Source organism: Mus musculus, chromosome 10 (assembly GCF_000001635.26).
Source record: "Mus musculus strain C57BL/6J chromosome 10, GRCm38.p6 C57BL/6J".
NCBI classification, from domain to species: Eukaryota; Metazoa; Chordata; class Mammalia; order Rodentia; family Muridae; genus Mus; species Mus musculus.
In genome coordinates, this window is record NC_000076.6 from 80,401,258 (window position 1) to 80,454,615 (window position 53,358).

Genomic DNA, 53,358 nt, shown 5'->3' on the forward strand with positions numbered 1-53,358 from the left:
GTGACAGTTATGAAGTGCTGGAGATGGACCAAGAGCCTTGTACACCCTAAAGGAGCTCCATCCCTAGCCGTTTCTGATCTTGACAACTTTCCTGAGTTTATCTTACTGTGTGAATAGGTCAGAGCTTGCGCTCAGGTATGATGGTGTGGTGGTTTGAATATGGTTGGCCCAAGGAGTGGCACTATTAGGAAGTGTGGCCTTGTTGGAGAGTGTCACTGGAGGGGTGGGCTTTGAGAGACCCTCCACCTAGCTGCCTGGAAATCAGTCTTCTCCAAGCTGACTTCTGATCAAGATGTAGAACTCTTAGCTCCTTCTCGGGCACCACAACTGCCTGGATGCTGTCATTCGACCTTGATGATAATGGACTGAACCTCTGAACCTGTAAGCCAGCTCCAATTAAATGTTGTCCTTATAAGAGTTGCCTTGGTCATGGTGTCTCTTCACAGCAGTGGAAACCCTAATCAGATAGATCACAAGAGTTGTACTCAGCTGTGTGTGCCCCAGGCTACCCCACTCCTGACCCTGCCTCAGCCTTCCAAGCATGAAGACAGGGTTGTCCACCCTCAAGTCACAGGCTCCACTCACTAAGTGGCTCCAGCAGCCCTCACTTCACCTTCTCCCATTCAGCATCTTGAGGAGCTGGAATGTCAGGCTTGCACCCCAGGCCTAGGGAAAGAGTTATGCTTATGAGTATTTAGCTTACACGTCTTGTCTGTTCATCATGTGTGCCTGATGCCCATGAAGGCCTCAAGAGGATATGGGACTGACTGGAGACACTAGGTGTCAGGAATCGAACCTGGGTCATTGAAAGAACAAGAGTTCACAACCCCTGAAATATGAGATATCTCTAGCCTCTTCTGTGGTGTTAATTTGTCTTGACACCAGGTCTTCAGTAGCCTAGGCTGGTGACCTGGATGGAACTCTTGGTTGTTTTGACTTGACACCCAGAGTGCTGGGAAGAGACGTATGCAGGATTTTTTTTTTTTTTTTTTTTTTGGTTTTTTCAAGACAGGGTTTCTCTGTGTAGCCCTGGCTATCCTGGAACTTAACTCTGTAGACCAGGCTGGCCTTAAACTCAGAAATCCACCTGCCTCTGCCTCCCAAGTACTGGGATTAAAGGCGTGAGCCACCACCGCCCGGCTTCGCAGGATTTCTTAAGACAAGAAATCACTTAGTGCACACTGTCTGGAAATCTGACCATACTGGGTTATGAAGCACCGAGATGTATGTGCTGGGTTGGTGACAGCAGTTTTACCAAAAGGCTGTGGCTGATCTGGCACAGCTCTTACTTAGCATGCAAGAAGGCCCAGGGGCCATCCTCGGCTCCATGAACACCAGGCATGGCAGTGGACAGCTGCATGAGCACTTGAGAGACAGGGGCAGGAGGTTGAGAAGTCTAAGGTCAGACTTAGCTATATAGTGAGTGTGAGGCCAGCCTGGGCTATATAAGAACTTGTCTTAGAAACAAACAAAACCAGGAAGGAAGGAGCCCTGCTCTAGCTGGGTATGGTGGCCAATAGGGGCCGTGAATACTACTTTAAAAGCATTAAAGCTGGGAGTGATTTATCAGACCAGCTGAGAGAAAACAATGTGCAGTTTCCACCCAGAAAACACTTGAATGTAGTGTAAGGGTTTCTGCTTGTTAAAGACTCTCCCAGACGTGCAAGTGCTGGGGGCTGAGACGAATTTCCCTTGAGCACGGAAAGCCTTGAGGAAGATGATGAGGAAGGAGCCAGGCGTCCAAGGCATAAGAATAAGGTTTAATGCTGCACCCATCAAGGCAGCCCTAGTGTCTGTCAACATGGAAGCTCCCTGAGCGGTGCAGACCTCTCCAGTGTCCAGCTTCCTCAGTGTCTTCCACAGGACTACGCTGTGTCTGAGGCCTCGGCACATGGTACCTGGGGGAGGGGACAAAGGGTGAGTAAGCTAAGCACACTGAACCAGCTCGGGCAGCCCAGGGCCTCTGAGCTCTGGGAGTGATGCCAGCAGTGTCACACTACAAGGCCCTTGTCTATAAGATGGAGTGAGAGGGTTGGAGGAGCAATAAGTAGGTAGGAAATGAGTTCCATCCACCCCCCAGCAGACATGCAAAAAGTCAGGAGGCTCACTGGCCAGTCTACCTAATCCAGGAGCTCCAGTTCAACAAGAGACCTGTATGGATGGATCTGGAGAGGTGACCTGGGTCCAGTTCCCAGCAACCACACACAGCAGCTCATAACCACCAGACTTCAGGTCAGATGCCCCCTTGTGGCCTCTGTGAGCACTGCAGGTACAGCCCCCAAACACACACACAAACATGAACCTTAAAACACAAAGTGGACAAGCTAGAGAGATGGCCAGTAAGAGCCTGCTGTGAAAGGACCAGGAACTGAGTTCAAATCTCCAGTAGTACATCAAAGCTAAGCATGGCTATATATACTTATAGTCCCAGCACTTTAGGGACAAGGCCGCAAGAGACAGGCTGACCCTGGGAAGGTGCTGGCTAGCCAGGACCAAGCCAAAGTGGCACATTTCTGGTTCAGTGAGAGACTCTGATTAAAGGTGATAGATAGTAGAGACAGAGGAAAGCTCCCATCTCAGTCTCTGGCCTCCCTATGTGTGCATGTGCACATACATACTTGCACATACACACATATACACAAGTCAGGTGGTCTAAATAGGACTGTACTCTGGGCAACAAGCTACCAACATTAGCAAAATAGCCAGTTTGGTGTGGTTTGATGGGGACACAGTGTTGCATGCCCTCAGCATGCAATGTATTCCAAGAGATACAAGGAACAAAAGAGATGATGGCAAGGGACAAAAGGAATTCCTGCTTAAGGTCCAGGCCACCCCAGAACTCCCAATCCATAGAAGTCAGGCCAACACTCAGACTCACCATCGAGGCCTGTGGTGGGGGAGGGGCTGCCTAATCGTCCTTCTTAAACTTGCCGTTGATGTAAGGCACCCAGTCCAGGATCAGCCGCCAGTCCGTGGCCCACACCAGTCCCACGGCACCCACAGTGCCCCACATGCCGGCTGTGGGAATCCTGGTAGGAAAGAGTGAGGCTGTTAGACTCTGCTGGTAACTTAGCCTTTGAGAACCTTCTCCCATCATATCCCATGCTGATGTCAGTCAAGGGCCCACAATATTCCCTCGACTTTGCAGGGCAGGAGGTCCTGCATAACCCCCACCACCAGACTTGGGAGGCTGAGACAGGAGGGCTGCTTTGAGTTCAAAACCAGATTCACAGGCCAGGCAGGCTAGCACTCACCTTTAACCCCAGCACTTGAGAGGCAGAGGCAGGAGGAGGATGTCTGAGTTCAAGACAGCTAGGACTACACAGAGAAACTTGTCTCAAAACAACAACTACAGACAAAACCAGCCCAAGCTACAGACTGAGATCCTACTTGAAAAATAAAAACGTGGTCACCAGGCACAGTGCTCACACTATAACCCTAACCCCAGCACTCTCTCGGAGTTTGAGGCCAGCTCAGAGGGAAAAGGCCCCCTGCTACCAAGCCTGTCATGGTCACTGGAACCCAGGTCGTAGGGAACCCACACTTTCAAGCTGCTGTCTGACTTCCATGCACATACTGTGGCTGGCACTGGTGCCAACAAACACACAGACATGACATATAAAATACAACACACACACATACATGACATAAAAACCAGGGTGGAGGGGAGGCTGTGGCTGTTGCTCAGTGGATAGAGAGCTTGCCTGACACACAGGAAGCCCTGGCTTCCATCCCAAGCACATGAACCAGGTGCGTTCATGAGTTCAAGGCTATCTCTGGTCACAGAGAGAGTTAGAAGCCTGCCCCGGTTCCATGAGACCTACATGAAAGTAAAACTAGGAGAGTGCTCGAGGCACGGGTTGGGAACTGAGCCTGGCTGAGCTTGGCCGAGCTGTGCCTGAGTCCTTGACTCTCAGCACAGCCATTATTACTTTTTGCCTAGAGTTTTTTGAGACAAGACTCAATATGCAACTTAAGCACACCTAGAACCTGTGATCCTCCTGCCTCAGCCTCCCAAGCCTTTGGATTACAGGCATGCACTATCACGATGGGCAACATACTGTGGTAAACTTGTAAACTCCTGTTACATCGCATATGTGACCGTGACAGCTGGCACTTGGCTTCCGAGGACTGGATGTCAGTGAGATTCTTGTCTCAGGTGAGTGGGAGTTGGGGCTGATTCATCAGAAGACCCTTCCCTGGGCAGCAGGACCAGGCTACTGGGGGCAAAGTTCATCCGCTGCTCTGTTTGGTTATGCCCAGTGGGACCATGTGGATACTGCTCTGTTTGGTTATGCCCAGTGGGACCATGTGGACAGTTTGTAGACAGCCCATGAATCTGAACTACACAGAGCACCAAGATACCAGCCACTGAGCAACAGTGCCAGAACCTTACCTCCTCTGTCCCCTGCTAAGACACCCAGAGTGTCACCTCCAAGCCTCACACACAAACGGAATCTCCCACAGGTGAGCCCTCTCCCTGGCCTCCCAGCAGGTGTCTTCTGTCTGATCCATGCCACCCTCCGCTGCGGCCACTAATACCATACAGCCTACCCAGAAGGGTCAGTCATGGTATAGCTATACTCATTCATTCATCATTCATGGAGACAGGGTTCAATGTACCCTACCCCGACCTGGAATTCACTATGTATCAGAGGATGGCCATAAACTCCTGGCTCTTGCCTGCCACCACCCCACCCCTCTACCCCCAGTGCTGTGACAACCCCTGTGTGGCGCTGTGGATGGACCCTGAGCACCATCTTCTGGAGACTTCCGGCACCTGTGCGTGTAGTACCGGTTCTATGTACTACACGCACACAAACCCACACATATACATATAATTGGAAATAAACTATTAATAAAAATTAAACTGGAGAAGATGGCCCTTTTCCCAGAGATCCCAGGTTCAATTTCCAGCACCCACATGCTTCATAACCATTTCTAGCTCTAGTACCAGGGGAGCCGATGGCCTCTTCTCGCCTACCTGGATACTGGGCACGTATACGGTACACAGACACGCATGCAAAGAAAACATTCAGGTGAGGGTGGGTGCCCGCTATTCTAGCGTTCAAGAAGTGTGAGGCAGGATGATTGGTGGGAGTTCCAGACCAACTTGGGGTTACAAAAACACTGTTTAAACGAAAAAACGAAGTACACGAAAGACTGCAAAATCAAAGCCAAAGGCTGCAAGTCGCCAGGCTGCACGTCGGAGTTCCGAGCCGTAGGAGTCCAGGGTACCCACCCAGAGCCGCACACAAGGCTACCCAGGTCAAGCTGGGGAAACCCAGGCTTGGAGCACCTCAGACACCGAACGAAGGCGATTGCAGCTTAACCTCGGAGCTTCCACCTGCACTGTGTCCCGCAATACTCTGCCTGTTACAGCCTCAGGTTTCCCCAGTCCCCAGAGCACACGGTGGAATGGCGGGTGACCTCCTCACCAGTTTCTGGCCAGTTCCCGGTAGCGCGGGCCTAGAAACCTGCTCAGCATCGCTGCAGGGTCTCAATACTCAGGGTCACCCCGTTCCGCTGCCCTGGAGCACTACGCATGTGCAGACGTATAGCGCATGCGTGAAGGCGATCGCTCCACCTTTTCCGGGGGTGGCGCCGAAGACATTGACATCTACTTCCGGGGAGGAGAGAAAGACGTTACTGATCCGCTTCTGTCCTGGTTCTGTGGTTGCAGTGGATCCCAGCAGTAGCTCCATGCACACTGGAACACCGGGGATGGGGTGGGGAGAGTGTGTGTGACTTTGACCACGTAGTACTAATCTGATAATAACTTTAATAATACACATACTTAGGTGTTTTTGATATGGGGGTCTCCTATATTCAGGGCTGGCCGTGAATTCCTCAGACTCCTGCCTCCACCTCCTAAAGTGTAAGCCTGGGGTAGACAGGGAGTGCTGGGACTGGACCCCAGAGCCTTGGACACGCTAGAGGAGCGTTCGTCCCACTGAGCCACAGCCCTATCTTTGATCAATTTAAACCAGAGGAACTTGAGCACAGACCCTGAAGGGGAAAGGCTCGAGTTGGGCCACACCTTTGAATACATTTGAAGTTGTCGGTGAGTCGCTGAGGGACTCCAGTCAAATGGCAAGTGCCCTCTTAACCTCCATTTGCTTGGATTTTTGCAATGGGACACCTTTGGTGCACAGGCTGACTCTCATTGGTTACCCTCTCTGCTTAAGTCCCTGCTTTGCCTGATCTCCCAGAACAGGCACATTTTAACTACTCAGCTAACCCACTAACTGCACCCCTGACTGGCAGAAAGAAGGCGGGCACATCCTCAGATACACATCCCTCCGGAAGGAGCCTAGATAGAAGGTCTGTCCCTTGTTACTTCAGCCTCACTTTTGAATGGTCAGCGACTGGCATATGGGTGTCTGCGGAGCCCTGGACCCCACAGGCCCAATGTATGTAGGTTCAGTTATGCCACTGACCTTAGCCAAGAACCAGACCACAGAGTTGCTACATCAGGGGCGGGCCTTATTACTAGGTTGGGGGTTCCATGCCCTTAGGATTGTGGAGCAAGGAAAATTCTTTGCCCTCAGGAGACCATGTCCTCTGGTTGACACAAAAGGATATCAGGCTGAAGAGACAGTTCAGTGGGTAAAGTGTGTGTCATATAGCATGAGGACCACATAAACCATGTGTGGTGGCCCACACTTGTAACCCCTGTCAACATAGGATGACAGACACGGGATCCAAAGGCTGAACTACTCTGGTCACCTCCAGGTTCAGCCAAAAGCCTGTCTCAGGTACGGCTAGGAGCACTGCCTGTTCATTCATGTTGGGTTTGGTTTCCAGCACCCACATGGCAGCACCCAGCCCCTTGTAGCTCCATTTCTGGGAGATCTGATGCCCTCTTTTGACATCAGAGCCTGCACACACGTGGTGCACAGATAAATATACAGACAAAACATCCCATAAACTTTAAAAAAAGCAAAGCTGGGTATGGTGGCCACGTGTTTAATGCTTAGGACTGGGGAGACTGACAGACCTGGAGCTGAGTTAATACCAGCCTTGCCAGCATGGCAAGCTACAGGCCAAACACACACAGTGCAACCTTAAAAAAGGTCATAAGGCAGAGGGCCTCAGTGGTAAGTTGCCTGAGGACCCAACTTCATAGAGATGTAGCTACACTTCTGTAAGTCTAGATCAGGGAGATGGAGACTGTCAGAGGGTGGCCATGCACCCCCGGGCATAGGGACTCACAGCCACTTGGGCCCAAGACAGGTCAATTGCTTCCCAAAAGCCTGAAGTCTGGGTGATCCCACACTCTCCTGCCTGTTTGCCACTAAAGCAGAGATAAGGCAAGGCAGTCTTGTATTCATTCCAGCTGTTCCTCCCATGGCTTCCAGAAGTGGCAGGTTCCCGAGCCAAAGTGGTAAACAGATTATTTGCCATAACAAGGCGTTACCATGGTTCCGAACAAAATCTTCCTCACTAGAGGCTTTTGAGGTGTTTCAGGAAGTGTAACTTGTGGGGACAGAGGTCAGCATGGAACAGGCATGAACAGTGTTGTGGTGTGTCCTGGTGGTCTCACCATTATCCTACCAAGAGACTAGGATGCCACTGGGATCTGAAACAAGGGGACAATACTTGGGAGGGGACCCAAGGACCAGTGTACAGATGAGAATGTAGGAGGCAGCTGTGGGAGCATAGGCTTGTGTGATGTGTCTGCTGACCCAGCTTTACAGCTGGAATCAACTCACCCAACCTGCTGGGCACACCTGTAGGGGACGCTTGTGCTGGGACCCCCTAAACCTGGGCCACACCTTCCGGTGGTAGCCCACATAAGAGGGCATGGAAGGAGAATGCTTTTGCTTTTTGCCTGCTTGCCCTCACTGGTGTCAGAACCCTGTTCTTCAGGATTCCAGTGCAGACCCAAGACCAGCATCCCCTAGGAATCCTACAGGACTCCAGCACTGAATTGGGACTGCTGGCACACTGAATAGCTACAGTATTCTTGGAGACAGTCGCTTTGTCGCTGTTGAGAATACCCAGGTCATGGCCTGTAAGCCATTCTAATATCCTTACACACACACACACACACACACCTTATTCTAGCAACTTTTCTTTAGAGGTCCCCTAATGCATGACACCCAAGTATTGAGGACCATGAGGACGGCCCACTTCACATGAGGAGGGCATGGTTTAGCCAAGGAGCACATGCCTGGCACAGACAGGCCTTGGGTTCATGTTCATGGGAAGAGGAAGGGGCAAGCATCTAGATCTTGTGCCAGGCCTCAGGGTAGGGGTGACCCTTAGATCAACACTGGGTCTTTTGAATGCTACTTTAATAACCTTGTAGACCATGAAATATGACGATAAATTCTAGAAACAGAAACAGACATGAGACTTTTATACAAAAATTTGTTGCTTACAAAACATACGGAAAAAAAAGCTAAGGGAAAAAAAAAAGACACGGAAGGCCTCGTTCTTGCTAACTTTTGTCTACATTTAAAAAAAAAATCTGAAAACTAATGTTCCTTTATTCTCCTTTAAAAAAACGAAAAATGCTTAGGCACGATGTGCTGGTGGCTCTGAAGTAGAAGCCAGTCCCAGGCCGCCCTGCCAGGGCACGGTCCGACTCTTCCGTCTTACATAGTTAAGGCATCTTTCTTTCCTTTTTGAAAAGGGAGCATGCTGCTTTGTTTCCAGTTCTGGTTAACCGAGAGGAAGGAACTTTTCTGCTTGGTCACTGGGGCCAAGCAGGGAGCTGTTCAGTGCCACCCTCCCCAGGCCCTGAAGTGTCCCCAGAGCCCTCTCTCTGCTCATGCTTCGATGGAGACCTGTCTCATCCAGAACCGTCCTGATGCACCCCGGGCAGAGATATGGTGGTCCCTGGTCCAACGAAGAAGCTGTGACGGCTCACAGGTGCCCGGCTGGGTTGTGGGCCTCACCCAGGCCCGGGTGGGCGGCTGACAGGGCCAGCTGTGGGTCCCCGACCACGCCAGACACCTTCTCCTCCTCCCTCCGCTTCAAGCAGGCTGCTTTGGGGTTCAGGTTGCGTTCTGGGGGAGTGGGGAAGGAGAGAGCAGTGGGAGACGGTCCTCAGGTGGGGTCAGAGAGGGGCGGGGCTGTGCCGAGGCTGCCCTGGCCAGCAGGATGGAACAGACGGGGCGGGCGCAGCCTACCTCGCACCTGCTGCTCCAGGCCCAGGATGACCTGCACCGCCTGCTGCAGGATGAGCAGCTTGGTCTGCGCCTTATCCGACTTGAGGTGCAGCTGGCACATGCGGCCCAGCTCCCGGAAGGCCTCGTTAATGTCCCGCACGCGCACCCGCTCCCGAGCGTTATTGGCCATACGCCTCTCCCGGTCCCTCAGGTCCTTCTCCTCCAGGGACAGCACCTCATCTGTACTGCTGGGTCACAGCACCGAGCCTCCGTCAGCGGGGGCCGGGCCACTGCGTGCTATGTGTATGTAATGTGTGAGGGTAGAAAGGGTGTCATGGGTGACTTGGTGGCAGTGGTGTGGTGCTGTAATGGGTGTCGTGGGTGGCAGCCAATGTGCACAGTGATAGCAGCTCTGCAGTGTGGACAACTGTGCCTTGTGCAGGTGACACACCCCTATGGGCATCTGCCTGTATGTGTGTCCTTAGACCATGTCTCCGGGAGGCCAGGTGGTTACTCTGGGAAGGACAAAGGCCTCACTGTCTCCCAGCATGTACAGAGGGAGGCAGAGCCTTAGAGGGCAGCGGGGCCTCAGTTGTCCCTGTCTTTGCTGACTAGTTTCTTGCTGTCCCTGCTCATGGCTTGGGTAATAGATTCAGGGCTGTACTGCCCTATATAAGGCAGAAGCTGAAGCTTGGCCCCTGAGCCAGAGCTCATGGACGCAAACAGCACTTGGGCCCAAGTCCTGCACCCCAGCTGGGCCTGAGCCCCACACCCCAGAGCCAGTCACCCTGGCTGGGCCAGGAGGGTCGACTCATAGGTCCAGGGACTTATGTCCTCCACTGTGATGGACACTCATGACAGTGACTCCAAATGACCAAACTCAAGGGTAATGCTGTCACTGTCTGTGGTCGCAGACTGAGCCAGGCCTCTCTTGTGCTGAGCCTTCTGCTATCCAGCTGAAGCCCAGCACCATGCCCCTCGCTACTCCTGTCTCAGGCCACCCTTGAACCTATCAGATCCTAGGTGGTGGCAGTGGCCCCAGACCTCAGGACAAGCGCACAGACCAAACTGCATGTGGGCACCAAAGGCTGTGTGCCCAGAGGGCCTTTTCCTTCCCTTTAGAAACTGCATGGCCTATGGGACAAAAGGCCCCTAGGTCACGGTGCGATCAGCCCTGTCCAAAGGGCAGCAGGTGCGAGGTGAGGGGCGGTGGTGGCAAGCGAAGCCAGGGGACAGCCAGGGTAAAGGGGACAGCATGAAACACAGACAGCAGATAGACGGGCTTGGGAGTCACAGGGTGGGCTGCGCACTCAGCCACCATAGAGACCTTGGAGTCAAGGGGAGAGTGGGTGGCTGTGCAGATCACACCATGCTGCAGGAGAGAAAGGGTTAAAGGCAGGCAGGCAGGCCAGGGCAAGTGCAGGTTAAGGAAGCAGTGGGGTCCGAGCTGTTGTCCTCCCTCATCAGCCCCGGGTCAGGTGGATTAACACCATTAGATGGGGAAACTGAGTCAGGGAGAAGCTACTGTGGGGTAGGGAGCCTTCTAAGTTGAACAACAATGGTGGCTTAGACACCAGCTAGCACCTTTGGGCTGGGGCTGGGGCTGGGCTAGCAAGAGCCTGGGGATGGGAAAAGTCAGGGTTGAAGTCCTCAGGCCAGTGAGGCCAGTGTGGCAGACTCCAGGCCTGTCAGAGGCAGGCCCAGGATCAGCAAGGCAGGAAGGAGGTCAGTCAGTCAGAACTGGGGCCAGCAGGTATGAAGGAGATCAGGGGGGTGGGGGGGGACGGGGACAGTCGACCTAGAGTGTGACCGGCAGAAAGACAACCTGTGGGACAGTGCAGAGACAGAGTAGGTACAAGGGACAGCTGACATTGGGAACAGCTGGTGTGGAAGAGGGTGGATGTGATGTTAGGTAATGAGGATGAGGACAGTCAGTGTGGATGGTGACAGAGTAGATGGGGACAGTCAGAATGGTTGGGGACAGTCAGTATGGATGGGAACAGTCAGTATGGATGGGGACAGAGTGAGGACAGTCAGTGTGGATAGGGACAGTCAGTGTAGATGGGGACAGACAGTGTGGATGGGGACAGTCAGTGTGGATGGGGACAGTCAGTGTGGATAGGGACAGTCAGTGTGGATGGTGACAGACAGTGTGGATGGTGACAGAGTAGATGGGGACAGTCAATGTGGATGGGGACAGAGTGGATAGGGACAGTCAAGAGTGGATGGGGACAGTCAGAGTGGGGACAGCAGTATGAGGCAGGACTGGTCATTAGTGCCACAGTGTAGCAAACTGGGCAGGGACAGTCAGTTCAGAGAGCAGCGAGTGCAGGGAACCTCCTGTCTGGAGGAGGGGTGCAAGGACTGGTCGGTGAGGGACTGTCACTGCTCTGGCTTGGGCAGCAGGGAAGGAGCATCGCGGAGGCGCGGGGCGCGGGCCGCCCACTGACCTCGCACCTGCTGCTCCAGGCTGAGGATGACGGCCACGGCCTGGTGCAGGATGAGCAGTTTGGTCTGCGGCTTCTCGCTGCTGAGGTGCAGCTGGCACATGCGGCCGAGCTCCTTAAAGGCCTCATTGATGTCGCGGACCCGCAGGCGCTCTCGGGCATTATTGGCCACCCGGCGCTCCTTCTCCCGCTCCGCCTTCTGCTCTGGGGGGAGAAGGTCGTCCTCGTCCTCGTCTGGGCTATGGGGGAGGGGAGCCGGGGGCCAGAGGGAGACAGTGAGGTGATGTGGTGGCCTGCAGGGCCTCCCGGGGTCTGTGTGCACGTGTGATGTGTGTAACATGTGATGTGTGCGTGTATGGCCCAAGGGGTGGGGTTTGGCACCTGGTGCGCGTGCGTGGGACCTTCAGGTCCTTCTTGTCCTCTTCGGCGTCGGCTACTGATGCGATTTCCTCATCCTCTTTCTCCTCCCGCTTGATCTCGCTGGCACCCGCTGTTGTGCCTGCCCTCCCGAGTCCTGAAACAAGCCAGGGATGAGGGGCCCCTTGCCAGGACGCAGCTCCAAACAAACTGAGAGAGGCAGGCTGGATGGCTGCCCTCAACTGGGAGCTGGCTCCCTGCCTGACACTGAAGTCACACTAGACCCTTCACAGAACCAGCAACTGCAGACCTGCTCTGTTTGAAAATGGCAAACCAGCAACTGCAGAACCTGCTCTGTTTGAAAATGGCAAACTCACAAGTTTTAAAACTAGGGGAACAGCTGTCCACTGGTAGCACACACCTTTAATCCCAGCACTTGGGAGGCAGAGGCAGGTAGATTTCTGAGTTTGAGGCCAGCCTGGTCTACAGAGTGAGTTCCAGGACAGCCAGGGCTACACAGAGAAACCCTGACTCAGAAAACCAAAGCAGTGGGAGGAGCAATCCCTGCTATAACCATGGGGCAGGGGGAGAGTCTGTGGACTGGTACAAGAACACACCTGTCACCCCAGCACTGGGAGGCTGAGGTAAAGGGGTTGTAAGTTCAAGACCAGCCTATGATACACAGTGAGGTTGTCTAAAAAAAAAAATCAAAATCAAAATCATAAACCTGGTTGTTGGCACACGCATCAATCCTGGACTTCGGAGGCCAAGGCTAGAGACCAGAAATTCAAGGTCATTCCAAAGCCAGCCTGGGCTACCTGAGAAATTGGGTCAGGATATCAATAACAAGAACTGCCTAGAAAATGTCCACAACAAACATTGAAATACAACAGGCACAATTCGGAGTGCAGACACAGTCTAGGGATTAAGAGCTGAGGGGGGCCTGCATAAGATCATGCACAGCAGACACTGCGTGGGCCTGGGGCTTCCTCTGTGGACGTCATCCTTAGTCTCACCCACGCCCAATCCACCGAGCCCCTCACACAGCCAGTGCTAGCCTTATGGCTCCCAGCGTCACCTGAGGGTGCAGAGGCCAGACATTCCTACCCTGCTCTCTGCTGGCAAAATGTTCCCCACACCCACAGGCCACTGCACACTGGCTTGTCAGAGCTTCCCGTCTCTTCCACCCTCTCGTTCTCCCTACGAGGGCTCTGCTCTGCCCACAGGCCTGTGCACAGGCTGCCTCCTTGCTGGAGGCTCCTCTGTACCCCTGTTCTATTCCCTCCACGTGTGCTGGCCTAACATCTCTACAAGCACTGCATCCCCTATGGGACCGCGCCTGTCCTAAGCCCTCATGTGAAAAGCAAGCACTCCATTTTGCCAGGTTCCTGAGCCCTGCCGTGTGCCTCAGTGCTCCCCAAACAAACCAGCACACAGGCTACATTGAGGACCTGAACAGTCAGTCTACCTGATGGCTCTTGGTCACAAGTGTGTGTGTGTGTGTGTGTGTGTGTGTGTGTGCTCAAAAGGCAGGCAGGGACCAGGGAAAGACATCAAGTGTCCTGTTCTTGTCACTATGACTTATCCTGGAAACACAGAGATTTTCAGCAAAGCTGGCCACCACGCTCACCCTTGTAACATGGATTACGAGGTCAGCACATTCATGTGAGAAGCACCAATCTTGGCTCCCCAACATCAGCTTTCAGTTTTGAGGCAGGGGCTCATGGGAACCTAGGGCTTGCCAAGTGCAGCTTGCTGGCCTGCGAGTCAGCCTGTCCCTGCATGCCCAGCATGGGTGCCCAGGCACACATTTGTGCTTTTTACACAGGCTCTAGGGTATCCAGTTCAAACCAGTTCAGGTCCTCACGCTTCAGCAGATCAAGTATGGACTAAGTCACTCTTCAGCCCTGAGGGACACTCATGTCCTCCCCCTCTCTGCGACAAGGACTGGGAAGGCCTTCAGCTCCCTGCTGGGACTTACCACTATAGGAGTCGGGAGGTCTCTGTGAGAGGTCAGGGAGGGAACTGGGCTGGCTGGGGAGGCTGGCATGGTTATGCAAAAGACTGGCCCCACTTGTGAGGCCCTCCTCAGGATGGCTTCCCCCGACCTACAGAGGAGAATGACATGTCAGGGTGGCTGGAGTCCCTAAATGTCACCATTCCCTGACCTAAGCTGATACTCACCAGGCCGGCATGCCGCCCGCCCAGTGACATGGGGCCGGTGAAGCTCGTGGTCAGTGCGCCATGGCCAGGCAAAAGCCCATGGAGATCGCTAGCGGTGCCAACAGCGTGGCTTCGCAGGACATGGATGGCCTCGTCCAAGCGGTCCTCCATCTTGCTCTGCTGTGAGAGGGTGAGGCAGGCACTGAGGGGCACGCACATGCATGTGCACATCTGCACTATTTGCTTCACACAGGACATTTCGCTGCGGCCTACTCAAAACGTGTGATCGATCCCCTTGCCTTGCTCCTCCTAATTCTCCTGCCTCCACCCCCCAAGCACAGAGAGGACAGGCAGATGTCATCAGTGTCAGTTTCTGCAGTGCTGATGAGGGGACCCAGGGCTTGGCACACAACAGCAGGCACTCTGCCCACTGAGCCCCAGCCAGCCCAGCAGCAGTGGTGGGACAGAATAGTGCCTGGTGCCCTGGCCAGCAGGGAGGGAACACTCACCAGGCCATGGAGACCTGCATCGTAGTTGGGGGATAAGGCACTGGGCGCTCCTGCCCGGGGCCACTGTGATGTCCCTGGAGAAGGAAAGGCACAAGTGGGAAGACAGGCAGTGGGGACAGGAAGTGCAGCTGACCCACAGCACTCAGAGATGCCTGGCTCGGCCCAAACACCAGACACTGCTCAACCTTCCAAGCTCCCTCTTTCCTGACTGAACACTACCCCTGATCCTAGAGGAGCCAGCCCTGGCACACCTAGCCTGCAAGGGCACAGCAGAGGGAGGCCTCAAGGATGGTTTCTCTCTGTCCCTCCTTGTCTGGGCTCACTGCTACAAACACAAACAACAGGTAGCTCCAGGAGGCCCAGACAGGTCAAGGTGAGGACTGGTATGGGACTCCCTCTGTAGACAGGCTGGCCTCACACTCAGAGAGATCCATCTGCCTGTGCCTCCCGAGGGCTGGGATCACACAGTCCTGTGCCAACATGCCAGGCAGAGCAGGTTACTGTTACCCTCAACCTCCCAGACCTAGAAGCCCCCAGCCCCCATTTTCCTTTGCTCCTCACCGGTGCCCCAGCAACATCCACCCTGGAGGGGCATGCCTGAGGTGAGCCCGCCTCCCTCAGATGCCACCTCTCACTACCTGACCAGGTCTATAGACTGGGGACAGCCCTGAGGTAACACATGGAGCCCATGCCCATCACCTACACACCTGGCAGGCCCTGGGGTGAACCCACAGGCGTTGAGGGGCTAGGTGAGAAATTATTGCTGGAGTGATCCGGGGAGTAGATCTGCAGTGGTGCGGACAGAAAGATGGGCAATCAGGGCCACAATGAGGCTACCAGAAGTCCCCCCCACTGCCACTGCCCAGGCCCCTGCTCACCGAGGCCAGTGCCTTCCCAAGGGCATCCCCTGAGCTGCTGGCTGTAGTCCCTCGGGTGCCTGTGGGGGAAGAGAAAAGCCCTAATGCTGTGTGCCACCATAACTGTGCCCCACCCCCTATCCACTCAAGACACCTGTATCCGGGTCTTGCCTAACACTGACACCTGCCTCCCGGGTGAACAAGGACTCCTTTCTGCCTCAGTTTACCCCAAAATGAAGTGGAAAACCTTGTACCAAAGTCAACCTGGCTCAGACACTGACCACACCCTCTGGCTCCAGCCTCTGGACCCTCTCCATGGAGCGCTGATGCCTGCCCCATGGGTCCCAGCCAGGCCCAGCAAACCCCAGGTGTAGGCTCACCTAGGAGGCTTTCAGCTGCGGCCCCACTCACAGGGGGCGTGTGGCCGGAAGTCCCACTGTAAGTGCCAGGGGCAGCCGAAAAGCTGGATACAGCTGGGAGCGAGCCATTAACCTCAGATCCATGCAGCTGGTAGCCCTGAGGGGAAAATCAGTCGTCAAAGAGCAGGTCAGCAGGACAACACAAGTGTTGGCACTCCCCAGGTCCCCAAACCATGACACCTACCATGCGATCCTGCTGCTGGAGGCCCCCAAAGGTACCACTGCCCACGGAGCTGCTGCCCGGTGCAAGGGGCAGAGGGGAAGAGCCGTCACCTAGCATGGGCCCAAAGCCCACCTGGCTAGGCGTACTCCAGAGCTCAGCTGATGGGTGCAGGCTGCCATCTGTGTAGAGGGGGGTTGTGAGACGAGACCCTGGCCCCACAGAGCCCCCCCAGGGAGCCCCACGCACCTGCCACGTAGAAGGGGGAGGGGTAAGCGCTGCTGGGGGTCTTGGCGGAGGGGTAGGCTGCAGCATCCCTGCTGTAGCTGTCACCTGAGCTGGGCGGATACACCTGCAGTGGGAGGGTACAGTCAAGCCAATGGCGGGGGACAGGCAGCTCCATGCCTAGGCCCTGGAGGTCCTAGAAACCTAATGTCCCTTCACTACCTCTGAGATGATGCTTCTGCTTCTCCGGAACACCTTGGCCTGCCTCACGTAGCAAACTCATAGTAAATCCCCAAAGTCCCACCTCCAGTGTTCAGCTCTATTGCTCCCTATTTAGCATTTAGCAGTGCGGGAAACCTCCCTGTCCTTCTGGCCATAGGACCCTGGGCCAGAGTCAGAATCCCAGCATAGCATCTGGTCCTGGTGCCCCCCACAGCAGAGAAGGCACAGAAGAGAGCACAGCATTGACCCTGACCAGCTAGCATTGGCTGGAACTCTGACAGCTTGAAGTAACAGTGGGGATCTGCCACCAATGTCTGCAGTAGCCCATGGCTCAGGAGGGGATCAGCTGCTCATGTCTGCTTTGGCAGAGGAACAGAGAGCAAGTCTGAGCTAGCTCCAGAGTTAACTTGACTTACCTTAAGTAGGTTCTATTGGTCAGTCTGACCTAAGCTTTGCCTCCTATACCATATGTGTATTTCTGGACAGCCCCCACCCCCATGGCCCATCCTAGTCCTGATGTCAAAGGGAAAACTATAGTGTTCTGGGGCCACAAACTTTTATATATGAGGTGACACTTTGACTCTTCTGCCTTTACCTCCCAAGTGCTGCGGGAGGCATCCAGGTTGGAGAATCCAGCATACCACCTTTCTTAACGTGATTAAATCACAGGCCCATGGTGCCATGAACCACTGAAGGCCAGTAACCATCTGCTGGGGTTGGCAATTTGCCAACTGCCAAGCCAATGGGCGGAGACACTTACAGCTTTGGCAGGTGGGTGTGGCTTAGGAATAGGCAGGATCTGGCTACTCAAGCACAAGAGGCCCCAGGCAGCCCCAGCTTAGAGGAAAGGAGGGAGTGAGGTGGGACCTGAGAAAGGGCTTCCCTAGGGAACAGGGGAGGAGCACACACATTTTGCTGCAGCAGCCCTCAGAGCTCAAAGCCTGCTCAACTTCAGGATGTAGCCACAGCTTCTGGACTGGGAAACCCAGGAAGCTGTGGCAGCTAATGGCTCTAGGACTGTCCCACTCACCGAGGAAGGGAGACCAGGCGGAACCTTCCGGACCTTCTTCGGCTGAGTATCTGCTGGGAGCAAGAGCAGAGAGGAAGGTCTGGCCACTGCCATCTCCACATGCCCTCATGTGGCCCCCTACCATGCTGTAGTCAGGTTCCAAGGATGCCACATCCCTGACACTTGAGGGGCCTTGTTAATGCAGCCACTAAAAACCTGTGCTCTGCCAGCATAGAGGAGACAGAGGCAGGCAATCTCTGTGAGTTCCAAGTCAACCTGGTCTACAAAGAGTTCCAGGACAGCTGGGGCTACATAGAGAGACCCTGTCTCAAAATCAAAAAAGATCTAAAAAATCCAGATCCCACCCACTGGGACACCAAAGATGTAAGGAAACATCCTGGGGGGGAGGTGGGGGAAGGGGCACACAGAACTTGGAGTGGGGGCAAAACAGCCTGGTTGTCCCAGGCCAGTGCACCCCATAACTCTGGTCAGCAGCCCCGGGGCCAGCAGATCTGGCCACCAAGTGTGTGGCCCTCACTTCAAGTATGATCCCAGTTCATGCTGTCCTAGGGGAGAGCACCCCAGTGGCCACTGCGGCTTAGTGGCACCCACTCTGGCCTGGCTACAGGTCTTTCTCCTGTTCATGGCTGGTGCCCAGCCCAGGCGTCAGTCTCTTCCACAACGGCCCCTCCAGCATCTCCCTGTCCCCAGCCCTCACTCACCCAGGCCACCATCTGCAGCTCTCCGACGAGGGTTGCTGGGGAATGAGGGGTAATACTGGGAGCTGCTCTTGATGCCCGATGGGGACAGTGGCCCGGGACTGCTGAGGCTCAGCTCACCTGGCAGGAAGCCAGCCTGAGAAATGGGGACACCAGGAAGCTGAGGCTCATGGTCAGACCATACCGATCCCTGCATGGAGACCCTGCGGTGCCAGCTGTAGCTATCACTGGCACAAAGCCAGGCGGGGCCCATAGGCCTCACTGGTGCACAAACCCTCAAGACACACCCTCTTCTCAACCATCATGCTCCACTTCACAGCCACAATCACACAAGGGTAGAGTCCACCCTGGGGCCTTGTCTGCGGGATACCCTGTAACAGCCGGGTCAGGGCTCTGAGACCCATATCCCAAACTGCCCAGCTCTGTTATTCATGTGGTTGAAAAGCCTCCTTGGGGACTTGAGAGGCGACATGAATGTGACCATCCTTGGTGCACAGCTTGGCCCCTAACAGTCACTGTGGAAGTCAGGCTAGCTCTGCCCTTCTGCCTCAGTTTACCTGACTCAAGGTGCCAACACTGGTGTCTCTCCCAAAGGTGGCATAGGCATTCCGCTCACTGCCCTTGCCTGCAAGGGACAGAAAAAGTCACAAGAGAGCCCAGGAATGTCCCTCAGACAGTGGGGGTCCCACATGGGGGAGCTCTGGCAGAGCCCTGCCTGTGCAGTCGTGGCTGCCCAGGCCCCTGGATAGAGGACAGAGAACACAGATTCTCCCTAGCAACAGTGGGACCAACTGACCAGCAAGTGTCCCTGCTACTCTTCTCAGTTAAGTTTATTCATTATTTCATGTATATGAGCACTTTGCCCGCATTTATATATGTATGTACACCATGTGCATGCCTAAAAGAGGGCATCCTATCTCCTGGGCCTGGACTTATGTGTGTTGTCAGCCACCATGTGGGTTGGGTGCCTGGTGTGAACCTGGATCCTCTGCAAGATCAACAAGTGCTCTCAAGCCCTGAGCCAACCTCCAGTCTTTATTTGTTTTGCGGCAGGATTTCATGTAGCCCAGGCTAGCCATGAACTTGCCACCTTCCTGCCCGAGTGCCTGGACACTGAAGGCTGCTGACCCCGACAGACCTCAGTGCTGTCACAGGGTCCACCCTGGGGATTGGGGAGGCTGGCAGAGACAAGCTGGAACGGACACAGCTGAACTCTATGGGAACTGCCCGAGGGCCCTGCCACCCTGTCAGGCAGGACACCCGAGGGAGAGGCGGAAAAAGGAAACCCAAAAGAGAACATGTAGCCCACAACTGCAGAGGCCACTTTAGGCCATGGTGGAAGGAGCCAGGGTCAGCGCTATCCAGTTCCGGACTTGGAGCAGAAGCAACTTTCTCAAGTTATAACCACCGCCTTCATGCCTTTCAGGCCTCCTGACCCAATGCCTGGTGACTGTCCCCACAGTGCCCAGGGACACAGACAAGGCTAACGAGCACCTCTCATGACAAATAGCATCCGACTCACTGCCTGCCGATCCCAGCCTGGGCTACTGACGTGATGGCTGGTGCTCCCCTATCTCACTGTGTCAAGTCCCTCATGGGATTAGCACAGGGTGGCCACACTTACCTCCAAGCCCAGCTCCTAGGAACGTGGAAGGCGGCAGGCTGCTGTGGGAGTCACTGAAGTGGGCACCTTCGCTGTATGTCTGGGGGAGACAGCCAGGGTGAGAGGTGCAGGCACCACGCACACATGTGCACAGGCTAAGCCCTGTAAGCGCCTCACTGTGGTTGGGCACAACTGACAAAGGGTACCATGCGCTGTCTCCTCACCTCCTGCCCAGGAAAGGAGACCCGGGGCCCAGGCGTCTTACCCGGCTAGGGTCAAAGGAAGAACTGTTCTGGTCACTGCTGCCCCAGGAGCCTGAGCTGGGTCGGTCCTCCAGTCCTGTAGGAGGCAAAGAGAAGTCAGTCTAGTTCAGTCTTATTCCTCCTTCACCCAGATATGCTTAAGAGCAATATGGTCAGACTTCTCCAGCCTACATAGCCTAGGATTCTGTCCCTACGAAGGCTGCTGTAGCTCGGTAATGTGACCACTAGCAATCTGTCTCTCCTAGAAGACTCCTACTCACCTGTCAAAACCTCAGCTATTGTCCCCACTTTTAGTCCCATGGCCCAGCCTCTTGCTCAGCCCTATGTCTGATCATGCAAGGCTGGGCATGTGAGTCAGAAATGGTCAACAACGGCTTCTAGGGCCTCAAGGACTTCAGGAGCAGTGTCTCCCTGGTACAGGCCCTCCTGGCGAGGCCGACCAGCTCAGCGGGTGGGTAAGCAAGGCAGATACTGTCAGATGTGGACAGGAGGCACAGCTGGCTCAGGCTCCTGCATCCTCAGAGGAAGGGTGAGGGTTAACCAGCCTGGAGACCAGAGGACCTTGTCCTAAGGGGTGGGGTAAAGCAGGGCTGGGCCCTTATCTCCCCAAACACTCCTCACAGGCTGCTAACGGCCTATACCTCTAGAATCCTCTTCTCCACTGCAGTGAATCTGCTTCTTCCTGGGCCCTGTCCCCATGCACAGAGGCCACAGGGGCCACACTTCCAACTCCTCCCTGACAACCTGGCTGTATGGCTCTTCTGTGTGCCTCGGTTTCCCATTTGTGAAGCTGGACAGGGGAGTCCATGTTCCCATCCCAGACTCCAGGGGCTCCCGCACTCAACTTCACACCCTACAGCCCAGGACCCCTCGTCCCCACCTCCACACCAGAGACTTCCAAACCCCAGAGCATGAGCCTTTGTGCTCATCATTCCCTCCTCAGAGAACCTGCTTAATCGTGGTCTAATTTGCATAATTGTGCATATTAATCTCCCAACCTCATGAATATTCACTCCAATTATACCTTCCTGTGTCCTGATAAAGTTCCAATGTGTTGGCAGTGGGGGGCTGGGATACAGCCATTGGGGGCTTCCAGGAACCCCTCTAGCATTAGGTGCAGTCTGTGGGTGTCTATACTCCCAAATTTTAGCTTTCCACTAGGACTTATGGTGAGGCTCAGGAGGGTAGGGTGCCAGCATCCACACTGGTTGCAGATCCTAGGAGCACTCGGCACTTGAGAAGCCCAGACCCAAAATGGCCTGCCCATGTGACCCCTGCACTTGGCAAACACAGCCCCACTCCCTCAGAGCCTAGTAATACTGAGGATTCCACAAGACCCCAAGACCCTCTAGCACAAAAGCCCTGTCTTTTTCCATTCTATAAATAACAAAACTCAGGAGACCCCTCCCCCACCCTATTAATACAGTTATTAAAATCACCCCACTGATAAATTATGCATCTTAATAACCCCAACATGAATATTCATAGCAGTTTCACTGCGTACTAATTAAAACGTTCTAACAGAAGATGTCGATGTCAGGCTCCCTCGCGCGCTCTCTTCCTCTCTCTTAATCTTTTCCTGTCCCTCAAGGTGAGGTATTACAGGAAGTTGGAAAGAAATAGGCACCTCCTTGGAAAGAGGCACAGGGTCCACTCCTAGCTTGGTCAGTCAAACCCAACCCATGTCAGGGGAGAACCAAAGGCTTGGAGTTCTATTCTTTCGATGGGATTGTTGGCTCTTTGGCTATGACTTGTTCTCATAAATAAAGTTTTAGTGGCACACAGTTCTGTTCATATGTGATATATCTACAGCTATATTCAAGACAGGGATACTTTTTTTTTTCCCCTTTTTCGAGACAGGGTTCAGGCTGGCCTCGAACTCAGAAATTCACCTGCCTCTGCCTCCCAAGTGCTGGGCTTAAAGGCGTGCGCCACCACGCCCGGTGACAGGGATACTCTTACTACCTATTTGTATACGTTTATATAAGGCCCACTATGGAGAGAACCAGCTGCCCTGGTGTGGAGGACACTGTTTCTTGGACATGAGCTCACAGCACCAGCTTTGCTTGAGCCTGCAAGCACGCTCCTCACTCCACAGCCCATCACCAGGGACCATGTCAACCGCTGTGAGAGCACACCCACCCAAGTCCAGCAGACAATGTCAAGCCTGACAAAGCTCTCAAACAACACCTGCAGTCTGTCCCACGAGCTCCTCCCAGGACTACTGAGGTCAAAAGCAAGTTTGGGACCAGCCTAGTCTTTACAACACACCTCAAAAACCCAAAAGTAACCAAGGAAAAAGTTGACCTATGCCCCAGCAGAGAACAGCAAATCCAGGATTCTACCCAAGCTCCCACTGGGGGATTCTGGGCCGTGCCACCCTGACCACGCCCTAGGCCCTCCAGTAGGGGGATTCTAGGCAGAGGCTCCACCCCTGACCACGCCCCAAACCCTCCCTGGGGATTCTGGGTGAGGCCTCACCTCTGAGCTATGCAAGCTTCAGCTCTCACCTCACAGTGAAATCTAGGGCTGAGGCCCTGGGCTCCATCCTAAAACTCGCTCCCCATCAAATCAAAAAGATTATCAAACATTTGGATTTTAAAGTCCAGGAAAGAAAGATAAGAACTTTAAGAGGAGGAATCAAGATTAAAGTAGAGAGGAGTCAATGTTTGCCATCGATTCTCCAAGGCACAGACTCCACAGCACAAAATCAATACGGCAGACGCAGGACGGAGCAAGGACAAAGGGACAGAGGCAGAGGCAACTTTACTGGCAGCAGGGGAATAGTCACACCTGATGGGAACAGATGGCCCTGCTTTTGTTTTGAGGGCCAGGGCTCCCCTAGCCCAGGCTGGCCTCCTCCTGAGTGCTGAGATGGCCAGCTCACACCCCACACTGCGCTTGAGTGGATTTTTTTTCCTTCTCCTAAATAATGCAGTGGTCGAGTGGAGGGGACAGATGCAGCCTTTGGGTAGGGTTGGCTGGCCAGACAGATCAGGAGATGCTAACAACTGAGGGACGGTATGTGATAAACAGAGTCAAGTGTGGGCACGGGGGAGGGCTCAGTTGGGAAATGTTTGCTGGCACAAGTGAGAGGACCTGAGTTCGAGTCTCAGAACCCACCTAAAAAGCCAGGCACAGTGCTACATAAACTTGGGATCCCAACACTGGGAAGGTGGACAAGGGAGGCTCCCTGGAGCCCACTGGCTGGCCAGTTTAGCTAGATAGGTGAGCGCCAGATGGAAAGACAGACTTTGATCCAAAAAATGCAGCACAGAGTGATTACAGAAATCGCCACTGTCAACTTTTGGTGTACACAGACAGACAGACGAAAGCACCCTGACACACACACATACACACACACACACGCAAACATATCCAGATACACACAGTCAGACACTAGCACACTGATACAGATGCACACATAGAGCAACATGATAGTCACAGAAAGAAAAGCCACCAAGAACAGCAGGTCACAGAGGCACAAGAACAGCAGAGTTCAGACTCTGCTCAGTTTTTTTCAACTTGACACAACCCAGGGTCACCTGGGGGGAGAAATCTACACTGAGAAAACCACATGAGGACACTCTAAGACGACTCACTGTGACACTTGTCACCCATGTGGTTCGTGACAAGGTCTCACTATATAGCCCAGGCTAGCTTGCATCTATGTAGCCCAGGCTGACGATCCATTTGTCTGCCCAGTGCTGGGATTAAAGGTATAGCCACCATGACTGACAGCAACTGAGTTCTTGCCTTCCATTCTGGAGTTTCTTGATTCAGTCTCCAGTGACCAAATAAAACAAACTAATATAAAATAAACCCCATTGGGTCAGACATTTGACTCAGAGGGTAACAGCACTGGCTGATCTTCTAGAGGCCCCAGGATCAGTTCCCAGCACCCACATACAAGATGCAGGGGATCTGATGCCCTCTTCTGGCCACCGTGGGTATGAGACACACATGTGAAGCAGATATACATGCAGGAAAAACACGAAATGCATAAAGTAAAAGAAACACCCCCCCAATACAGCTTCTTAGAGAAGGAAGCTCTCGGGGGCATTTCTTCACTGTAAGAACCTTCCCCAAGTTCTTCTGTTGTCTGACTCAGCGTCCCCTGCTCTTCCGCTTTTTACTCCAGAGATGAAAATGCTAGTGAAGCCTTCCTATGTAAAGTGTGAGTACAAACCAACAAGGGTTGTGTGGGGTGGTGTATGGGCAGCCCTATTCAGTGAGAAGAAACCCTAAGTTTCAGGCTCCTACTGGAGTAACTACTTCATCTATGTCCTGCATCTGTGAGAAACGGGGACTCAAGACTCTGTGATCCCAGGTCATCATGTAATATGGAGCTAGAAATTCTTCTTAAGACGTATTTTTCTGCCGGACGTGGTGGTGCACGCCTTTAATCCCAGCACTTGGGAGGCAGAGGCAGTCGAATTTCTGAGTTCGAGGCCAGCCTGATCTACAGAGTGAGTTCCAGGACAGTCAGGGCCACACAGAGAAACCCTGTCTCGAAACAAAACAAAACAAACAAAAAAGATGTACTTTTCTTTCTTTTTCTTAAAGACAGGGTCTTACTACAGCACTCTGGAGGCCTGGAATTCCCCATGTAGAACAGGCTGGCCTCTGCCTCCCCAGTGCTGAGATTAAAGGTATACACCCACAACTGGCCTAAAATGTGTCTTTTAAAGTTGATCCGAGCCAGACGGTGGTGCATACCTTTAATCCCAGCACTTGGGAGGCAGAGGCAGGTGGATTTCTGAGTTTGAGGCCAGCCTGGTCTACAGAGTGAATTCCAGGACAGCCAGGGCTACACAAAGAAACCCTGTCTTGAAAAGTCAAATAATTAAAGTAATTTCACAGAAGTGACAGCTGGACAGGTCTCCGGGGACCTTCCTGAGCTCCCTGAGGCACCTGTCTCACAAGACGATTCCAGCTGGGGGGCAGCAGGGGATGGGGGGGGTTCAGTCAAGGATGTTAGAGAGAGTACAATCAGAGCCCCTTGACCTTTCCTGCAAACCGAACTGTGTCACACAGTTCCGTCGTAAGGAGCGACTACAGACTACAGGTGGACATGAGTTGTGAGGCGGGGCTGTCTACAGCATGTTGATGGACAAGTGGGGTGTCACACGGGACCTGGCACTTGGGTCCTTAAATGTTATCAAGAAAAAATGCTGACCAAATGCAGGAGGGCTGAAGCTGTGGCACCAACTCACCGAGAGTGATGGGCCTCTAAGGCCTAGCTACCACCCACGTTTGAGCACTGATTCTGCCTTCCGTGGTCCTATGTGGGATTGCCCCAGAGTGGCAGGCTCCAGTCTTGACTGTGCCAACAGGGCCTGGGAGACCCGCTCTGCACACCCCTCCTGTGTGCCTTCATCATCAAGAATGGGGCGAATATCCTTTCTGCCACCCAGGTTGAAGTGACGTCCCCTCCCAGGTGACACAGCTCTAGATGTGCCACCTACTGAACTAAACTGATCATGATGGGCAATCAACATGGTCCCTGTGACAGGTCACACAGCCCAAGGCAAAAGGGCTGCATGCTAGGCTTCTCTGGACCGCACACGAGCCTGGTACCCAAGGGTCCAAGGTTCGGATGAGGGTGGGTCGGGAAGGCTAGACAGCCTGGACAGAAGCCAGCGGGTGTTCTGCCAGGCCAGGCTTACAGGAAGAGGTCCGTCAGGCTGTCCCACCCCCGGGGGCCACCTCCATGTTCCCACACAGGTGTTGATGACGAAGGGTAAAGGGTCTGGAGAACCATCACTATGAACAGGCCAGCCCTCTCAACCTGACCTTACCCACTGGTGCGGCAGGAAGCCTGGGCATTACGGATTGGGGGCTGCTTCCGGGGTGGCGGAAGCCTCTGGGGATTTCCAGGCCTCCAGCAGTACCCAGATGGCCCTCCGTTCACTTCCTCAGTCCAAGGGGAAGACAAGGCACAGCAGTGACTGATAGCCCTGCTTTCAGGGAGGGTAAGCAAGAACGACCCACATCAGCCTTCCAAGTCTGCCGCACGGTCGTCACCTCCATCCAGGGCAGGCTGTCTATGTGCTGCTTCTCTTATAAGGTCTTACGTGTCCTAGCTCCTAGGCAGTCCTAACCCCATGGTCCCGGGCAAGCCAGACTGACCGTGGTTATTCCAGGTGTCTAATACTTGTTCAAAATCCAATCACCGGGGGAGGCCAGGCCTGGATTCACAGTTGGAGCAGACAAAGCATGGAGGCCTGGGTTCCAGTTCACCCAGCCCAATGGGTTCTAGAATGACCACACTCCCACCCACCAGACAGATCTCCGCCACCGTCCCCATGAACACCCCCCCAAGAGCCCCTCAGTCCTACCTGAGCCTGCAAACTGGGTTCCCCCGAGGGAGGCGGGCCGGCTCTTCCCATTGGCCACAGGTAGCGGGAACATCTGTGGGGACAGAGAAAAGTCAGGTGAATGGAGGCTAGAGCTGTGAGCAGTTGGGGTGTCTGGCTGAGGCCCAAAGACTAGGTTTCCTGGAGTTAGGCTGGAACAGAGCTGTGGGCAGGGATAGGGTACCCCAGCTGGAGGACAAGCATAGAGAGAAAAATCACACTCAGTAGAGGACATGGCTTCCGATTGGTTTTTGTGCTTATACAGCTTTGAGTGTCACTTGTTTTTGAGGCAGGGTCTCACCTTGGCTGACCTGGAAATTGCTATGAAGCCTAGGCTGGCCTCAAACACACAGGGACCCGCCTGCTTCTGACTGAGTGTTGGGGCTACAAGTGTGTGGCCAGCGGGACATGGTGGCGCACACCTTTGATACCAGCACTCAGGAGGCAGAGGCAGGTGGATTTCTGAGTTCGAGGCCAGCCTGTTCTACAAAGTGAGTTCCAGGACAGCCAGGGCTACACAGAGAAACCCTGTCTCGAAAAAAAAAAAACCAAAACCAACCAAACAAACAAAAAACAAAAAAACCAAAACAAAACAACAACAACAAAAACCCAAGTGTGTGGCCATTTTTTTTCTTGAGACACCATTTCTCACTGGCCTAGAGCTTGCCAAATAAGCTAGACTGGCTGGCCGGAGGGCCCAGGTGATCTCTGGTGCCCATCTCCCCAGTGCTGGGTTACAGATGGGTGCCTCTGTGCCCCACTGGCTGCTGGGCTTGACTCAGACCCCAACACTCTACCCACTGAGCCATCTCCCCTGCCCTTTTTTTGTTTCTGAGATGGGCATTCCGTAGCCCAGGCTTACCTTGAATTTCTGATCCTCCTGCCTCAGCCTCACAGAGGTACCCCAATGCCACAATGCCTGGAGGTGATATGTTCTCTCCTATCCCAGCTGGACTACAAAAAAACGCTTGCTCAACAGGTGGTCTGTGAGAAGCCCAGGCAGGTCTGGGAAGCTCACTCCTCGGCCAGCACCCTATAGATCCAGACATCCCTAGATATCATGCAGGGCCCCCACTTGTCTGAGTGGCTCACTTAAAGCCATCATGGGAGGATATACACTGTGAGGAGGTGTGGCCACCTGCAGTAAGGGGAGAGTGAGGCTGTCAGCCCAGCACTTGGGAGGCAGAGGCAGGCAGATTTCTGAGTTTGAGGCCAGCCTGGTCTACAGAGAGAGTTCCAGGACAGCCAGGGCTGCACAGAGAAACCCTGTGCTACACAGAGAAACCCTGTCTCGAAAAACCAAAAAAACAAAAACAAAAAACACTCAGAGGCACAGACAGACAAACCATACACACCAGCCAACTCCCAACCACCGAGGGCCATATTTTACCTGTGTGTGGAGCCTAAGCAACTGAAGGGACAGGAAGGCCCCAAGCTGCCCACACTGTCCCCTAAGTCATCCCACAGACAACTAGGCAGTGACAGTGTAGCCCCACAGCCAGCGGGTGGGGGGGTCACCATCCCTACCTCTCATTCAGGAGGAGCAGTGGCCGAAGTGGGGCCCTGTCTGGGACCAGCATGGGGTTGCAGAGGGAGGCTCTGTCTCAAATGCTAAGATGGGGACCAGAGAGCGAGCTCTGAGGATAACATGCTCTTCCAGAGGACCGGGATGAAGTTCCCAGCAACCACATGACTGCTCACAACTATCTGAAACTGGAGCTGCAGGGTGGCTAATGCCCTCTTCTGACCTCCAGGGTACCCTGCATAAACAAGGTGCACAGGTGCTTTCTCTCAAGTGCATGCTCTCGCTCTCTTGCTCGCTCGCACTCACACACACTTAAATAACTGAAAGAAAAAGAACAAATTCTAGCCAAGGGGGCACAGGCTTCTCCATACTTGCAGACAGGAGGATTTAGGGTATCTAGACCAACCTGGGCTCCAGGAGATGCTAGCTCACAATCAAAAGAATAAAAACTACGACCCCCACCACAGGCCCTGCCATCCTCGCCCCCGTCCCCCGTGCTTTCACCCCAGTTTCTCATCTATCCCACAGGACGCCCTCTCTTGACCTAAATCGGGGGAGATCCTGAGCCCTGCGACTGAAGGGGGTGGCCCTGAGGCTCAGGGTGCTCCCCTGGGTCCACTGGGCTGAGCTGCACCCCCAAGCTGCTGTGTTCCAGGCCACTAGGCCGTGACCTGACAGTTTAACAACAACAAAAACCAGGGGCCAGGGCCTCTGTCTGTTCAGCCTGGGGCAAACCAGGAGGCAACGACAGAAAATGGGCCTTAAAAATACCAGCGGGGCCTTCCGGAACCCAGTGGCTCTGTCCCTAGGGCTGCATTTCCGTAGGGTGGCTGGGGCCGTTTCAGTGTGAGCATGCTTGTTATTTGGTAGAATTCTGTGGCCTGGAGCCCTTGTGGGGATGGGCAGGGGAGCTCAGACCGAAAGTCGTCCTAGAAACCAGGGCTCAGTAGTGCTTCTGGGGGTGGGGCCAAGATTTCAAGAATCCAGAGTTTAGAAAAACATGCTGGTTCTTGAAGGACAGGTCCACTGCCCCCGCCCCCAGGGTGCCCACTGCACAGATGGGTAAACTGAGAATCCTAGGCTGTGGAGATGGCCACCAGGAGGCTCCTTATTGGGTGTTCTGTGACTTCTGTCAGCCAGCAACCTCTCTGGGCATTTACACAGCTGGAGGAGAAGAGCCATCACAGAGGGTGGGAACAGCCACTGCAGGCTGTATGCTAATGCGGCAGGGCTGCTAACAGCCTTCCCAGGCCAGAGTCTCCCTCACTAGCAGAGCACCCAGACTGAGGAGGGTAAGTCACCAGCGGTACAGGGGGTTGGTGGCTTCCTTCTCTAAGGCCCCAGCACGTGTCAGAACAGCTTGGGACTTCATTCTCACAGCCTGTAACTTCGATGGTCACTTTTCTAACTCAAGGCCACCAGCCCCCACAGGCACTTCTGCAGTGAACACTGGGGAACAACCACAGCTCTGAACAGCCCTTCCCTCTCTCTGGGCTCCGTTCTTCTCCTCACTGGTGAGGTGCCAGGTGGGAGCACTTCTTTGGTGGATGTCACCAGGCCTACGGTAGGGGGCTCCATTTCCTCTGAGATTTCCCCCACTCTTGCAAGCTGGGGGCTCCACTCCTACTGGCAGACACTCCCACTTCAACCCTACCTTCCAGGCCAGGAGTGGTGGGGTGGGTAGGCACTGAGGGGCGGGGGGGGGGGGGGGGCGCTAGCTCACCATGCTGAAGTCCAGGAGGTCACTCAGTTCCTTGTCAGAGCCCACGGGTGCCATTCTCTGAGACTGGTTCATCATCCACCCAGGACAGCAGGTGTTGGAACTGGGGTGCGTCCCCCAGATCTAGAGACAGCCCTGTGGTGACACCAGGGGACAGAAGGGGAGAAACAGAGGGACTGAGAGCGTGGACAAGTGGGCATTAGAAGTGAGGCCCTGGGGTCAATGGGGGTCCTGAAGGAAGAGGCAGGAGCCTGGGTTCTGGGGGGATCCTCTGTAGATCCTTCTCATGAGCAAATGAGTAGCTTGAACAATGGAGAGAAGGGGTACACATATGAAATCTCCCAATTCCCAGAGGCCCACCAGAGTGTCAAATTGCATTTTAAAGGGGTGGGGGGGGGACTGTCTATGGGCCCTGTCCAGGAAGAAAGGGGTGGCCCAGGCTCTGCCTCCTCCAAATAAACTTGGTGGAACCTTCCCATGCAGCAGCTGTCACAGAATACCCAAGACCCTGGTCACCCCAAATCCAAAGCAAAACAAACTGTGAACCTCAAGGCTCTAGTGGGTGGAAGAGGTGTTATCCCTGGGACCCACAACTTCTCCCTCTCACCCCCAAAACCCAACCTCATTCAAGAAAGCTAAAAAACAAAACAAAATTAAAACAAAACAAAACACTCAAACCAAGTGGGCCTCTTATTGTCAGGATATATCCGGGAATTATTCCCAGTCAAGTTTAAAAACATCCTTTTACCAACATCACCGGGGGGGGGGGGGGAGGTCCCCAAGACCTGGGATTCCCCTCAGGTCCCAGGGGCTCTGCTCCACCAGTGGGGGAGGGGTTCCACCTGCCAGGCCCAATCCACCCACCCCAGGAAAGACTGAGGGGCCAGCACGCAGTTAAACCATTAACTTTTTTTTCCAGTGTTCCCCAGAAAGGAGCTAGGGCAGCAGGGATCCGGAAGCCACAGGCTGGGGAAGGCGATTCTGGGGTTGAGGGAAGACCCACGTCCAGAAGCTCAGGAACCCCAACTCTTTTGTTTGTCAACTCACACAGGGTGTGAAACAGGCACCTCGGGCACCCCGCCCCCACTGCTTTTTGTCTTTTTTTTTTTTCATCCTTTTTGGAGGATGTGTGAAACTGACTCTTTTCTTCTTCTTCTAAGTTGTACGAAACCACACTTTTTTTGTGGGGTATTTGAAACCGATTTTTCTGGGTAACCCCAGGAGAGGTGAAACACTGCTCCAGTGGGGGCGGGTGCCACAAACACTCTTGGGAGGGGAGGAATGGGACAACCTGGGTCATCTTGGATTGGGGGTAGGGAAGCAGAATTGGGGATGACCCCCCCCTTCTCCTCCCTCCCCCATTCCAGCAGCCACTGCGGGAGGAGGAAGGTTGGAAGTTCTGAGGCTCGCAGAGGCCACCATCGTGTCCCAAACCCTGAGCTGTGCCGCGCCCCACATTAACACAGAGCAGATGTTCCCATCTCGGGGTCCCTGTGTCTCCCCTCCTTCTCTGTACCCAGAGATCCCTTTCTTGTAGCAGACAAAAGGACTTGCTCTCTTTCCTCCAAACTCCAGTTTAAATCGGGGGGGGGGCATCCTTAAGTGGCAGGGGGGGTCTTCCAAGATCTCCAGGAGTTGGGGAACCCCAAGTTAACGAGGTGAAGATATTGGGTTCACTCTTCCTTCCAAATTCCAGTTTGGATGGAGATTTGGAGACTTCCCTGGGTGGGGGTGGGTTGGAAAGGGACACCTCCCACAAAATCCCCAAGAATTAGGAACTCTAAATTGTGGAGTGCGATATAATCCTCAGCCTTCCAAACTCCACTAGGATCAAGGGGACACCTCAAGTGAAGAGGTGAAGGTGGGTGATAAGGGGACACCTCCCCTAAGATAACCACGAGTTGTGGAACCACTAGCTAATGGAATGAGGAGGTGGCCCTCTCTCTTCCCTCCAAACTCCAGCTCCGATCAGGAGGACCCCCTCTCTAAGGGCAGATGGAAAGGGAACACCTCCCCTAAGATCCCCACGAGTTGGAGAATTCCTATCTGATGAAGTTGGGTGACCGTCCACAGAGAACCGTCACAAAAGAGGCCTGGGCAAAGTTTGCTCTCAAGTGCGCGCGTCCCCTCCACGTCGCCCCCCTCTCCAGGCGCGCAAAGTTGAAGACAGAGAACAATGCGCCGCCGGGCCCGGGGCCCTGTGCAAGGGGGACGCGTGCACACTCCCCCGGGGGCTCACCCCAGCCCTAGCCTCCCCGCGGACCCGAGAGAGACCCAGAGGCAACTTTTTTTTTCTCATGCACTAAGCAGAGGGGGGGGGTCCCCACCGTGCGCGCGTCCCCGTGAGCCCCACGCGCGCGTCCGGGGCCCCTCCGCGTGCGCTCACCTGCTGGGCGGGGGCATGCACCGGGTGCACCGGGGCTCCCTGCTGCCCACCGCCCTCGGGGACCCCGGGGACAAAAGGGTGGCGGGCGCGTCCCCGAGGGTCGCGCGTGGGCGGCGGGAGCGCGCAGGGCTCGGGGTCGCGCGTCCTTCCTCCTCCCCACTCGCGTTCGCGTCGCCTGGTCTCTCTCGAGCTTCTCTCAGAGCAGGCCCCGCGGGAAGGGACTGTAGCAGAGGCGGCGGCGCGCGGCGGTGGCCCGCGGTGGCCCGCTACGCCCGCAGCCGCCGGCGCTGCCTCATCTTCCTGCGGCGGGAGACATGTTCCGCCCCCCCACCCCGCCCCGCGCCGCCCGCGGAAGCCACGCCCCCAAGTGACCACGCCCACTGTCGCCAAAAGCCACCTCCCCTAAGTCGCTGCAGCCGCGCCCCGACCGGATACACAGATCCCTCCACTACCTCTTGAGGCGATAGTAACATACACCACCTCACAACAGTCACTGCCAGAACACCCACAAAGATTACCATGACACCAAGAATCAACCCGTATCTAATACTAAAGTACTTCCGGCAGAGATAGTCTCTATCAAACCGAGGGAAAGACTTAGGAACTATCTTCCTACGCGGCGGTATACACGCACTGAGCGAAGCGTCCTTGACGCAAGCGGGAAGGACCATTAGATTGAAAGATAAGGACCGCTACAAATAACCAATGGGAAGGTGGAGAGGTTAGATTGGCAGAACTCAAACCATTTATTGCGAAGTATCATCTGCGTTCCCGCCCTACAGCAGAGGCGGGATTCTCAGAGCAAGAGGCCGCGAGAAACTCAACGGGAAGGCGGTGGAAGGGCGGGGTTTGAGATTTTATTTTCGGGTTCTTATGCCCGCCGGCGCCGCCACGTCAAGTGGGTTCTATTTGAGTTTCTAGGATGGGCTCTGGGTGTTATGTGTTCGAGCGGGTATATCAAAGTCGGGATGGGATATCAGATCCTTAATGAGAGGCTAGGAAACGATGGATCATTCTCTCTCTTGCTGAAGGACCTCCACATTGGTCAACTTTTCCGTCTTTTGAAAATAGGTGTTTCGTGGTGCATATAATAAAAAATGCCAGGAGGTGGCGGCACTTTAATCCCAGCACTGGGGAGACAGAGGCAAGCAGATCTCTGTGAGTTCAAGGCCATCCTGGTCTACAGAGTGAGTTCCAGGATAGCCAAGGCTATCCAAGAATCACTGTCTCGAAAGAAAGAAAGAAAGAAAGAAAGAAAGAAAGAAAGAAAGAAAGAAAGAAAGAACAACGAAACAACGAGGGCGGGAGGGGTACTGAGAGGAGAGAGGGTAAACTGAGATTGGGATATAATATATGATAAAATAAATTTAAAAAAGAAAAACACATAATGAGGCCAGGTGTGGTGGCCCATGCCTTTAATCCCAGCTCTTGGGAGGCAGGAGGAGCTCTTTGTTTGAGTTTGAGGCTAGCCGGTTATATAAAGCAAGTTGCAAGCCAGCCAGCTAAGGCTGTCCAGTGAGACCCTGCCTCTCCCTGAGGGTTGTAGAGACAATATGTCCCTCGCGCCTAGCTTCTGCTCAGTCTTCACAGCTCACTGGGGCTCACAGCCCAATGAACACAGCAGAAAGGTGCATGGCACAGTGGGTGTCCAGGTCAGGCAGCAAAGAGGATCCCTAGTGTAGCTGCCTGCTCCCTCTCCCTCACCTTCAGTCAGAGATCAAGGACATGCCCCCAGCATCACACAGGAAGGGCCTGGTGTGAATCGCACCTCTAGGTTCTGACTTTTTGGAGTTGGCAGGGGTAGAGAATTGAGAAAAGGTCTCATGTAGCCCAGGCTGGCCTCCAACTTCCTATGTAGCCAAGGTTGACCCTGAACTCCTGTTGGTATCCCCTACCTCCCAGCTAGTACTAAGATGGTAGCTACCACACCTGGTTATGTGGTGGTGGGAAGAAATGTAGTGCTTCATATATCCTAACTAAGCGATCTACCACCCCAGCTACCGCTCCAGTCCTTTATCCTTGGAACTGGTCCCTACTTCCGGTCCTTTTTGCTTCCCCCATATCTCAGAGCCTTTGGGCAGGTTCTTGGTACAATCTGAGACTCAGTTTACCTATAAGGAAAATGAGAGGGCGCAGTCATGGGCACACGGGTGTCACTCCACAAGTCTCTGCCTGGTCAGTCCTTCTATGATCCTGTTGAAGGACTTGGGTATCCGGATTGAATCTCTGTCCTTGAAACCTAGGTCTTTCCTGTGGCCCAACCCTGGACCCATAGAGTTGAGTGTTTGCCCACCATGTGGGGATGCAGCATGTAGTTCACTGGGCAACGTTTGGTGGCAACCTGGTGGTTGCAGCACCTCTAGGCTTGTCATCCAAAGCGAGAAGGCTCACCAGAGAGCCCCCTCCTTCATCTGTCCTGAATGTACTCTTTCCAACCAGGAGCTGTCAGGTATTTTCCAAAAAGTGAGTCCATTGTACAGAGAAAGAGACTGAGGTTCTGAGGGCTCCCCCATTCACCTCACTCCCACACCGGAGCCACACACCTGCAGGGAGGCTCTCTAGGCACTCACAAACCACCATTGTTTTCCCCCAGGAGGCCCATCTTGGGGCTGAGTCACCGGGTGGAACAGCCAACAGTGGGGAGTCCTCTCTCTGCTGTCACCTCTGCCCAGCCCTGAGGCTTGGGTGTGCCCTGGCATGAGGACAAGCTGCCAGGGGCTGGAGCCAGGGCCCCTTTGGAGCGGCCCACGGCCTGCCCACCCCCGCCCTCCTGACTGTGCCTTTTGTTCTGCTGTGGGTGCTGGGGGAACCCGTCCACCGGCCACAGAACCTGTCTCTCAGCCATTGGGATTGTGCTCACAACCTGGAACCTATAGCCACTTTTGCAGGAGTATAAAGCAACAGGACCAAGGATGAATTCCCACAGAAAGGCGGGCAGACATAGAAGGATGGAAAGCTGGGCCTCCACACGTCCATCATTGCCACTACTGGGGAAACTGAGGTAGAAGGATTGCAAGTTCAGGGCGCCCTGGAAAACTTACTGTCAGAAAAGCTAAAAGGAAGGCAGGGAGATACCTCATGCGTGGCACCCTGCCTAGAATCCCCCAGTGAGGGGGCTGGGGGCGTGGTCAGAGGCGGAGCCTCACCTAGAATCCCCCAGTGAGGGGGCTGGAGGCGTGGTCAGAGGTGGAGCCCCGCCTAGAATCCCTAGTGAGGGGTTGAGGACTTTTATGGGCTTGGACCTGGGCTCCATCACCAGAAGTAGGTGTTGAGCAACAGACATAGTGAAGTACAAAGGTCTTAGGTCCCGGCAAACTCCAGCAGTTCGTTCTGAGGATTTCAGCCCCATCTCTTAGTGTAGGCGGTGAAAGATGGTTTGGCATTGGGCTTTTCCACCTTGGACTTGTCCCGCGGTGGGGGTGGGATGGGGGGGTCTCGTGAGCCAAGAGCAGGTGAGGAACGAAGTGGATTTAACAAATGGCTGAAAGCTCATCGTGGGGTAGTCGGAGCTGCCTTCAGTGCTAGGTGGGAGCAGGAGACCCTGTGTGAGTTGGTTGCCTTGAGGCTCTGGACGAAGAGGAAATGGGGAGCAGGGATTTCGAGCTTGGGATTTGTGTCCTTGGCTAAGAGGGCTGGGAGAAAGGTGGATGAACACGCGGAGTAGCCATTATTAAAGCCGATCCCCAACATAGGACAAGCCTTGCACCAAGTCAAATCTCAGAGTTTTTTGGGTTTTCTCTCCTTTTTTTTCCTTTTGTTTTATAAAGAATCTCATGTAGCACAGACTGGCGTTGAATTCACTAAGTAGCGAAGAATGACTTGGAACTTCTGAACTTCCCACCTCACTTTCAGGAAGCTAAGATAACAGATGTTATGCACTCCCACGAGTGACATATGTGGTGCTGGGAATGGGACCCAGAGCTTTGGGCGTCCTAGCTCTGTGCACTGAGTCCCAGCCCTGAGTCCCATTCTTCTTCTTCTTCTTCTTCTTCTTCTTCTTCTTCTTCTTCTTCTTCTTCTTCTTCTTCTTCTTCTTCTTCTTCCTCTTCCTCTTCCTCTTCTTCTTCCTCTTCTTCTTCTCCTCCTCCTCCTCTTCCTCTTCCTCCTCCTCTTCTTCTTCTTTCTTTCTTTCTTTCTTTCTTTCTTTCTTTCTTTCTTTCTTTCTTTCCCCAAGACAGGGTTTCTCTGTGTAGCCTTGGCTGTTCTAGGACTTACTCTATAGACCAGGCTGGCCTCAAACTCAGAGATTTGCCTGCCTCTGCCTCCAGAGGTGCTGAGACTAAAGGCATATGCCACCACCACCTGGCATCCATTCTCTCTCTCTCTCTCTCTCACAGGCTTATTTGTGTGTGTGTGTGTGTGTGTGTGTGTGTGTGTGTGTGTGTGTGTTTGTATGTACACAAGTGCTTGTAAGAGTCCTCAGAAGCTAAAGAAGACATCAGAACATCAGATGCCCTGGAACTGAAGTTATATAGATGGCGGTGAGTCAGTATGTGGGCACTGGGACTTGAACTCACATCCTCTGAAAGAAAAGCTGTGTGTGCTCTAATTGCTCTCTGCAGCCCTGACCTCTGACCCAGCTCCGCCTCAGGATGAACCCCAACCCCAAGAGAGACCTCAGTTTGAACTTGAGCCCAGCTCATTGATTGGGGCAGATTTAAAGAAGATCCCACCATAGGTCCCACCCCCCTTTGCTGCACCCCAGGGCAGTGTCACCTGCCCAGGAAGGCAGTGGCCTCCCTCCTGACTGCCTCCCTCCTGGCTACCTCCAGGTGCTCAGGCCCTTCCTCAGGCCCTGGAGGTGGGGGGAGCCTGCTTGGTCACATTCCGGGACAACGTGTACAAACACAGGCCACCTCCCTGTCAGCCCCCACGGGCACTGGCTGGCCTGGTGACCCCAGGGGGAGGCACTACAGGGAACAAGGAGCCCAGCCTGGTTTCTACCCACACACCAGCCCACAGGGCATCTGGCTGACCTCTGCCTGCAGTGGCAAGGGTGAAGCTATTCCCTGCTGCTTCGGGACAATGTCAGGGTGTCTACCTTCCTCCCAGGAGTTGCCCTGAGGGACCGAGCAAACCATCCACCCGCTATTCACAAGGGGAAACTGAGGCTCACCGTCAGCGGTCACTGATGGCCACCTCCTTATGCTGAGGACTTGTGGGGTTTACTCAAAGATGGCAGAGACACAGAGGCACAAGGGACCTAATGTCAGGGGAACATGACTGTGGGAATTGTTGGGGGTAAAGAGTGACGGACAAGGACCCCATTGGATAGACCTGACATAGAAGAGTCCAAGAGAGTTCCTAGGACCACGAGAGATAAATGGACACAGACATCTCCCAAATCCATAGCATGGGAGCCTAACTCACGGTGAAGACTCAGAGCTGGGGCTCCCTTAGGACCTGAAAACTGCTGGCGAGAGCAGGCCACCCCTGATCACATCAACTGACCAAAGGACTGACGTCTCCCACCCTGATCACACCTACTGACCGAAAGACTGATGTCCCCTGATGTCCCTCCCAGCCTTCTGCAGTGCCCCAGTTCAGTTCAACTACGAACCCCAAGAGGCAGTCAAGTGCCCTCATTGTCAGTCCTTCTCGCTCCTCTGTGCCCTGGGACGCTCCCATCATCCAGCCTTGCCTGTCGACTTTTTCCTAGGCTGTTCCCCGTCAACAGATTATCTTCTCTGTCTGTGCCAATGCGGACCCTTCCTAGGCCCCTCACCACTCAGTATTAATCTCCCGTGGTTTGTGGCACATTAGCTCCCCTCCAAAGGCAAGAACTCTATCTTTCTACAACAGTGCCACCATGGAACATATAAGCTCGAAGATTCCAGGAAGGAGGCTGGCAGGATGGCTCAGCTGGGGAGGGTGATTGCTGCTAAACCTGATGACCTGAGTTTGGTCCCAGGATCCACACAGTACAAGGAAGAGACTCCGGCATGTGGTCCTGCTACCTCCACTCCTAGACAGAGCTGTGTAAGAAGTACGTGCACAAAACAAAACAGAGCCTTTAAGTGGTTAAAAAGAAACAGTGTTGATGGTTCCTGAGGTGTGTGTGTGGGGGGGTGCGGTGTGCCGTGTGTGTGTGTGTGTGTGTGTGTGTGTGTGTGGTGTGTGGTGTGCGTGTGTGGTGTGCGTGTGTGGTATGTGTGTGTGGGAGTGTGGGGTGTGGTGTGGTATGTCTGTGTGGTGTGGTGTGTCTGTGTGTGGGTGTGTGTGTGTGGTGTGCGTGTGTGGTGTGCGTGTGTGGGAGTGTGGGGTGTGGTGTGGTATGTCTGTGTGTGGTATGGTGTGTCTGTGTGTGGGTGTCTGTGTGGTGTGTGGTGTGTGTGTGTGTGTGTGTGTGTGTGTGTGGTATGTGTGTGCGTGTGCATCCACACAGACAGAGACACGGCAGAGTCCAGGTTCCAGGGCAGCATAAAGACCGAGTTAGCACCTCATAAGAATCATGGCCTCCTACTGGATCTAGGCTCTATATCTACTGTACAACCACTAGGCCAGAGCTACCCCCTCTCTGATCTCCACTCTCAAGCCCATGTCAGTGGTCTCAGGGTATTCAGATACCAAGAGACCAGAAATAAATTTTTCAGATGGAGAAACTAAGGGAGCCCCAGGGCAGGCATTTACCCTATTTCATAGACAGCCTGGGGGATAGATTCTTTCATGCCACCTTTATGCTGAGAGTCTCCTGGGTCCTTTAGCCTGTGGAAAAAGGAGGTGTTCACCACTTTTAACAGATGAGGGCCTCAGCTTTCAGCCACACATAGTTCTTCCTGTCCCAAACATTGCCTTTGGCAGATGAGGGATGAGTTTAAGGACAGGTAGGCCCAGTGAGCAGTAGGCACACAGTAGGCCCAGTGTGCAGTAGGCAAACAGTAGGCCCAGTGAGCAGTAGGCAAACAGTAGGCCCAGTGAGCAGTAGGCACACAGTAGGTACACAATAGGCCCAGTGTGCAGTAGGGCACACAGTAGACCCAGTGAACAGTAGGCCCACAGTAGGCCCAGTGAGCAGTAGGACAGTGGCCATGCTGTGAGCCCAGTGAGCAGTTCTGTGTGTGCATGTGTGTGTGTGTGTGTGTGTGAGTGTGTGTGTATCAGAGAAACAGAGACAGATTGGAGACAGATATGTGGCCAGATACACACACACAAACACACACACACACACACACACGAGAGAGAGAGAGAGAGAGAGAGAGAGAGAGAGAGAGAGAGAGCATGCAAGCCTGTGGATAGGAAATGTCGGCACTCGGCTGAGATCCTTGTATTCCTGGGGTCCTTGCCTTCTTCCCAGGGCAGAAAAAAGGCTCAAATCCAGAATGGAGTGGAGACAGGGAGGGGGTGCTGGGTGTGGTGGCTCACCCCTGCCATTCCAGCACTCAGGAAACTGACTCAGGCTGTTGAGTCCCCAGTTACAGGCCGGCCTGGGCTACAGAGCAAGACTCTTTCTCAAACAAATTAACAACAAAACAAATGGCTCTGGTTTTGACTGTAGCCACCTAGGAGCTAAGGCTGGAGAGATGGGACTGTAGGATAAAAAAGGCTTTGGCTCATTTAATCCCTTGGAGGATTTGTGTCCTTCACAAAACAAACAAACAAACAAACAGAACAGGGAGGAGAAGCAAAGACCATTAGTAACGGTAGTAACTCTCTATGGGGACGTTGCTCAGTGGGCAGAGCACTTGCCCGGCATGCAGGCCCCAAGGCTCGCCCCCAGCACTCTATTTACCGACATGGTGACACATGCATGCCACCCCAGCATGTAAGAGGTGGGGATGACAGAATCAGAGTTCAAAGTCACCCTCAGCCACATAGACAGGCTGAGGCCAGCCTGGGCTACACAAGACCTTGTCTCAATAGTAAATAACTACAAATAGCCACGGGATAAACAGGGATGCCATCTTAGGTCTTGGGAAGCTGAGGCAGGAGGATCATGAAACCAGCCTGGGCTATTATTCACAGGAGGAGACCATCTCTCAAACAAACAAACAAACACGTTAGTATTTTCAGATATTACAGAAGAAAAGCATGGGAAAGGGCTAATCACTTCCCCAAACACCACTCTTCCTTAATATTTTTATTTATTTATTTGCGTTTGCTTTCCCAGCCTGTCTGTGCACCACATGCATGCAGCGCCCAAGGAGGCCCGAAGGGAGCGTCAGATGCCCTGGCGCTGGAGTTCTCAGCGGGGCCTGTGAGCCAACGCAGGGGTGCTGGGAACTTAAGTTCCCCCTGAAGGTGAGCCTGCTCCACCATGCCTTGTCCCGTTCTTATTGGTTAATTATTTAAAGCAACAATGTTGAGGGGCTCACATTAGCTCAGGCTGGCCCGGAACTCTTGGATCCTCCTGCCTGGACTCCCAGGGGATCTCAGGCTTGCCCACCACAAGGGGTTGAAGGGAAGGTTTTTGTGAAGAACAAAAGAAAGTATCCACTGTGGGACTAAAGCAAAGGAAGGAACCAGGGCGCTGAGCAGAGGCGCCTGTTGGGGGCGCTCTCAGTGTTTTCATAGTTCGATTTGGAAAGTCGAGCTGTAGCTGGTTTATGCAGGCTTTGCTCTCTGGGACGTTTCATGAGTTTGTTTGTCCTGTTTTTATTTATCTTTCTGGGTACCCGTGTGTGTTTGCCTGAGGAGGTCAGAAGGTCAGAGGTCCACATGGGGTGTCTTCCCTGATTGCTCGCTGACTTACTATTTTAAAATTTGTACTTAGCTGGTTGGTGGTGGTGCAGGCCTTTAATCCCAGCACTTGGGAGGCAGAGGCAGGCGGATCTCCATATAGACTGAGTTCCTGGCCAGCGTCATCTAGAGGGCTCGATAGCAAGAACTTGTCTCAAAACAAGTAAATTAAAGAATAGATAGAGAAATAAAATGTCTTCATTTATCTCATGCATGCGCATGCGTGTGCATGTCTGTGCATACGTGTGCATGCGTGTGTGTGCACAAGCTCCACAGTGCAAATGTCAGGGTGAGAGGGTAGCTTGTGAGTCTCCTTTCTCACATCCGCCAGGCGGGTCCCAGGTCATCCCACTTTCTCCAACTTAGGGCTTGGAGATGGGACCTCTTACAGAACACAGAGCTCCCCAGTTCCACTAGGCTGAGTGGCTAGGAAGTCCCTGGGGACCTTCCAGCCCTATCTCCAGGTGTGCAAAGCCATACTCATCCCTTTATGTGGATTTGGTGGTTTAAACTCAGATTCCTGCCTGTGTGGCAAATACTTTACTGATTGACCCCCTGTACTGGCTAGTTTTGTGTCAACTTGACACAGCTGGAGTTATCACAGAGAAAGGAGCTTCAGTTGAGGAAATGCCTCCATGAGATCCTACTGTAAGGCATTTTCTCAATTAGTGATCAAGAGGGAAAGGCCCCTTGTGGGTGGGACCATCCCTGGGCTGGTAGTCTTGGTTCTATACAAGAGCAAGCTGAGCAAGCCAAGGGAAGCAAGCCAGTAAAGAACATCCCTCCATGGCCTCTGCATCAGCTCCTGCTTCCTGACCTGCTTGAGTTCCAGTCCTGACTTCCTTTGGTGATGAACAGCAGTGTGAATAGCGTAAGCTGAATAAACCCTTTCCTCCCCAACTTGCTTCTTGGTCATGATGTTTGTGCAGGAATAGAAACCCTGACTAAGACACCCCCCCACCTTCCTCCCCACTTTGGGAGGGGGTGTTGGGGAGCAGGGTCTCACTATGTAGCCCAGGTTGGCCTGGAAGGCCATCTCCTCCAGCCACAGCTTCCCATGTGCTGGGGAGACAGATAGGCCACCATGTCCTTTAGACAGAGGAAGTAATACACTGATAGCCAAGTAGCAGGCTGTGGGAAGTCTCAAGGGCATCCTGAGTCTCAACTGTGGGGACTGGGGCCCCGCAGGTGTCTGGGGATTAAGGAGGGGCAGTCCCTGTGAGGAGCCTGGGAGTCTAGGGGGGTGCCCCTAGGGTCACAGAGGAGGAAGTGGGCTGCAAGAGCCAGGGCTCAGGAGACAGGAGAGATGTGCAGTGGCTGAGAGCACTGCTGTTCTTCCACTGGACTGGACTTCTGATGGCCGCATCTGTATCACAGCCCAGAGCCAACAGAGTTCAACTCCGGGTAATCCAGCACCCTTTTCTGGCCTCTGAGGACCTTGTGCACGTGTGGCCCCCACACAGACACATTAATATGATATTTGAATAACTAATCTTACAAAAAATGCTTGAAGGAGAGGCTGATTGCAGACCTGCACACCTCTGTCACCTCCTTATGTCCTGGCACTCGGGTTAGAGGACAGGGCTGTCCCTCTCCTTACCAGCCACAAATGGCCCCTGGGTAAAGCTCTGAGTTCCAGTCTAACACGTAAGCTCTGTGACATAGGCTGAGACAGGAGAATTGTCATGAGTTCTGGGCTGGGTTGGGCTACATACAGATTAAGACCCTGTTCCAAAATACCAAAGCTGAAGGCCAGGCATGATGCAAGGAGGAGGGTCAGGCATTCAAGGCTATCTTCCAAGGACACTGGATGCCCTGTCTCTGCTGATCACAGGACCTTTGCATTTGCCAACCCCAAAGTAACCCTGCCACGTCCCTTACCCCCTGGCCTGCACCATCTGCTGAGTTATCAGATTTTTTTTTTTTTTTTTTTTTTTTTTTTTTTTTGGTTTTTCGAGACAGGGTTTCTCTGTATAGCCCTGGCTGTCCTGGACCTCACTTTGTAGATCAGGCTGGCCTTGAACTCAGAAATCCACCTGCCTCTGCCTCCCGAGTGCTGGGATTAAAGGCGCGTGCCACCACGCCCAGCTAGATATTTTTTAAAAGTTTACTACAGTTAATCCATGTGTGTATGTGTGAGCTCACATGTGCCATGGACACACAAGAATTAGATTTTTCCTCATACCAGGTATTTCTAGGAATCAAACTCAGGTCATCAGACTTGGAAGCAAGCCCCTTTCCCCGCTGAGCCCTCTCAGTGGTCCTCATTAGCTGATTTTACTCCACACCTCGTGAGGTGACCTGCAGACCCTTGGTGGCCCCTGTGCTCAGTTGGGGGAGAGGAGGAAGATGGATGTTTCCATTTCACTGATGAGGAGACAGAAGCTTCCCGGAGGAGTCTGAAGGCCCACACAACCCCTGCTTCTGGGCAGTGGACTTTGGGGTCCTGGGCAGGGAGGGCAGCAGCTGCAGGGGCTCAGAGTGGTGTGTGGTGCATGGCCTGCAGCAGCTGGGCCACCCACCCTCACCAGAAGGGGGAGGGGAACCGAGGCAGCAGCTGGTGGCTGGCACCAGGCCAGGTGGAGAGGGAATGGCCTCTGTAGAGCTCCCTACCACCCTGTAGGTTCAGGCTGGCCTTGAACTAGCTGTGTAGCCAAGGATAACCTTGAACTCATGATCTTCCTGCCTTTGTTTCTAGAGAACTGGGATGACGGGTGTTTAGCCCCCTCTGTGTGTCTGTGTGTCTGTCTTTATCCCACATCTCCCTTTGCTATCCTGTCTGTCTGTGTCTCTCTGTCTAGTCTGCTCTGGCCTCTGTGGCTTTATCCTGTCCATGCTCTGCTCTGTGTGGTTGACTGAGCCGGGCTGGCCTGAGGTGAAGGTCCCTCTCCTGGATGCAGACTGGCAACCTTGTGCAGCCTGCTCCAGGGAAGGCAGGAAGTTTTCTGGGCCCAGGGACAGGGTTGTTCCTATCTCATGGTTCCTGGCTGTTGGGGAGAATCGATCACACAGGGTCCCCTTTTTAGACATTACAAGCTGTGGTGAGGTTGGATCCTGTGGCCAGGTGAGGCCAGGCCAGAGCTGGACAGACACAGTGTCTCAGCTACCACTGGCCAAGCTGCCTGGGCTCCCACAGCAGGGGGTGAAGGGAGGGGGAGGGGCTGTCCCTCTAAAGCCCTCTAGGTGATCTACACCCCTCCATACAGAGACACCCTAACCTCATACAGACCCTCACTGTGGAAAAGTGGGGGTGGGGCCTCATTTGCATGTTTGCCTATCAGTCAGGGCAGCCGCAACTTTTGCTACTCATCACTGGGAACTGAGGGGGTGGGGCTGGCCATCCTCACTTGGCCTGGGGTGTAGCCTCAGATTCTGGGGTCTCTGGCCCTGAGAATTGTCCTGTTGGGAACCTTGGGAATAACTCCCCTCTGAGGCTCACAGGGGCCACTCTTCCCACCTTGACTTTGGGACATCCAATCAGCTCCCAGCATGGAAACCAACTTCTGAAGTTTTCTTCTTTCTTTCTCTTTCCTTCCTTCCTTCCTTCCTTCCTTCCTTCCTTCCTTCCTTCTCCTCCTCCTCCTCCTCCTCCTCCTCCTCCTCCTCCTCCTTTTGAAAGTTGAGAACCAGAGATCAGAATCCCAGAATCCATCTGAAACACCTTAAGGTCCTAGGTCCCCAAAATCCCACAAATGTCTCCACATCTTGAATTCAGGACAGAAGTCTCGGGCCCCTCAGCAGCCCAGCCTTGAGACCTGGAAGTTCAGCCTAGCCTTGGAGCACAGGGCCTTTGTATATGCCCCCAGACCTCAGCTATCTTTGGAAAGGTCCCTTTGGTGACCTTAGACCATTTAAAAACAGGCACAGAACTGTAAGGCCACATGCTTATGGTCACACAGACTCTAATCCAGACTGCTGGACTCCCAGGAGACTGGGAAGAAATGGAATGGGGTTCCTGGTCTTCCTGTGTGCACTTGTGCAGGAGACACCACCTAGTGGTATCTCTGTCTGTGGCTGTGTGTCACATACAGAGGGTTTATTTCAGATTACAATGTACAGTCTACCATGAGGTAAGTGAGGGCAGTAACTCAAAGTCGGAGCTGATGCAGAGCGGTGGAGGAGCCCTGCTCCCTGGCTTGCTCCCTGCGACTTGATCAGCCCAGAAGCGAGGGATGGGGGTGTCCTTTCTGTCTGCCCTGCCTTTGACCCCTTGCAGACCCTAATCTTGTTCCAGTTCTTTCCTGTTCTTAGTCCAATGAAACCATGGCAAACACTGTCCCCTAGAAGGGACGTGAGAGGCAGCACTGGGACCCCCGTCCCAAGTTTTCCAGAATGGGGCGGCAGTTCAGCATCTGTCCACTAGATGGCGGACGACGCTCAGAAACGCTCCAGAGTGCACAGCGCGCTGTTCGGTGTGCGCAAGCGCAGTTCGTAAGTGTACCCAAAGGCACCTGTGCAAAGGCACCTGTAGGCACCGAGCTCAGCTCACGTGTTCATATACTTCGTGCATGTCACAAGCGACGTCCACGCCGATCCACCCCTACCGAGAGAATCTTAACAGGCTTGTTCTTATACAGCATGTTGGTGCGTGAATACTCATGTTGGGCACATTAGTGTCCCAGAGTCTCACTTCCATGCATAAGACCCCCATGTCATCTGTTCTGGGCGATCCTTATGCTGGGAACGATGTTGTGTGAATAGTAGGTTCTCATGGACTGACTGGATGGACTGACCGGCTGCAGCAGGCACATCGACAGCTCCAGGATCCCACCACCCCCACCCCCATATTCCCATGGCTTTTGCCTCAGCTCATAACCTCGAAGAGGAACATAGTTCATGCCTCAGTTTATCTGTGTTGTCCCAATTTCCACCTTTGTGAAGCTTCCTCCATGTGAGGCCTGTCACTGCTGGGAAGCCAGATTCATGCCTGGAGTGTCCCCTTTGTTTTGTTTGTTTGTTTGTTTGTTTGGAGTGGTTGTTTTGTTTTGTTTTTTTCGAGACAGGGCTTCTCTTTATAGCCCTGGCTGTCCTGGAACTCACTCTGTAGACCAGGCTGGCCTCGAACTCAGAAATTCGCCTGCCTCTGCCTCCCAAGTGCTGGGATTAAAGGCGTGTGCCACCACGCCTGGCTGAGTGTCTCCTTTGTATCTAAAGTCAGACACCCAGTAAACTATTCAGATACCTAACTCATTACAGGCTGTATAACGGAGCGTCCCCCTCCCGCCCCCGCGGCGCCTTAGTTCCACATGTTTTTCACCAGGGAACTTCTGCCAACCAGAGATCAGTTTTGGAACCAGAGGAGTGGGCTCTTGGCTATGCAGCAAGCTGAGCTGCTGTTCATCCCGCAGGGTCCTGGGACATTGGCCTTCCATGTAGAATGCCCTGCTTGGTCGACCCTGCAGACAGGAGTTTATCTGTGACTGGCCAGCGGATCTCCAGGTGTGCACCAGTGGCCATTCCTGGAGTCTTCAGGGGTGCACAGGCAGGAAGCTGTCCAGATTCTCTGATGTGGGTCCTGCCTTTTCTGGTCACCCTCTCTTCCTCCCGCTCATGTCTGTCGTCACCCATGGTGACCATAGGCCATCTCCTTGGCAACAGCAGCCACCAGGTCAGCTGTATCATCGACCACAGCTCACCCTTGCAGTCCCTACACTGGACACAGAAGGTGGTCAGGTGGAGGATCAGCTAGGGTGTCAGGGAGGACCTGTAGGATCAGGTCAGGAGCCTTAGGCAGCCCCTGGAGTATGTCGGAGCAGAGTCGGTGGGCGCCTGCATATCAGTGGCTCTCCTTAGGCCTCCGTTTCCCCATACACCCAGCCTCTGTGATCTCTAGACTCTGCTCCAGACCTGGCCACTTGCTATGTGGACAGTGGCTGGCTGGAGGGAGGCTCAGCCTTAATCCCAGTTGCTGGCCACTAAGCCAGGTCAGGGGGGTCAATGGCTTCCAGTGACCCGCAGGCCCATTGTGTATCCCCTGAGCAGTCAGCATGGCTGTCTTCTTGACAGTCCCATCGCTGTGATCTCTTGAGAGCCAACCACAGATGCTTCTAGAAAAATCCACCAAGATTTCACCATTGCTGTTCCTGAGCAGGCTACCATTTGCATTTCTGGAAGGTTCTGTCAGCCTAGCTCAGAGGCAGCTTTCCTTCTTTGCTTCCTGCGTATTCCACACCTGCTGACCCCAGGAGCGCCCACCTCTGCATCTCCAGACAGCTGGTCACTCCAGGGACCAAGACAGAGGTGCAAGTGTGGAGGGCTTTATGGAGGGGACTCTGGCTCCTGCTGGTCCCTGGTATGGGAAGCTGAGAGGGGACTGGGTCAGGAGGCATATAGGGCTGGCCTTTTCCCAATAAATGCATTTGAATAAACCCTGGGATAGGGGTTGGGGATGAGGGTCTGCCCAGGAGGAAGGGTAGGGAGGGCAGAAGGCAGGCAGGCTACACAAGAGGGCACAAGCCAATGTCCACCATCTTTCCTCAGTTTCCCTCCTTGGGCAAGCCCATAGATGGAGTCCTATAGGCACCAACATTTCTGATAGGTCAGGCCTCTGGCTTGGGGCCACACAGCAAGCGGGTGGGGGCCATGGAGGACAGTTTTTGCTGAATAAAGCTGAGGGAATGGGCCCCAATGTCCAGGCAGGCTGCTGGCCCTTTAAGAGCCTCATTTTGGCGCTGCCTGGGGGTTATTGATCGGGAGCCTTGGAAACAAGATTAGATTATTGGGCTGAGAACGGCAGCCTGGGGGCCTGGGAAGGGGGAGGGCTTCTTGTAAATGGCTACAGGGGTACTAGAGGCTCATTCCTGGTGGGGGTGGCTCTCTAGATCCCATGTTCCCTGGGTCCTAGGGAGGGTGTTACAAATTTGCAAACTGAGGCAGAGTGGCTGCATCTGTTAATGCGTGCCTTTGCTGAGTACTTAGTCTGTGTGGTGAGGCCAGGATATTACAGCAATCCTTGCATAATTGTGTGGTCCCAGAGCACTGCAGGGATGGGATGCACTTCAGAACAGTCTCCATCCTCAGTGTGTGCCTGGGATGGAAGAAACTAATCCCATTTCACAGGAAGGGAAACTGAGGCCCTTAAGGGAGGTTGTTGGTCTCCAAACACTCACTGCCTAGGTGAGATGGCCAGAAGGCCCTGTATACAGCAGGAGCCCAATAAATGCACAGCTGGATTAGAAGTACAGGCCCCACTTTGGGTGCCCCGCCTCTGGGTATGAGGAGAACCCTGTGTTCTTCCACAATTTCTAAGGTTCCTAGTCCACCCGGAGGCAGAACCTTACCAGTCCCTCACGGATTTCTTCCTAGGGTCCCTGATGCTTTGTCGCCAGCCAAGGAGCTGAGTTGCCTTCACCTGCCCCTCAGGGGTCCATCACTGTGTCCCCTTCAGACAAGGGACTGACCAAGGATGGGGGGGGGGCACAGAGAGAGCTCAGGAGACATCAGGTTCCCTGTGAGCAGCCAGCAGCCTCTATGCTGGCTTCTGTTCATCTGGAAGGAGTCTAAAGACAAACACCTGTCTGTCCAGGGTGGGGAAACAGAGGCCCCCACAGATGGAGGATGGAAGCCTTCAATTTATTTTTGTGTATTTTTGTAACAAAGTCTCATGTAGTCCAGGCCACCTTAAACTCCAGATCCTCCTGCCTCCACCTCCCAGTATTGGAATGACAGGGGTGAATCTCCAGGACTGGTTTCTGTGATGACTGGGGGTGGGGGGTGGGGGGGAGACAGGGTTTTGTTCAGGCTAAGCAAACAGGAAACAGGTCCTCTGCTGGTTAAGCCCAAACCCCGGCTCTAGCCACACCTCTATCTTTTTTCTTTCTGTTTTTTCTTCTCTCTCTCTCTCTCTTTTTTTTTAAAGATTTATTTATTTTATGTGCATGAATAGAATACACTGTAGCTTCAGACACCCCAGAAGAGGGCATCAGATACCATTGCAGATGGTTGTGAGCCACCATGTGGTTGCTGGGAATTAAACTCAGGACCTCTAGAAGAGCAGTCAGTGCTCTTAACCACTGAGCCATCTCTCCAGCCCCTCTTTCTGGATTTTCAAGATAGGGTTTCTCTGTGTAGCCCTGGCTGTTCTGGAACTCACTCTGTAGACCAGGCTGGCCACAAATTTGCCTCTGCCTACTGAGTGCTGGGGTTAAGGGTGTGTGCCTCCACTACCCACTACCCCTATCTATTTTTAGATCATTCACAGGATCCATGTCCAGTGGACCCCCTCCCCCCCAGGCAAGCGACCAGAGAGGGTGTCATTTAAACAGCAGAAGAGACAGGCAGGCTGCGGGAAGGCCTGAACACCCCAGGACAGCTGTGCTTTGTGAGGGCTTCCTGGAAAGGGTTTTAATATTAATTAATTAATTAATTAATTAATTAATTAATTACATGAGTGTTGGAGCTGCATGCATGTGTGTGTGCCATATGTATGCCTAGTGATCCTGGTGGAGGTTAGAAGACAGGGATGAATACCTTGGGACTGGAGTTACAGATGGCTGTACAAGGCATTCCTCTATCCCCACAAAGAGGAATTTTAAGTTGTTGTATGAGAAGAACTCAGTCCTTGGCAGGAGCACAGGAAATATGAAGAAGGTTCCGGAGACCATGTTGCCTGGGGTCTTGTGCCTGGGACTTCTTGAGAAGATGGCTCTTGCTCTGGAGTGCACTGAGGAAGACAGGAGGCTGGACAGTGAGAGACAGAGTGTTGGGTGTTGAGGACGCACCCAGGGCTTGCACAAGCTAGGTAGGGGCTCCACCCTCTGACCACACCCCCAGCCCCTCACTGGGAGATTCTAGGCGGAGCTTCACCCCTGACCCTGCCTCCAGCACCTCACTGGGGAATTCTAGGCAAGGCTCCACCCTGACCACGCCTTCAGCCCACTCACTGGGGAATTCTAGGCAAGGCTCCACCCCTGCGCCACATTTTACCAATCCCTTACTTGGAAGGTGGGTAAGCTGAGGGGTCACGACAACATACGGGAGGGATAGTAGTGTGGATTTCCTACCCATGCTCTTAGTCACCCTTCCAGGGGGGCTCCTCAGTGGACTCTGGGGGACCCTGGCTCCTGGGCAGTAGCAGGCTGCTAGCCCCACCGCAGCAGTAATTAAGGGCTCTGGGCATCCCCACGGTGTGATGTATGTGTGCCTTAACTAATCATTTATTAGGTCACTGATGGCTCGTCAATATTAATTCATTTATTTAAACAACTCGGTCCTGTAATGAAGATGTTGTCTGAGAGGGGAGGCAGGCAGGCGGGGGAGGGGGGTGGTGCTGGCTAGGGGTGTGCTCAGAGATAACCAGGTATGTTGGGGTGATGTGACTGCTCTACCTGGATATCCCACTTGTGCAGGTGGCGAGGCCCCAGCAGGGGCAGCTTCCTGGACCTCGCGGTCGGCAGGAGAGCTCATCTTGACCCACCTGGACACTCAGGGGTCTGTGAGACCTGTTCCTCCCTCCTGCCCCAGGAAGGCACATGGCTGCCCAAAAGTTGCAGAAGATGGCGTGTGAGCCCACTGCTTAGTAGATTTGTCACTACGGGACATCCAAGAGCAGCAGCTGCAGACAGAGAGGTGGTGTGGCAGTGATGAATGCTGGCTCCTTTCCAGAAGACCGGGGTTTAGTTCCCAGCACGCACAGGGCACCTGTGACTCCAGCTCTGTTGAACGCGATGCCCTCCTCTCTAACAGTTCCTGCACGCATGCGCCCAAAGGCAGAGCACTTAACACACGAAAAATGAAAATAAATAAAATCTAAGAACAGCAGTCAAGGCTGCCAAGAAGGCTCAGCGAGTAATGGTGTGTGCAGGTCTTGCGACCAGAGTTCAAGTCCTGGAGACCATACAATGGTTGTCCTCTGCCCACCAATATGGCCCATGGCCCACACATGAGCACAAACACAAAATAACAAAACTTAGATGCATGGGGTGGTAAACACATGTCTGGGCGCTTAGTGGGTCACGGCAGGACTGCAGTCAGTTTGAGGCCTGCCTGGGTTAGATAGTAAGCCTCTGTCTTATGTCTATAAAAACAAAAATTCAGATCTCACTTTCAGAGCCGCCTGTGGCTCCCCAGTGCTCGGGAGTAAGCAGTGTTGGCTTCTGAGACCCCATGGGCCTCCCAGTTCACTCCAACCTCAGGGGCTTTGCTCCCGGGCCATGTTACCCTACAACACCTTGTCACCTGCTGGCCCCTCTGTCATCTCACCACCACCCGGGGCCCACAGTCCTGGGACCTTGCAGGTCATCTACTCATGCAGCTGCTGTTGGATTCTGTGAGGCTGCATCTCACCCTGTAGCTCAGGCTCTGCGCCTCCCCTGACTCCTAAGGGCTTCAGTGACAATGTGCCCAGTGAGGCTGTCCCTATTTGTGATGACTCTGGCTGAGGGGCACAGAGGCCAGGCACACAGCTGCGAGACTGAAGGAGGAAGATCCCTTGGTGGTGCCTGACTTCATAGGGGGGCTGGAGCACAGAGAGGTCGCCTCAGCTGCCTGAGGTCACACAGCCTAGAACTGAGGTCTCCACGCCCTGAGGTTTCTAACATCTTAGTGCAGTTCTTTCCTCTCTGCAGCCCACCAGGGCTCCCCTGTGCCCGCAGGACTGACTACACACTGAGACCCAGCCCTCAAGACCAGCAGGAACCTTCCTTTACCCCAACCTGTTCTTATAGACAGGTTCCCCCCGCATTCTGAAGGCTAGCCTTCAGACACCCCCTGCAACTCAAGGTCATGGCTAAATGGCATCTCTGATCCAGCCCCCAGCAGGAGAGTCCAGGATGGAGGATGAGGTATGTGGGGGTGTGGGTTGGGGAAACTGAGGCTGGGGAACACTGGTCAGCAGGCATTAAAGAAAAACCACAGGGACACTGATGCCGATGGCTTTTAACTGTCACGAGGCCAGAAGACAACCCTCTGTGCTAGGGGACACTTCCCCGGTGGCCTGAAGCCATACTGATGGGACAAGACTCAACAGCAGGATGCAGGTGGGGCCAGGATCTGGGCTCTCTGAGGGCACGTGGGAGCCATGATGTGGCCCAGTTTGTCTTTAAGAAAGGCCACAGTGCTCTCGGTGCAAGTTGTCGCAGGGGCCACTTAGACATCTGTGGCACTGGGGCTGATCTTGAACTCACAGAGATCCACCTGCCTTTGTCTCCCAAGTGCTGGGATTAAAGGCATGTGCCACCACTATACAGCTTGTAAGGTTTATTTTAAGAAGGAAAGAAAGAAAGAAAAAAAAGAAAGAAAGAGAGAGAGAGAGAGAGAGGGAAGGAGGGAGGGAGGGAGGGAGAAGAAAGAAAGAAAGAAAGAAAGAAAGAAAGAAAGAAAGAAAGAAAGAAAGAAAGAAAGAAAGAGCATTTATTAAACACCTGCTGTAGTCATGGTCCTGATGCCACAAGGACTGGGACAGAGTGGCCAGCTCGGTGTTTGGTTTGTCCTTGTCCTGTCTCTGTTCAGCAGGTCTGAGGTTGTCCACGCTGTGTACCAGGCACCTCAGTTTGGCCCAGGTTCCACATGTGCAGGGTAAGTCAGTGCAGAGGCCGGGGACCAGGAGTGGGTCTCTGTCCCAGGCCTGACCGAGGTGGCCTTGTCCTTTCAAGAGGGAAAACAGGCCTGGGGTCTCCCTTGGAATGCCTGGTGGTCAGGGCATTAAAGTTAACTTCCTGTAAACAGGCTTGATTAGCGCTCTCCAGCCCCACATAAATTAACCGTGGCCAGCCATGGAGGCCCGAATGCAATCGATGGTGCCGCTCGCCGATTCCCGGCCGGTCCAGCCCATCAGTCACCACACGCCAGCTGCTAACAGCTTTATCTTCTCCAGCCAGGCAGTGTGGAGGGTGGACAGAGGGGCTGGGGCAGACAGCCATCTTCCTCAGACACTCTGGCCAGATCTTTAAAGATGTTGTTACTCAGAGCTCAGGATGCTGGCCTGGGAGACATGGCTAGCCTGAGCTACAGGAGGAATGCAAGGTCAGCTTGGGCTATATAAGGAGGTTTGTTGTTCTTGTTTATTTGTTTGTTTGTTTGTTTGTTTGTTTTCCTGAAACAGGGTAACTCTGTGTAACCCTGGCTACTTTGGAACTCTCTTTGTAGACCAGGCTGGCCTGGAACTCACAGAGATCCACCTGCCTTGGCCTCCTCAGGGCTTGGATTAAAGATGTGTGCTACTGCCACCTGGCCATAGGGAGTTTTCATCTTATTATTTCATTTATCTAGTTATCTATTTGTTTGGGGGCTGGGTCTCACTCTGTAGGCCTGGTCGCCTTTGAACTTCCTGCTGTGTGGATCAGACTAACTTTGAACTCATAGACTCAGAGACTCACCTGTCTCTATTTCTTGGTGCAGGGACTGAAGATGTGTGCTGTCACATCTGGCTGGGCATGTTCTCTGTCTGTGGCAGCAGCAAGAGAGCAACTTTTAGAGTCGCTTCTGTCTTCTATCTTGCTAAGGAAGGGTCTGTCTTGTCTGGTCTGCACTGTTTGCACCAGGGTAGCTGGCAGGGTGGCTCTGGTCAATGCTTCTGCCTTTGCCTCCATCTTTCTGTAGAAGGGCTGAGGGTACAGATGTGTTCCATCACATCCTGATGACTGTGTGGGTTCCAGGGATCAATATCAGGTAGTCAGGGCTAT

General features: G+C 53.8%; 2 protein-coding genes across 21 annotated transcripts; both read right to left on the reverse strand.

Moving 5' to 3' along the window:
- Positions 1–1,739: 1,739 nt before the first annotated feature.
- On the reverse strand, positions 1,740–5,564 carry Uqcr11 (ubiquinol-cytochrome c reductase, complex III subunit XI). The gene is made up of 3 exons (NM_025650.2): positions 5,439–5,564; positions 2,879–3,029; positions 1,740–1,898 (listed from the first exon to the last, which is right to left on the reverse strand). The coding sequence occupies exons 1-2, from the start codon at positions 5,486–5,488 to the stop codon at positions 2,909–2,911; spliced, it is 171 nt and encodes a 56-aa protein (NP_079926.1). The 5' UTR covers positions 5,489–5,564; the 3' UTR covers positions 1,740–1,898; positions 2,879–2,908.
- Positions 5,565–8,283: 2,719 nt separating this feature from the next.
- Positions 8,284–32,719, reverse strand: Tcf3 (transcription factor 3). 20 transcript variants are annotated; one of them, XR_001779500.2, is made up of 20 exons: positions 32,063–32,719; positions 29,680–29,811; positions 26,414–26,486; positions 20,075–20,148; positions 19,831–19,909; positions 18,764–18,831; positions 18,210–18,342; positions 17,509–17,561; positions 16,281–16,383; positions 16,056–16,213; positions 15,833–15,968; positions 15,474–15,532; positions 15,303–15,381; positions 14,596–14,669; positions 14,108–14,266; positions 13,905–14,031; positions 11,948–12,080; positions 11,570–11,805; positions 9,141–9,367; positions 8,284–9,017 (listed from the first exon to the last, which is right to left on the reverse strand). XR_001779500.2 is itself a non-coding variant. In NM_011548.5 (19 exons), exons 2-19 carry the CDS (start codon positions 29,752–29,754, stop codon positions 8,875–8,877), a joined length of 1,947 nt encoding a protein of 648 aa, NP_035678.3. In that variant the 5' UTR covers positions 29,755–29,811; positions 32,063–32,378; the 3' UTR covers positions 8,284–8,874. The 20 variants fall into 20 exon arrangements, 18 of the variants coding, with proteins under 18 accessions (NP_035678.3, NP_001365839.1, NP_001157621.1 ...); NR_166173.1 differs by having other exon boundaries at positions 14,108–14,263; positions 17,509–17,558; positions 32,063–32,378; NM_011548.5 differs by lacking the exon at positions 11,570–11,805 and having other exon boundaries at positions 14,108–14,263; positions 17,509–17,558; positions 32,063–32,378.
- Positions 32,720–53,358: the final 20,639 nt, after the last annotated feature.

Coding starts and splice junctions, on each gene's coding strand:
- Uqcr11 (NM_025650.2), bottom strand. CDS start 5,488: ATGCTGAGCAGGTTTCTAGGCCCGCGCTACCGGGAACTGGCCAGAAAC. Junction 3,030..5,438: donor CGGGAACTGGCCAGAAACTG/GTGAGGAGGTCA, acceptor CTTTCCTACCAG/GATTCCCACAGCCGGCATGT.
- Tcf3 (NM_001164147.2), bottom strand. CDS start 29,754: ATGATGAACCAGTCTCAGAGAATGGCACCCGTGGGCTCTGACAAGGAA. Junction 26,487..29,679: donor ACCTCCTGGACTTCAGCATG/GTGAGCTAGCGC, acceptor CTGTCCCCACAG/ATGTTCCCGCTACCTGTGGC. Junction 15,969..16,055: donor TCCAGCAGCAGGATCGCATG/GTAGGTGTCATG, acceptor TTTTCCCCTCAG/GGCTACCAGCTGCATGGATC.